The 72,089-nt window shown below is 40.6% G+C and overlaps 1 protein-coding gene and 1 long non-coding RNA gene across 2 annotated transcripts; one reads left to right on the top strand and one right to left on the bottom strand.

Annotated features, from left to right (window-relative positions):
• Window positions 1-5,061: 5,061 nt before the first annotated feature.
• LOC131908057 (uncharacterized) lies at window positions 5,062-29,437 on the bottom strand. The gene is made up of 3 exons (XR_009378532.1): window positions 29,298-29,437; window positions 6,534-6,575; window positions 5,062-5,151 (listed from the first exon to the last, which is right to left on the bottom strand). It is a non-coding gene; the product is annotated as an uncharacterized LOC131908057 (long non-coding RNA).
• A 26,694-nt stretch (window positions 29,438-56,131) lies between these two features.
• Window positions 56,132-56,445, top strand: LOC131908058 (large ribosomal subunit protein eL39-like). The gene has a single exon (XM_059259134.1). The coding sequence runs from the start codon at window positions 56,185-56,187 to the stop codon at window positions 56,338-56,340; it is 156 nt and encodes a 51-aa protein (XP_059115117.1). The 5' UTR covers window positions 56,132-56,184; the 3' UTR covers window positions 56,341-56,445.
• Window positions 56,446-72,089: the final 15,644 nt, after the last annotated feature.

Raw genomic sequence — 72,089 nt, forward strand, 5'->3', positions numbered from 1 at the left:
GCAGCTAAAAGAATGACAGAGTGACAGAACATTGGCAGGAGACTAGGACACGATTTCCCTTCCTCATGCAGCAAAGACAGTCAAATAGGCCTAGGGAGAGTCTTACCAGGGGAAGAACTGAGGCTCCAAACAACAGCAGCCAGTAGGATCCGAGGTTTGCAGCCCACAGTTACAAGAGCCACTTACTAAGGTGATTCTTCGGCTGCTGTCAGTCTAAAGGAAAACGAAAGCCCCAGATCGCGTCTTGACCACAACCTCATGAAAGACCCTCCTCAGAACACCTGACCAAGCTCATCCCAGATTCCTGATTTAATGAAACCAGAGGGTAATACAATTTTGTTGTTATGAGCCACTCAGTATTGGGTCTGTTGTTTTGAAGTGGGAGATACCTAACATATATACTTTAATACAGTAACGTATTCGTTCAGATTCACTGTTCACACAGCTACCAGATCCACTAGGGCTGGGACTGAAGTGAGTGTTAGAGAGGAGGGGAGCTTGATATTTTTATATTCTTTTATAGTTAATTCATGCTGACAGAGAAGACAAACCAGTAGTTCTTCTTATGACACCAGAGCCAGCAAGGACCAGCACGAAACTGGAAAGACCCAGGACTTTTAACTTCTCCTAGTCAGCTGGCTCATAACCTTCAGTCATCACAGGCTTGCTTTCTGCTTTCAAAAGAGGAGATTAGCCTGTGCCCAACAGGACAAGGCAACAAGCACAGGAAACTGTGGAAGCAGGAAAAGAACACCCCATAGCCAAGAGAGCATCCTCGTCCCACTATGTGAGACTGGAGGAATGGCAGTTCAAACCCTCAGGTTTCAGGAAGACCGTCATGTGCCACACACCACAAGGTTTAACAATTAGACAAGTCAGTGTGACTGTAACATGGTCCCGTGGCAATAGTTCTTAAAGCTGACTCCAGAGGACCTTCAGAAAATTCAAATCACCCGGTCCCCATGCTCGAACTTCTGGAATTAGAATCTGTGGGAGTGAGCCCCAGGGCTACAATTGAGAAATTCTAACCTTCCTCAAATCAAAAAGTCAGAGTCAGAAGGTGTTGGGTCAGTGGTCTGGGTTCCATTACTCCCTTGCTGGCCTTGATTCCCGACCTACAAAGCAGGCTCAAATTTGATTACATACTCAGTCACAAGATGCAGAAACAGTGAGTTAGATATGGGGGGCCACATGACATGAGGTTTGCAGTTACTTTGATTCTGAAAGTATTTGTAGACTATAGTCAGAAGGTTTCTCCGGTCCCATCCAGCTGCACGGTCCCTCATTTGCTTATAAAATAATTTCTCAAAGGCTTATACTAATTACCAGTTGCATGGTCTATGACTCAGGCTTCTCACTAGCTAGCTCTTACAACTAAACTCAATCCACAACTATTAATCTAGATATCCCACATGTTCAATGGCTTTACCTGTGTCCCATTACATGTTGCCCCTTGGGCAGCTGGCTCTCATCTCTTCTGCTTCTGCCTTTCTTCTTCCCATCTCTCTCTTGGATTTCCTGCCTGGCTATAACCTGACTCACCATAGGCCTGAGCAGCTTCTTGCTAGCTAGCTCTTATGTCTTAAATTAACCCATTTCATTTGTTATATGTAATTTTACTATGTTAAAGTTAAAACCTTCCTTTTTGATTGGACAGAAAAGGGGAAGTGCTGTTGGATGTCTTTCTGTATGCTGTAAATATGTGTTGTTCCCATTGGCTAATAAATAAAGCTGCTTTTGCCTATGGCAGGGCAGCTTAGAGGCAGGTGGGAAATCCAAGCAAAGATACAAGAAAATGAAAGGTAGAGTCAGGGGAAACACCAGGTGACCACCCAAGGAACAGCAAGATGCTAGCAGACCAGTAATGCTACAGCCACATGGCAACATATAGATAAATGGGAATGGGTTGAGTTAAATTATAGGAGCGAGCTAACAAGAAGCCTGGGCCATTGGCCATACAGTTTATAAGGACTATAAGCCTCTCTGTGTTTACTTGGGACCATGGGGCTGTGAGACCGGACACAGGAAAACTTCTGACTACAGTAGACCTCCTTAAGTTGCCCTGAAGTTTGCTTTCTTTTGGGAAGTACACACATGCAGGCACACACACACACACACACACACACACACACACACACACACACACACTTTGAAGCTGGTCATTATCTATCTACTATCACAGAAAACTAAAGACTTCTAAAGGTATTTATTCTGGAGATGGCCTTTAAGAAAACTGTAGTTTGACTGGTTGGTTGGTTGGTTGTTTTAGGGGGGTGCATAGTTTATAGAGAAGGGGCCCATGTCCATGGTTTGCTGTATCTTGACCTTCATGATCATCATCTTGGGAACTGGACTGATATTCTGATAGCATTTGCTCTTATCACAGAAGCTCATCTGCAAATCATCGCCAAGAAGCCACTAATAGCAGCAAGTAGATGTTTCCAAAAGCATTCCCAGCTTATAGTTATTCATAGCAGAGACACACAGGAAGGAAGTACACTAATATGTTGATTATGGCTATTGCTGGATGGTGGGTTTCTCGTAATTCAATACTTTTCTTTTTATAGTTTTATGTTGTTTCCACTTGTTTTTTCCATAATGGTCATGTAATATGCATAACCAGAAAATAATGTGTTGGGGTTTCTTTTAAAACAAACAGGAAGAGGGTCTGGAAGGATAGTACCAGATCCCAAATCCAGCTGGATCTAAGCAAGCCAAGTTACAGAATGTACAGAATATAAGGATGATCATCAATACAGGACATATTTGAAAACCAGAGACATTGCAGGAGATGAAACCTGAGATAGAGAGGAACCAAACAGACAGTCTTTCACGTCTTCTGTTCCTCATATTTCTTGCCTATACCTTTCTGGCAAGAAAAAGGCCAGGAATCCATCTAAGGACAAACAGAAAAGTGATCAATATCATGATGGGTCAGAATTACTATTCATTTTGTCTCTCAATGTTTAGGAGCAGAGGATGGGAGAGAGAGAGAGAGACAGAGAGACAGAGAGAGACAGAGGCAGAGACAGAGAGAGAGACAGAGACAGAGAGACAGAGAGAGAGAGACAGAGAGAGAGAGACCACTATAACCGGGTGTGGGCGGTTGTCTAAGGGATTGCTGAGCTCATTCCCTAGCATGAACTGGGAAAGACAGAAGACCAAGCTGTGGAGAAAGGGAAAGCAAGAGCTTTATACATTCAGGAAGGGAGAAGCCTGAGTCCAGAAGTCTGTTAGCAGATGCTGGCTTGGGTATTTTACAGGGCTCCTGGGTTTCCCCTGCTCCTGGCCCTGTCTAGATACCTGACCCTATTTCTTCCCACCATCTTTCCTCATAATGTTTTCTGGGAACAAGAAGCAGCCTTCTCAGGAAGCCTGCTCTCCCTTTCCTTGTCTGCCTACTTCCCTCTACCTCTGCTTTGCCACCATAGCAAAAGGAAAAAGTATTTAAAACAAACTACCAAGCTAGACATAAGCTTTGTTGTTGTTTGTTTATTTTATGGAAAGGCCATAAATCTTCAGAACCAGAGGTGGGATGACATAGTGCACTATTTCACAAAATGAATGTCACTGCCCACTGGAGAAGTTTATACACAGGTCCTGAAACTTTAAGCCTGCTTCCATAAGGTATAAGTGACTACCATTTATGATTGGGACCCCACCACTTATTTGCAGGAGGGAGAAGATATATAAAGAAGGCCAGACTGTCTAGGTTAGTCATTATTTTCTTCATTTTCCTTGCATATTGTATAACCAGGCAGAATTCTGAAACACAGAATGTCTATTACAACTATAGCAAAAATCATTTACTTGAAAAGAGGCAATCAAATACCATGCTAGCTGGGAATGGGCAGCAATTTTGTGGTTGTTCCAGCTCTGAGAAAAGGAGCGTCGCTCATGCCTCTATCACCTGCTTGTGAGTTTCCTCTTCAGAAACATCAGGCTCTATCATGTTCTACAATCTACATGATCATCTACGTGAGCTAGCTGTGTCCCATTCTTAATTCTCTTTATTCATGTCTCCCACTCATTTATTAGAATGTTTAAAACTGCAGCCTTTGCTAAAAGCCAGGCTAAATACAATAAAATTTTTCATTAAAATATTTAAAACTCAGAACAGCAGCAATAACATCAAAATGAAATGCTAGCAGACTGCAATAGGAACTCTCAAGGGGCCCTTCTACCATGTAGCCCTGTTGAAAGAGGCAGCGTTTCACACTTTGTCCTAAAAGCTATTAGGCCTGGCCTCCAAAAGGCCAGACACATGAACAAAGCTTGCCAAATTCTTAAACTGTCCAAAGAAAATGTCTGAAAGCCACTTGGTCTCTCCTCTATTCTTTTTTGTAATCTATACTTGGATATATAATAGATAATGACAGAATACAGCACCTCATGGAACTGAGCAGGCTTTGAACTATGAACTATGAATCCTTGAAGGCCTGGAGATGTTGGGGAGCAGCAGCAAACCCCAAGAAGGACACCACCTTCTAACAATACCATTCAACAGGAATTAAGGGCCTAATGTACACCAGACATAGTTGTTTTTCCCAAACTAAGTTCGGAAGCCAACCAATAACAAAAAGCTCCTTGCACAGAACAGGGTTTGATGAGCAGGGAGGGAATGCATGGAGGCATCAGCCTCAAGGTCTGAGGATAGAGTAAGAGAGTCCATGGGTTCTCAGGGTGGAAGTTAAATCTCTTTCAGAATTTCGTCTATAAAATTCTGCCCATCTGAACCCTTTTCCAGAAAATTCCAGAATCTTCTGTAATCTCTTTAATAGGGGCAGAGCTCCAAAGCTGGCAATAAAAACTTCAAACTGCAAACACACCAGGGAAAGGTAATGATGCTAATTTGCTTTTGTACAAGGCCTAAATAGCTGCTTCCCTGAGACTGAGACTAGAGCTGGAGGACCGGCTGGCCATAAGGGAGAGCTTTTAGCACAAGGAGCTGTATACCTGAAAAGGAGTTGTCCTGTGGTGGAAGCAAAAACCAGTCAGGAGGAATGCCTGAAATAATGGTGCTAGGGTTCAGCCCAGGAAAGAACTTACTTCTGTGGCTTACCTTTACATCCATCCCCTTATACACAGATGTATCATAGTAGCTGTGTGGGGACCCCACCCCATCTTGGCTTAGGGCTTTGGTCCACTCTCCTAGATGGTAGGCAGAAGCAGATTTCAGAGCCTGGAATGGTGAACTCATTGCTGCAGCAGCCTGGGTGCTTTGCAGCCAGGGAAAGAGCCACAGCAATGTGAAACCCGGGGAGCTGCTCAGGGAAGGGGTCGTATTCTGAAGAGAAAGACAGATAAGCCCACATTCCCTTAGGTTACTTGTTTGTTTGTTTAAAAGGCCAATTGTCCCACTTTGTTTTGGAATTGGTGATCGCATCCCACTTGTTAGTCATGCTATAATGCTGTTTTCCCATAACAACCAAGTATCATTTACTTCAAACAACCAGCCCTGGAATGCCAATGGTATGGTTTCATTTTTACTGTAATATTTTCATTTCTTGGAGAATTTATAATGCATACATTGTGTTTTGATCATTTTCAGCCCTTACTCCCCCATGTAACTCCTCTTGGATCCTTCAATATCACCCCTCCCACACACTCACAACTTCATGTCCTTGAGTCCAATCAGTGGTTGATCACGCTCCAGTAGATGACCCCACATGCAAGAATACATGATTGCATTTTAAAGATGCTAAGCATAGTTACATGACTTGCCCAGGGTCACCAAGGTGGAACTGAACTCAGATCTGCTTCCTGTTTGAAACCATGGGGACCCTGAAACTAAATGTTTCAGAATATAAATCTACCTGTATTTCAGTATACTCAAATGTAGCTTTAGAGTCCTCAAGGAGGTAAAGCAATCCACTGTGGCTCAGTGCCTTGTGCTCTGTCTGCCTCAACCCCTTGCTGAGGACTCCTCCTTTACTTTTTCTCCCAACCATTGCTATCCACTTACTTCTCACCACCCTCCAATATTTTCTCTTTCACTTCTTGGTGATGGTGTTTTGTCCCTTCTACACGTGGATGATTGACCTAAACACAAATGGTGTGTACTAACAAACAACTTCAAAAATGTTTCTCCATCAGAGTTTCTCATCTGAACCCCAGAAAAAGAAGGAATACTTCTCTGATTCTTCCAATGATAGACCAGGTTGTTATAAGTAGAATAGAAAAAAACAATGGTTTTGATATTCGTAAATGACATCTAATCCAGGAGTAATAAGGTATCAGACTTGCATGAGATAGTATGCAACTTCAATTAATAAATAAGGAAGTAAAGGCAATAAATTAAAGAATAAACCCAAATAGTAATTCATCAACTTTTTAAACATTCACACATCCATGCTATTGTTTGCTTTTTCTATAAATAGTCACATTTTCTTACCTACAAAAACTTTACCAATTAGATAACAAGGATCATTTATAACTACAGCTAAACAATAAAGTCATACTAGTAACCAGCTAAGCCTGTCTCCTCTACACAACTGGAAAAAAATATGGACAGCGAATTAGAAGTAGAATACCTTTGTCTCCATCAAATTCCTTCCCTCATGGCTCAGGGAACCCTGTGGAAGAGGAGGCAGAAAAAGGGTAAGAGTCAGAGAGGATGGAGGACACCAAGGACACAAGGCTTTCTAAACACAACAAGACCGACACACATAAGAGCTCATAGATACTGAGGCAGCATATGCAGGGCCTGCATGGGTCTGCACTACATGGGGTCCATATCTGAAAGAAATGGGCACATGCCCAGATCCCTAACCCAGAAGCTATCTCCAATTGCTAACCACTTGCAAATGAAAAAGTTTGTTTTCTTCAAGGGTGTTTGTACTGCGTGGTTTTGTGTGTCAACTTGACACAAACTAGCGTCATCAGAGAGGAAGAAGCCTCAGTTGAGGAAATGCCTCCTTGAGATCCAGCTATAAGGCATTTTCTCAATTAGTGATCAATGAGGGAGGGCCCAGCCCATGGTGGGTAGGGCCATCCCTGGTGGTCCTAGGTTCTATAAGAAAGCAGGCTGAGCAAGCCTTGGAAAGCAAGCCAGTAAAGCAGCACCCCTCCACGGCATCTGTATCATTTCCTGCCTGCAGGGTCCTGCCCTGTTCGAGTTCCTGTCCTGATTTTCTTTGATGATGAACAGCAATGTAGAAGTGTAAGCTGAAATGAACCCTTCCTCCACAACTTGCTTTTGGTCATGGTGTTTTGTCACAACAATAGAAACCCTAACTAAGATAGAGTCTCACTGGGGAAACCAGCTGATCTTAAGGTAGGCTCCATGCCCAGAAGTAGATGGTCAACAGAAAATGAACTCAAGGACATCTTTGGAGGTTCTCTGTCTCATAATGCTGTATAAGGGCCTTTCCCCCTTCATCTTACAGATCTTTTGCATATATACTATAAATTCCAGTTTTGTATTTTCATGGGTTTCCTGCGGGTACAATTGTGTATAACTTGCATCTATGTGTTTTTATGCTTTTCCTTTGGCCCCTTTCCTTCTGTTTGTTTTGTCCAATTCCAATTTGTTTGCTTTTCTTTCATCATATTTTATTTTATCATTATCCTTCAGATGTCTGTTTGTTTTCTACAAAGAGATAGAAAGGGCTGGATCTGGATGAGAGAGGAAGTGGAGAGAAACTAAGAGGAGCAGGGGGAAGTGAAATCATAACTAGAATATATTGTGTGGAAAAAAACTATTTTCAATACAATCAAAATTTAAAAAAAATAAATAAAACACGAAACATTGAAATTTCTAGAAGAAAACATTCTTCAAGACACTAGGGTATGTAAAAAACTTTCTGAACAGAACACCGGTAACCTGGAGGGGGAAAAAAAAGAATACCTTTCTATAGAATTAAGTTTTGTAAAATTTAGGGTCTCAGCCCCATCTAAAATCATCTTGAATCACCAAAGTCACTCCTTGCACATGGAAACCTCTACTTCTTAGAAACAAAAAACAAAACAAAACAATATGTTTAGTGAGTGCAGTAATTGTCACTACATGTACTTGAAAAGACAAGGTGTGTTTAAATGGGAAGTAGATAGTGTGATTTTTATTTTAAGATTCACTGCATTGCAGACCTCCAAAGTCAGCTCCATCTACTTCTTTCTTTGGAAGGTAGACAAGAGGTTGGAGAGACGGCTCAGCAGCTGAGACCACTCACTGCTCTTGTAGAGGACTTAGGTTCAGTTTCCAGCACCCACATGGCAACTGTAACTCCAGTCTAGGAGATTCAACACCATTTCCTGGCCTCTGGGGGCACTGTACACTCATGGTGCACACATACATGCATGGCTGCACATAAGATAAATTTTTTAAAAAATTAACAAAATCTTTGCTATATGCAATACAATTAAAGTCCCTAGTCCACAGAAAATGAGAAGTGGTTGCCTAGACAAAAACCTAATTCCACAGTAAACAATCAATCAACTGGCAAGAAAGAACTTCCTGAGCAAAGAAAGAAACATCCCACAAGCCAGAATTGAAGATTTAGCTCATACATCTTTGATGACATGGGTTGTTCACTTGATTCTTATTAGTAACTCAAATTCTAAACTTCTATCTCCACAAGGGTGCATTTCTTGCTCTTGTTTGAAGTCTCTTACTGTATAATCACCTCCATAAAATGATACTCTCATTGCTATGAAAATAATCAAGGTCCATTTAGCATTATTGTAGCAAAATTGTTATTGTTAGTTAGCTGCTTAACCTTTTTATGATCAAGAAAACCCTGCCTAGATTTTCTTGTTTTCAGTCCATTTTATTTCTCAGTGATTATATATTTTATTATTTAATGGTTACATGTATAATGGATATATATACAATGATTATATATGGCTGGAGAGATGGCATGATGGTTAAAAACAGTTGCTACTCTTTCAGAGGACCCAGCATCTGTTCAGCAAATTCAAAAGCAAGTTCAGTTCCCAGCATCCACAAGGCAGCTCATAACCATCTATAATTCCAGTTTCAGGGGATTCTATGCTGATGCCCTCTTCTGGCCTTCACAGGCACCAGGTATGTACACGGCACACATGCATACGTGCAAGCAAAACTCATAAACATAAAATAATTTTTACAAAGAAAGAAATATAGATGCTTAGAACAAAGAAAAACAAGAAAAGTCAATAAATAAAGAAAAGCCAAGCTAACTCTTCCTCCCTACAAGTATTCCTGCAATAACTAACTGGGGGGGGGGGGGGAAGCATGGGGATTGGTGTGTTTCAGCAACAATGGTGACAAACTAATGCCAGACAGCTGCATATAATTTTCTTTCTACTTTTTTTTAATACAGTTTTCTTTGTTAAAATGTTTTAAACATTGTTTGACTCCTTATGCCAACTAGCCAGGAATAATTTAAGTCCACTTTATAGTGCAATGTCGCCAAGGCCAAAGAGCCTGAGTCTTTTTGAAGTCTCCACATTAACAGGGTACACATGTGTAAATAAGGAAAGCCAGCTTGACAGCTTGGAGGTCTGTAGGCCTGGATCTCGCTCCCACAATGGTTGAAAAATCCCCAACTTGATTAACTTTCATAGCCTATAAAATGCTTTGAGCTCCTCCGAGCAAGATGCTATATTAATACCAAGTCTTATTATTAGGTGGTCCTGGAATTCACTAACAGTTTAGTTACTCCGTCTTGTTTCTTGGGACATGAATTTTGTTCTGGCTTGCACACATCCACCTGCAAGGCTTTAATGACATTCTGTCCAATAATTCCAATAAGCGTGACCTCTCAGGCAATGAAGAAAGTAAAACTATTCTCATTAGCTAGAAAGAGTTAAATGCGTATGCTATGACACTATCAACCCCCACCAACCTGAAGTTGTCCTGCTAAGCCACTCCCAGGTTCAGCCATATGTTACTATATTTCTTTCAGGTGGCACCTTTGGCAAGCTCCTATAATTATAGCTACTGCAAGAACAAATGCACCCAAGAAAGCACTCATATTTCCTCAGTAATTTAGCTGAGCTACCATGTTTAAATTATTGGATATAGTGAATTTCTTACATTTAATATCAGCATCAAAATCCATAATTTATTTGCCAACGAAACAAGAAATACTTACTTGTTCCTAATAATAATTAAAAAATAAACCTTACACATGTACAATCTTGCAGGCAAGGAATAGGGAATGCCAAACATAGCCAAAGGATTTGAAATTCAACTGAAAAAAAAATCAGGTATGTGCACACTTAGATGTGATTAATAACACAGAGCTGATGGTTGCTTCTCATTGAATGAATTAAATCAGACATTATATTAATTACAAGTAAATGTCCCAGCAGGAGGCCAGAGGAACAAGAGAAATTGAGAAATGGATCATCAAGGCCAAATTGAGACTAAATTGGTGGTCTGGGTTCATTAAAATCACCTGGAGAGCTTTAAAAAAATGCTGACGCCTGGGTCTTACCCCAGACCAATTCGATTAGAGCCCCAGGACGCAGAGCCAAGGCATAGTACTTTAAAGACTCCCTGGGAAATTCGAAAGTGCAGCAAGAGTGGAAAACCATCGGGCAGGACTTAGAACGACTCATTTGGCAATAAAGATAAACACATTGAAAGAAGAGCTCCCAGGTCCTAGCTGGTGGCTTTGGGAGCCAGTGAGCCAACCCAGCATGGAGGCAGGAGTTTCTGATAAGAGAGTTTTGAGAAAGGGTAGGTCCAAATACACAGACTCTAAAGTCCAGAACCAGAGCATTCCTTTTGGGGCTTTAGTCATTCTGAGCTAATCTCTTTGCAGTCATTAGAGACTTTTAATATTTAATTTTTTAATTTAAAATATTCATTGCATGTCTCGAATCTTCCCTCAACTAGACTAAGTCCCCCACAGTCTAACCATTCCTCATAAGAATCTAAATCCTTCTTAAAATTCCAAGCTCAGAAAAACCTTCATCCATAGGATGCGGTTTCCTTAGGCCAGGGGAGCGAGCTCTCCCTCCCTCCCTCTGCCTTGGTACTGGCCAAAGGCCCTAAGGTAGTCAGGGGACTGCCTGCTCTGTATGCAGGTCACATCACTGCATGCAGATGAAGCTTTTAGTCAACAGAGCGGCTAAATTTAGGTGGACGTTTTTGTCTTGCTTTGTTTTCATTTGTTTGGTTTTTATAAACTGAATAGTAATTCTATGTGTGTACATTTTTTAACTGCATGGACTTCATATTCATCCCTATTCTATTTCAGTGTATTTGTTTTGGCCTGCTCTCCCAGCCTCCTTCCTTGAAAGTTAATTATGTTTGATTAACATGATCTGAATGTGTCTGTTTCCAAGTGCCAAAGTGAAGTGTTCATTATTAGCCCTTCGGTGTGATGCACAAATTACTCCACCAAACAGCAAGAAACCAATTTGGACCCTTGGGAACAATTTAACTCAATTCCAAGATACTTCTATGCCACTTCCCTGGTATTTCTCCTACCTAAACAATTTACATGACGGAAAGACAGCATGAAATTGATCATCTAAACAAAGAAGAAAGGAATCTTGAAGCCAGAGTTTTCTATGTATCTTTGCCCAAGCCTGGGTCACCCAACATAGTCTTTGCTTCCTTTGGAGAAGTCCATCGCAAGAGACAACATTCATCTCCAATCTCCTTCTGCCCCTTTGCTCTGCACCACCATAAATTGACTTATTTCATTCCAAGATCAGAAGCTGTAACCTGTTTTTCATTATAAGCCTCATTGCAATTGAATGGAGAGGAAGGTAATCCTATTTGGAAAATGGGAGAGGAAGGCAGAGTCTCCAATTATCATTCTTCTCCAAAAAGCAGCCCTCACCTGTACCTGAACTTAACTCTGGCCAGGGCCCCCTTTCCTTGCCTGTAAGTCAGAAATTCTATTGACCCAGTTTCTTCAGCACAACTCCTAAGGAGCTGTCGAAGTACCGCCCAATACAGCATGACCTGTAAACGCTGTGTTCGGTAAGTGGCCAGGACAGCCACTCATTTCTAAAGCTTAGGAGCCATACGCTGAAAGTTTGCATCTTAATTACAGCTAGGAGAATTCCGCGTGTGTGTAAGAGTGTCTATTTTTATTTGCCAGGTTTATCTTAGATAAATTAGATAATCCAATGAGAGTTCTTTTTGCTGTTATTACTTCTCTACTGTTTTTATTTGAGACACAAAGAACCCATGGAATATCTTAAGTGGGGCTACACGCTGAAAGCCAGATCTATCTGCGTGCAAATGTGTGATGTGTGGGTGTACATGTTTAGCATGAGATTTCACCTGTTCACCTCTCTAGGTAGTGACAGCATATGACAGGGGAAGGGAACGCCGGACATTCAATAATGAGGACAAAAGGCTGTGTCACATTCCAACAGGAACTATGATGGTGGAACTGCTGAGTCACGTGACACCAACCACTTCACATTCAAATTCTGCAGTTTCTAAAAGTGTTCAGCATGCTTAATTTTCCCCCATTGCTGATATTAATAATGATAGCACTTAGCATTTCTAAAACACTTTTCATCTTCAAAGCACTATATGAACATTACCTAATTAACTAACATTAACTAATTATAATTAAACTTGCCCTGGGCTTAGAAATCAGGAGAATTTGAAGAAGGGAGGGGAGAAAGAAGACAGGGGGGAGAAAAAGAAAGCTTTCTAGACAGACAGGTTCCCCGAGTTTTCTCCGACTGAATTTTTATTCAAATTATCACAGATTTTTAAACAGTCCTTGAGATAACCTAATAGGCCTCCCCTGCTTCCCAATGGTTAAATATTGATGAGAATGATGGTAAATGGTCTCTAAAAAAAAATTATCATTTTTATACCAACCTGAATTAATAGAAGAATTTAAATGTCACTTAAAAGTGTTTCTCCAAAGCAACATGCTCTAACACATTGAGCCAAGGAAATCTCTTTTCCGAGAACTTCCCCAGCACAGACACACACACATATACACAGACACACACTCATACACAGGTATGCACACACATACACCCACACTGCTCAGTGGCGCCAGAATTCCGACTTGCAAGCTCTCAATGCAATGATCTCAGTATTCTAATTCTCGAAGCCTATTTCAGACATTTTAATGTATCTATTGAATTTCCTTTTTATTAACCTTAGCAAAAACTTTCAGTAATATTATATCCCAAGATCAAATAAAACATCCTGTTTCCATAATTCCTAGACAGAAAAGCCATATAATCAAATGAGTCTATTTGGATGCTTTTGTTCTATACACTAAATTTATACTTGACGAATTAGGTGGGGAATCGGGCTTGAGGTTTCTTAAAAGTTCTCTGTTTTCATTCTTGAAACATCTAGATGAAATATGTAACTACGCTTGACTGGAAGCTATGCTATGGCTTTGTTCTAGTCAGGACTTGCTGAGGCTCCGTCCTAAAGCTTAGTATACTACGAGTTCTGTATTGCAGAAAAATTTAACATTCCCACTTTGCTCCTCTTCAAAGGTCAATGCTTAAGAGGATGGCTGTGAAAAACATGGCGAAATGGCATAATTTGTCTTGATTTGGGTTTCAGTTTCATTTCATGCTGTTTGCTTGCAGTAGTAAAATCATCCTGTTTCCAGCAAGAAAGCCGACCTGTGGAACGTGGCAGAAAAATCATTACAACACGCCTGGATCCTTAGAGGTTTGCTTGCTTTAAAGACCTCCATGCTTGAAGTGGGTATGATCTTCACTCCTCAGCGAGTCTCAGAGAGGAACAGATACCCTCCTCGGCTAATAGTGCTTACATTCCAATGCCTCTTATCAACCACCTAAGATAATAATGTGTGTCATTTAGCTCTGCTGAATTTGAACTTTTTATTGTACCCCTCCAACCTCCGTATAATGAGAGTCTGCAGGCCCTACTGCCCTCTGATCACTTTTACCTTCTGACTATCCACATGCCTCCCTTCCTGAGAAGGCATGCCTTGTCTTTCTCCCCTGAAGCCTGAATTATATATTATCAGAGGTTATAGAAGGCGGGGCATGAATGGAAGCTAGGATGACCATCAAAAGAACCCCGTAAGAAGCCACCGCAGGACACATAGCACCAGCAGAGTTGTCTTTTTTCAGACAGAATCCTTACTTAGGCTTATGCTTTACAGCACACAACCATATTTGAGTTCTTTGCTCTTTTAAGAGGACTATCTTTTGATTCGTTTTGATTTACAGTTTTTGGGGTCTGTGTATGTCAATGTCTGTGTGTGTGTGTGTGTGTGTGTGTGTGTGTGTGTGTGTGATATTTTTGATAGCAGAATTAATTCAAGGCTTGGAAAGCATCCAATATCAAAGAAAACTGGATTATAGAGAACTCATGTCAGGTTGTAAGAAGGAGGAGCTCTTGGGTATACCTCCACCCTAGTCATTACAGCCCTCAAGAAATAAGAGACAAATAAGAGGAACCACAAAAAAAAAAAAAAATCAAAAGAGAGCATAATTTTGAAGAAAGTTATTTAAAATCCCCTCTCAATAAGGCTAATGGCATGTGCCATTTTTATTTGATGGCCTGAGGCAAAGTCATCTAACAATGCTTTATGCTCTTTATTTTTCAGCTGCTGCCAGGAAGTCATGCGGCTCCTTGTGGCATCTGAGGAAGACTCAGTTTCCAGTGTGCATGGATTTGCAAAAGCTTGCTCTGCTACCCCAAAGCTTCAGAGAGATTTACCCCACAGGGTGGAAACTTCATTTCTGAACCCTGCCTACTTGCTGATCCAAAATCCTTCACACTCTTGATAATTGCTTTACAAAATTTCAGTTTCCAATGGAATAAAATCAGCTCAAGCAACAGGCAGCTTTCCACAAGGAGACTGTCTTCAGATACTCTCTTTGTTTAGGAAAAAAAAGAAAGTTAATATTCTAAATACCATGAGCACTGACCCTAACAAAATACAACAAATGACGAAGATTTGTACGTAAAGGTAACGCAAACCCAACATATATTTTTGGAAGCCAAAATTCCCTGTATATAGGTTTGATACCCAGCCACAGTATTTTGCATTATTTAAATTCACTGACTAAACATGGCGGTTTCTGCTGAAAACTCAGGAAGCTGTGATGGGCAGGATCCCCACACTTGTGCCTTTGATCTGTTCTGCTTGAGAGAGGATGAAGACTTTAATTAGAAGTTGAGTTTTGAATAACTTTTTCTGCATAAAGGTAAAATAACTTCAAAGGCTGGAGCCTGTCATCTTTCAGATCAAGCTTGTTTACTTGGGGGCTCTGAAGCAAGGAAGGACCCTCCGTGGGAAGACAGGGAGTGGGAGGACAAATTTAGGACTTTGATTCTTCTAGATTTCAGAATGTCTGAACATACAACAATCTAAGCCATTCTCCAGGAGTGTACCATTCTCCAAGAGAGCTCTTGCTGTAAACCTCCTCTAACCTATAATTTTCATCAAAGCTGGGGTCAGAAGCCAACCCAAGAAGTTATGGGCAGAATAGGGGAAACTGAGGACTTGAGTATATTTAATGAATGAGCCAAAACAATCTCTGAAATAACTGTTAGATGCTATATTTCATTTATGTGTCTGCCCCCCCCACCAAAAAAGGCATTAACAATAAATTCTATACATTTAAATGGAAAATGTTCTTGGAATAGTAGTACAAGGAACCCAGGACTAACTGAAAGGATCATTCCAAAACTACAAGAAAAAATGTCAGGAACACAAACATAAATTAAAAATGCATGATATGCCTCAGAGTGGTGGTTTTGCAAAAAATGTTAAAAAAAATATATATTCTCAGTGTTTGTTTGGCAATTGCAAATACTTGAAACAAATATGGTTAGTAAATGAACCAACGATTTGCTACATTTGAAGAAATCTGTCTTTACCCTGAATGCATCTATTGGCAAAAATCTGATTTTTATTTTCCATTGGTACAACTTACGTGATGATTCCAAAATGACCAGTGATGATAATGGAGGTTTTCTGGTCTTAGCAGGCATTAAAAATTACAAGCCTTAAGCAACAGGCAACAGAAAAAAGTATTCTCACTACATCTATTTTCTTTGTTGAATATTACATACTCCAAAAATGAGCAAACAGCAACCTGCCCAAGTTCCCTCACTGAAAGTCCACAGAGCAGTATAAGTACAGACTGAAGTTCTAAACCAAGCCAAAATCAACTTGCACAAAGAAGACAAATGGCCCAGATAGGTGCTTCTGACCTGTGGTGTTTGCAAGAGTTAGAAGACACCCAAAGGGCTAAGAAACCTCAGAATTTCTCAGGTGTTTCTATGACCCCACTATTCAACAAACTTGCCTCATACAGAGACCACTGAGAGCTGAGAGTAGTCAGTTCTTTCTTTCTTTCTATTTTTTTTTTTGTTTTGTTTTTTGTTTTTTTTTTTTTCCGAGACAGGGTTTCTCTGTGTAGCTTTGCGTCTTTCCTGGAACTCACTCTGTAGCCCAGGCTGGCCTTGAACTCACAGAGATCCGCCTGCTTTTGCCTCCCAAGTGCTGAGTTTAAAGGCATGTGCCACTACCGTCCAGCCCTCAATTCCTTTCTAAGAAATAAAAATAGACATTCTTGACTTACTAATTTTGAGAGTATTAACAAATTTAACACTCTCTTTTCAATGGGAGACTTATTCATAAGTCTTTCCAAAGTGCACCTTGTAGGGCTAGCTGCTTTTCTCTGAAGAAGTGCCTAGTGTGAGGACCAGCTATCCTGTCCAATTACCAGGCATATTTGAGAGATGCCTGTCTGGTGTCACTGTTGGTGTTTACTTATTTTCTGCGTCCCAGCATCCAGGAACACAAGTGCTGGAGGAATCTTCACTATTGGATCCCACATCTCTCTATTCACAGGGGAGAAGATGGTTCTGAATTACTATCACCATTTGATCCTGTCCCTTAAATATCTTAAGAACACTGTTTCAAAACTCGATTCAATGCTGTTGGAAGCACTGTTGTCAACATCGGGAAGGTGCTTATTTAAAGTGCCTGCTCTCCTGGACCCAGGTCTCCTACCTTCCCAGAGCTGCAGCCAGCAAGTTGCCATCCATTTTATTTCACGATACTCATGTATAAATGAAGAGGTCTAGTTGGTTGAGAATACCAGAGCCCATACTAGATGCTCTGATCAGTGACAGGTAAGGCATGTGGATAGACAGGTTCTTGATGTTGTTTATACCTTGCTTGGCATCTGTTAATTCTTTTCAGAGGATGCTGATGCTCTGGGATACTTATCTGTGTCTGTGGACACCATTTTAACTGGTGTCTTAGCAGAATGAACATCTTACTCAGGTGGTTGAGTGTTTGTTCGAAGAGAAACATGCTATTCAGTGAGTGCTCCATTTACAAGCTCAAATTATTTGGTTCTGAGAAATTAGATCTCTCTGTTTTCACTCAATAAATTTTTCATTGCATTTTTGTGCTTGAATTAATTATTGGTTTGTTTAATAACAAATATAATCATTTGAATTACTTCATAGATTTTAGGAAAGGGATGAGTTGTCAATCAGGATATTATTTTCAGAGCACTCTCAACCACCTCTCTTAGTTATCTTCCCATTGCTGTGCAGACACCATGGCCAAGGCAACTTATAGAAGGAAGAGTTTATTGGGGGCTTCTTACAGTTTCAAAGGGTGAGCCCATGACCATTCTAGCAGAAAACACGGCATCAGACAGGCAGGTATGGAGTTTGAGTATTAGCTGAGAGCTTACATCCTTATCCCCAAGCATGAGGCAGAGAGAGAGAGGGCTAACTGGGAATGGCATGAGTTTTAAAAACCCAGTGACGTAACTCCTCCAGCAAGACCATGCCTCCTAATTCTTCCCAAACAATTTCACCAACTGGGGACCTTACATATGGGCCAGTGGAGGCCATTCTTATTCAAACTGCCACATCATCCTATCACTACCCCTCAACCATCCCACCACTACCCCTTATTGCCTCTCACTACTCCTCAACTACTCTTCACTACCCCCACCCAACCCTCACTACCCCTTAACCACCTTATCCCTACTGCATACCCACCCCTCACAACCCCTCACCCATCCCACTACTACCCCTTACTCACCTCTTATTACCCCTCAACCACACCCACAACCCCACCACCCTTTACTCACCCATCACTACTACTCACCCAACCCACCCACTACCTCTTACCCTGGCCTAACTAGTACTTATCTCTATCTAGTATAAACTTCTTATTTTTATCATTATGTATTTCCTCTACACATGCATTCTTCTTTCAAAGTGGATTGGGACTTTGTGAGACTTAGAATTTTGTTTGTATTATTTACCTTTATGTGTCCAATGAGTAGGAAAACACCCAGCACATTTGTGGGTACTCAATATTACAAACTGAAATACATAATTTACTTTAGATTATTTCATGGTCTATTATAAGATATTAATAATTACACCATTAAACAGTCCAAAGTGTGTGTTTACACACATTTTATCTCAGGCAAAGGAAAATATGACAAAAGGAAAGAGGAACAGCAACATCTGGAGACCAGAACCTTCCAGACCCTTGCCAGTCAGGAAATGTGGCTTGAGGACCAGCCGCATAAACATCACAAAATGTTCACACCCACACTTTCAAAAGTGTACACCCTCAGGCCTTGCCTAGAACTTGGCGAATCACAATCACTATTGAGCAAGATGCCCAGTGTTCAAACACATAGCAGACTGTAGAGATACTAGGCACTACTGCAAGATCCTACACAGAAAACGGTGTTTGGTTGACGCCAACAAAATGCCCTCCCTGGCTCTACCCTCCCTACCACGGGCTTCCAGCAATCACCGGACAGTGCAAGGAAAGTTGGTACTGATGGTTCCTTCAGATCTCCAAGGGCAACACTGATACCCCAAGACTCTAGGAACACTTTTCTTGCTCAGTGATGCTTAAAAATTCCTTTAAGAAGGAAAAAATAATTCTTTTCTTTTCCAACCAGAAAATTTTAAAAATGTAAAAACTGTTAGAAAAGATAATGTAATAATCTTTAATAATAATAAAGACAGAAACTTAATCATACTAAGTTGAGATCAACAAGAATAAAAGACATCAGTATCTGTGAGTCTTTGTAGGAAAGGAGAAGTTGGGAGAAGGGGGGGATAGTCGATGCTTTTACGTTATACACTAGGGAAATAATACGACAGAAAGTAGGGTGTAGGAATGAGAAATTTAAGGTCCTAACAGTTTTTGTACAGGAAAGTCTATGTACTTTGAATCAAAAGAAAATAATATATTCTTGTTCACATAAATTCATAAAGTTTAAAAAATCCTAACTTTGTGGAATAAAGTGCTTCATTCTTACAGTTTTGGCAATCTAAGCAATGTCCAATAACCCCAAACAATTTGTAGCCCACTGCTCTACATCCTGGTGTGGAAGATGGTGCCCCAGGAGGCATGTTGAGAATGAGAACACTAGGGCATTGCCATTTGGAGGAATCAGGGTAATGAAAGCGCCTTTTCCGGGAACTCAACCTGCTACCAGCTGATAGTCATCGTAAGAGGTACTTTGCTATAAATCACTGTAATTTAAAAACCAAATGCTTTAAAACTCCTTTTGCCAGATCAAATCAAACTTGCTCTCAGTTGGTGGAAGGCCCAGATGTGAGTTTCATAGCACACATCAATTACTATCTAGTCCATCACTTGTAATGACTGAATGTGCTCAGTGCCGTCCCAGAGCCAGTGTCATGGAAACAAATAACAGCACCTAGGTGGGAATGGAATAGAAAAATGTCCTAGTCATTGTCTGCAAGGCATGAATTGAGCATATATAAGCACACGCTCTGCTTGGCCTTTTAATCTCAAACCATATCATCTCTAGAGCTATTTAAAGCATAAGCTGTAAGCAGCCCAAGTTGTTGCCATGGCAAAATGTCAATTTCTCTACTAGCTCCTAGGACACTTATCTGGTAATAACCAAAATTTTCCAAGCAGTGGTGTGTCTGCTAACACGCTCATTAACCTCAGTGACAGACACTTATGTCTTCTTCCCCATGAGAAGTGTCAGTTTATTTGTGTCCTTTCACATCATAGGGTACTTTCAACCGACAACAAAACCACAAGTCTAGAAAATAAGAATAAGCTTACATCAACATTAAATCATACCATATGCCTCCAGGAAAAAAAAGTATTGTCACAGCAAACTCTCTAGTCTGTTGCCACTCTGGGGGAGTGTGTCATATGGGACTTCATTTCTATCTAGGCTTATCTGATTGGCCCCTGGCGAACTATTCTAAGGGGCTGAGTAAGAATCAACATATCTTTAGTGGTATTGCAATTTATTTAGGGTGTACTCTATGCTGGGGACTACTCTATATGTTTAATGTAGTAGCTTCATCCTTATAAATTTGGAACATGACAGGTACTTTTATAATTTGTTTTACAAATGAAAGAACTGAGGTCAGAGTGGTTAAGGAACTTGTGTGAGGTCATACAACAAATTGTGTTGGGGGCTTAATGAATTAGCTATCCTACCCTTCCTTGTTGCATGTCTTATGTTCTGACACATACAAACACACTCCCACCAGTCCAGCTCCAATGTTGTCAGAAAGAAAGCCAAATAAATATAAGAGCTACACTGGCAACAATCCTTGCATCATTCACTTCAGCAATCTAAAAATACTATGCATAAGGTTGGCACTGTACATCCCCAGGTCTGTGCTATGTTTCAGAGCTATGAGGTATAACTAGAAGCCAGTGAATTCCAATACTCTACTTGAGGAGATGGTCCGGAGAGCATCATTGCAATTCTTGACAAATCAGCAAGTGAAGTCATACATATACAAATAGAGTAGAACAAGAGCTTTTCCATTTCCATAACCAGAAATTGTGTGGGTCACTCAGGGAAATTAAAATCTGAATCCTTTCAGAAGCTTTGGTGAATCGGTCACTCTATGTTGTCCTCATGATCATCTGGGTATGTGGTAATATGCCCCCATGTCAAAGAGGCCTTTTTTCTTTCACTTTCTTGTCCTGACATTACACCATATGGTGTGAGCCAAGTGCACTTGTATGCAAAGTGTGTTCTGAGTAAATGAGCTAACAAAGTCTTCCATACACAATGGTTCTTGTTTCAACTTAACTGTGAACACTAAATTGCTGCAAACACCCAAATAACAGGGCTGCTAATGAGGAGACTTGCTCATAATGCATCATACTATCAACTCTAATGTTCAGCCATAATGGTTATTATTTATTGATATCTTATGTGTATGCAAAGCAGTGGCTGAAGCCAAAAACTAGCCTTTTATCAGAGCCAAAGTTTATAAAATTGTGAATATTTATCTCCTTGGATAATTTAAAAAATTCTTTTTACTCCAGATCTCTGTGGTTTGAGACATCTTGACAGAAAAGCAGAGGCTGAGACTTAAAGTCAGAATGCTGTCTATATGAGAGTAGAACAAATTTACAAATGAAAACTTGTAGTGCTGGTAGGTACTGAGACAACTGGGCACTTTCATTCATCATCAATGGGAATGCCTTTGATCCAGCCTTTGGGAGAGGAATCTGGCATGACATTAAAATTTTAAAAGCTTATATCCTTTGACTCAGCAGGTCTGCTTCTGGGAATCAGTCCCATAAAAATTAAAGTACCAGTACAAATGACATGTGTAACAACGATGTTTGTTGCAATTGTGTTGTTAGGAATGGCAAAAAATGTTAAGCAACTTATGTGTCTACAATGATAGACAGGGTCAATAGACTGTAATGCAACCTTATGGTGACAGTTATCATCGGACTATTAAAATAATGAGTCCTATTCACATGTCTGCTTGAAGACATATGCACAATATAGTATGAAGTAGAAATTCTAGTTGCAAGGAAGGATAGGTTGGAAGACAGACACACACATACATAGCTTGATCACATCGTTAAAAGAAGTATAGGGATTGAGTTCTGGCTTTGCAGTTTAAGTGATCTTGTCTTCTATTTCTTATCTCCACAATAAAAGTAATATTTGTAAAGATCGGATGAGGTAATGATAAAAATTATTTAGCGAGCACTAAAAAGTAACCAAATGCCATCAAAAGATACCGTTATAATATGTTCTTTCTCAGGGCTGGAGAGGTGACTCAGCAGTTAAGAGCACTTGTTGATCTTCCAGGGGAGCTGAGTTTAGTTTCCTGTACCCATGCAGAAGTTACAAGCATCTGTAACTCCAGCTCCAGGATATCATTTTCACAATATTAATTCTATAATCCACAAACATTACAGGTCTTTCCCTTTTCTAATGTCTACCCCAAACGCTTTCTTGAGAGGTTTGAAGTTTTCATTTTAAAACTTATTTTTATACCCACAGGCAAGTGTGGCTGTCACTCTGTATCAAATAAATTTTTCTTTGCAGAAGATAGACCACTACGGAAAGCCACAACTGTTCATATGCAGAACCATCTGATTGCAGAGAGTCCAGCCCCAATGGGCACATCTATAACACAATTCCTGCACTCAGGCAATATCAAGAAACAGGAGATAGAAAGATTGTAAGAGTCAGAGGAAGTCACAAGCCACATGACAAAGCATAGATTTATAGAAATGGGTTAATTTAAGATGTAAGAACTAGCTAGCGAAAAACCTTCCATGGCCATAGTTTAAAAAAAAAAAAAAAAGTCAGAGGACCAGAAAGTCTGCTGTGAAATTGTGTTTTGTAGAAATGACAGAGAAGCTATACTCATGATACCTCAACAAGTTGACTCCTTCACCAAGACCTGAATGATATCAATACCAACAGATATGTTAACATTTGAGGGGAGAATCTCACCCTGAGTCCCACCCTTAGATATGGAACTATATGCAACTAAGGACTGCTGAGAAAGGAAAAATAAGTCTCTCCCAGGGATGAACCTGAGATCATAGACACAAGGAACACTAAATCAACCCAGCAAGTTGTATATTTGTATTTGTTTGTGTGTATAACAATAATAATCAAAGAAACAGAAGCTATCAAAGTTGAAAGGGAGTGAGAGGCACATGGGAAGGGCCTGAGGGAGGAGGGGGAAAGAGAAGTGACGTAACTATAAATCGGTTAAAATAGAAAAGAGAAAAGAGGTGGCCTCATGTAAACCTGAGATTTAGGCTCCAACAAGTCCTCCAAAGGAAATACTGACTTGCAAAGTCTTATTTTAGAGCTATCTATGCTAATATCAACTGTCTCCCTAGGTCTCCAGTCGGGTGTAACCAGATTCACAAGAAAGAAAACAAATGATGAAGTTTAGTTAATACCATTGCAGATTAACCATCCCAAGCCAGAAAAATCAGTGCTCAGGTTCCCCCAAGGAGCTATGCAACCCATTCAATACTTTCAGACTAACAAGATTATGTTTATTTTGATGGGCAGTTAAGCAGCAGATCATAGGAGATAATAGCCTTAAAGGAAGATGGTTATATTAGGAAGAGTTTTCACTTTTTAAAATCAATGCATCCTCTCTTTGCATAGATTTCTTTCTTAGAGATTTTAATCACATGATAACACAATCTTATATTGTGTCTCTGGGACCTGATGACCTGCACATCCATCCTAGCTCTACTTCATTCCAGGATGTCTAACCCTAGACAGTAGCTTTTTTTATGTCTCAGTTCTTTCATTTGCAAGTGGAAATAATAATAATGTCTACCACTTAGGACTGTAATGGTTAAATGAATTAAAATATTAAAGGGCATAAATATATTACTTAGTAGTTACTAAATAAATATGAGTTGTTACTATGCTAGTCTCTTTGTTTAATAAGTTTATATTCTTTTCCACATTGATTATGTCATTTGCATAACCACTATTTTATTGATGGTTAGTAGTACAAAGGCATACAATGAGTGTGCTGTAACTCAGCTGGACATCATTCCAAATAAAGGAGTAGTGACTGCCTATTACCAATGCCCCCCCCCCGCCCCGTAGTTTATATTTATAAATATCTTAACATTTTATACAGCAATTATTTGTGTATCTGAAGATTTACTTATTTTACTATGTGTATATGAATGTTTAGCCTGCAGGTATGTGTGTGCACCCCTTATATGTCTGTTGTATTCCCTGGAATTTTGAGGTACAGATGGTGGTTGTGAGCCATCATGGCAGGGCTAGGCATGGAACCTGGGTCCTCTGGAAGAACAATGAGTATGCTTAACTGCAGAGCCATCTCTCCATCCCTTTTTCTGTATTCTTGATTATGTCTTGGTTAAGCTATACTCCTAGAGAGAGGTTAGAGGAAGAATACAGCAATCTTTAGGTGTAGTGATCCATATTGAAAGTAGGACTTGAGGTTATGACTACATTGTTACTTATTCATTTCTGAACCCCTTTTAGAACTTAGCATTAAGCTCTTCACCCAGCCATTCAATACCCACTGAGATTTATTCTCTAAATTAATTTAAGAAATATCATTATAAAAATTTTCCATACTAAAATTAATCTACAAAATTAATCTATAAAAATTCAAATTTTTATAATTCAAGTCCCCTAAGCAAATCACTTCATTTTAGAGCCATGTTACTAATAAGACAAATCTGAACTAAAAAAAAAAATCCAGGAAAACCTACTTTTCAATGACATTTTTAGAACATCAAATTCCCCCTATGAATCATATGTTATAAACTATGCACCCCTAAACATTTAGTTCCTCTGACTCATTCTGAAATACCCTAACAACTTCTCCATGGAAATTCAACATTTCCCAATACTGTAAAATCATCCTTGTCTCTAATTAATTAGTTCCCTTCACATTAGCAAAATGCAACAGTGATGGTCTCTTGTATCTACGGATTCTGAGATAAAGCCACAACTGAGATCCCCCTTTGCCTACTTCCCTAAGCTTTCTCATTTTCAGGTGTGCCCTTCTCAAACCTAACACTGGACTTTCCCCTTCCTCTTTCCTTGCCACTGCTCACCATTGCTCTCAGATGGCATTTTATCCTTCAAAATGTCAGCAGCTGTATAAAACATTGTTTCCATCTATATTAGAAAGGGGGTGGAGTATGAAATTGGACTACATCATCATAGAGGCTGGGGTGTCCCAAGATTTTCAGATGGCCACCAACTAACTAAAGAACCAGGAGAGTCAGTGGTATAAGTTCAAGTCTAAGAGCTGACAAACTTGAAACCCCCCCCCCAAAATTTCAATTTTAGTTTGAAGTCTGAAATAGACCATGTCAGCTCAAACAGTCAATGCAAAGCATTGACGGTTACTTGAGAACCTGTTAGATAGTCTATGATTTTTTTTTTAACCTTCACTAGGTTGGATACAGAACACCCACATTAGATAGAGCAATTTGCTTTCCTCAGTTTCCCAGCACATCCAGAAACACCCTCAAAAATGCATCCAATACTTTGGCAGCCCAGGCAAGCTGAAATGTGAAACTACCTATCACACCATCTGTAGAACCCATGCCCTCTGTGTTCTACCTTTGGGGTCTGCTTGAATAATTGCACCCACATTCTCTAATTTTTGTGGACTGATACAGCCTTCCAAAACATAGCCAGTTTCCCCATTACTCTTCTCTCTAACACGCCTGGGATGCTGCACTGTGCATGGGCTCACTGTACACTCCTATCACACAGGAGAAAAGATCTTGGATCTGGAACGATTACTCTCAGTGGCTCTTTCCCTTATTGCCAGTTATTACCACTACCATCCTCCTACTCCCCTGCTTCAAAATCTAAAATTCATTCCTTTGAGTATTTTTATATTCTATTGCTACGAATCACACTGGGCTGTTGGTCTTTCAAACTAACAAGTTTCCTTACTACCGATCATTGAATTAATTAAACTTCCAAAAAGTTTGCCCTTTATTTTGTCTAGCACATGAGTGGCACTCAGGGATAGAGCATTTACAGTGGGAAAGCAAGAAGAGAGCTCATTTAAGTCATCGTGAAAAGCACTTCAAAACCTCATACCTTCCAAGTAGACCCTTACTGACCATAACCAACCTTTTAGCCCGGACCAAGTAAGTGACTTCAGAGACCTGGAAACTTTATCTCTGTGGCCTTGTGTGAACCAAGGCTAAATTTGAAATTAAAGTCATCCTTTGAAACCTCACTGGAAATACTAACAGTTTCGCTGCGATGAGTCTCTGGTTGGCAGAATGGCAAGTCATTTATCCTCTCTGCTCTTGCTTCCTCATATGTGAAATGAGGAACCCTGACTCACGTCACACGATGGCTGCATGTGTTTAATTGATTAGCACACATCTGAAATACAAACTCATATACCTTTGCTCATTCCCCTAAGTAATCAGTGTTCCCTGCCCAATAGAATCCACATGTTTTCTTAAAATTATGTCCCTGTTCTGATCCATAATAAAATTTCATCATCACACGCAAACACTTTCCAAACCCTGTGTAGACTTTAGTTTCCTGTTTTAATATTTTCATTGCTCTAGTTGTTGAGGTTTCATATTTTCCTTATCAAATACTCATTGAGGTGCTTGTTTATCACAGAGAACTTCAGAGGTCCATGCCAAAAGACTATTTCCCACTAGCACATATCTAGTCAAAGAGCCCACATCAAACTCAGTTTTACTTTCCCTGCTCCCAAACACCTTCTGTGGCTAGACAAGAGACGATGGAAACCTCATCTCAGAACAGCCAACCCTGCCAGGCACACTGCCATCTGTCCTACTGGAGACTGCCAAAAGCTCATTTCACCATGATAAAGTTAGTTCATCAAAACCCCTTTCATATTAGTGAAGACTAAGAACGGTCGTGGTCCCTACCTGAGTGTCTTCAAAAAGGGGAGCACACCCAGAGGAAAACAACTGATGCATAAAAATGATGTGTTCAGAATCTACTTCCTTCCTTTCTTTCAAAACACACACACACACACACACGGGGCGGGGGGCATGGGAGAGAGATTCAGTCTACGTGATGAAGAACAGTGCTCTTAAGAAAATGAATCAAGTTGGGCATTGATGGCACATGCCTTTAATCCTGGCACTCAGGAGGCAAAGGCAGGCAGATCTCTGAGTTCAAAGCCAGCCTAGTCTACAGAATGAGTTCCAGGACAACCAGGGCTACACAAAGAAACCCTATTTTGAAACAAACAAACAATAGATAAATAAGAGAGAGAGAGAGAGAGAGAGAGAGAGAGAGAGAGAGAGAGAGAGAGAGAGAGAGAGAGAGATGAATCAGATATCTTCAGGCACACTTACAGCGAGGGCCTGAAGTCAGAAAGAAGATAAACCAAAGTAGTCTCAAGAAGGGAAGGTTGAGGCCAAGAGCTTCTGTTTGAAATACCCAGTGAGTGAATGATTATCCAACTCAAAAAAGCGAACTGCCCTGTAGACATCAGAGTAAGAAAGTCTTGTAGGTATGTAATGCTGAACACGCTTGATCTCTTTCTACTGCAAAATCCAAATCACTAACTAGGAAAGCTTCTTAAGCTCTCTTTCTCTAAGTGACACTTTATTAATTAACCTGTGTAAATTATACCACTGGTGATCTTACATATTTCTCCTAAACAGAATGTCAGGACTGTGCTTGAACAGTGTGATCATCCACGTGGTAATGAACATTTACTTAAAGAAGTTATGGAGTACTTATCCATGCTTCTCTAAGAAAGCTTTCTAAAATAAGTTCTTCATTGTGCCCATGGAATTTGCTTCCTAACTAAAGAGTTTATTCCTCTATAAATACATTGCCACTGAAAAAATACATTAACAAAATGAAATACTGACGATTAAAAAGAAGAAGAATTTTAAAATGTGGCTAAATAAGCAAAAGCCAGAGGCCCAACCACAACACTAGGAACTGAGGTCAGAGCTGACTGGAAACAGTGATCAGTCCACCCGTCTTCGTGTTCTGCTTCCTATTTGTTCCTTCGCCCTCCGTCCTCAGCTTCCTTCTTTGATTTGCTTGCTGACAGCTGGTGGCTCTCAAATTTAGTGTGTACCAGGATTGACTAGAAGCTTATTAGACGAGATCTAATATGGTTGCAAGAGGTCTGAGGTGGGCCTTCAAAGACCCTTTCCACCTAATTCCAAGGACTACATCTGGATAAGCACTTCTAATATAACAAATCAGCTTAGTCCAACAATTACGATGTGCTTGCCAATATGTGAATGTCTCCATGATGAGTCAGCTGGAAGATATATTGATATGAATTCTTGCCTTTATGTATTACATATAGAGGAATATCAAGTCACATTGGGCAGAAGAAAAACAGGCATGAAACGCTATAAGAGAGCCCTCCAGCAAGTATTTGTTGTATATTTGCTGTGTACTGAAAGGTACTAAGTTAGGCTCAGAACACAATAGAGAAGAAAAGAAAAGAAAATGTGGTCTCTGTTCTTATTTACATGTAGATTGGGAAACAGATGATTGAGTACTGAGCTAAGATTACAGAAATAAATGCCAGAAGTATGAAGAAAGAGTTCATTAGCTCGGACTGGTGGAAGAAAGCATTAAGTAGACTGTGAGCATGGAAACAAAAATGTATATATTCCTCCTTCTGGGTAGAGGGATTCTCCTAGTAGAAGATGTATGTGCAAGTCCTAAGAGCTGTTGTCCAAAACTGTCCGTCTTTCTTCCTTCTAATTCCTGCAGGATTTTGTGTTTTCACTCCCTTCAGCATAAGGTCTGGTCCAATAGCTTGTTTTTCTAAAGCAAGACATCACCATAGACCTCTTGCTGGACATCTTAGGAGACACATGCAATTAACCATACTCTGTTTCCCACTGGTGAGGTGACTCATGGGCACACATACTAGATGGATGAGCAAAGAGCAATCAAGTTAAAAAAAAAAAAAACTAGCAAAATCCCTGAAGTCAAAGAAGATCCTGGCTTTCATGAAGAATAAAAAGGGATTAATGTGGCCCGACAAGAGCATTTTCAGGGAAATGAATGCAGTACCAATTGAGATCAGAGATGTAAAAGGCAGATATTGTAGGCTACATTAAGAACTATTAATTTAATTTATCTAAAATGGAAGGTAATTGCAATATTTTAAGCATGGGAGTGATGCAGTGTTATTCATGCTTTCAAAGATAACTGCGTTTGCACCTAGAGAAGGTCAACCATTGATTCGGGTAAATCTCAAAAGAGATTTTTGTTAATTGGGTCTAGCGTGACTCTTACTTAAATGGTACTTTCATAGTAGACACATCTTATCAACATAACCTCATAGGAGACACAAAGTGCCATCCCTGGTTTCCCATAAAAGCCCAGTGACAATTTCCCATGGTAGGGGAAAGCCAATAGATGATTGCAAGGTTTTCTTGGATCTATTGGTGGTCAACCTGTATTTGGAAGTGAAGTACCCTATCACCAGGTTTCATCATAGTAGTAAAAATGAGCCTTGAATTCTGGCCATTGGCAGTGTCTCAGCTCAGCTGTGTTCCTAATTAGGAAACAATCCCCTCCTTTATGTCCTCTTTCCTTACCTTACCAAATCCTAAAATGTCGTTGAGGTTAAAATATGTCCCTTTTCAAACAGAGTCGTCATATATGACAGCATAGTCTCTAATATACACCCGTGATTGAGAATTACAATGTTGTTGGGATTTTTACAGCAGAAAGTATCCTTTTGTTACTAGGTGATTTCTGTTTCTATGGATACGCTCAGAATGCATTTATTTGGATATGGCCCTGCTGCAGTACTGTTGGACTTGAAACTTTCTCCCTTAGATAAAATAGAGTTCCACTGACTGACTACATCCCTAATCTTCCAGATCACACAGTAGTAGAGGAAGCCAGTGTGACATAGTACAAAGGGTTGAAGAAGCCTCTAATATACAGTATGTAATGTCTACTTCCCAGGATTAAATTACCACAGCAAAAGAAGTATTTTCTCTATTTCTAGCACACAGAAGGCTGTCAGTAAATGTTTGTCATTCCTGAATAGCTTCCTCAACAATTAAGATAACAATTCTCTTTCAAATGAAACCACACACAAATTACCAAATTGTCTTAACTAAAGAGTACAGGTTTACAGTGGGGCTCAGAACATGGTAAACTCTGTGCATAAATGTTGTCCATTCTCTACCTCAGGACATGCTACAGTGCTACAGCGATATAGTTTGATGTCTGGACCTTCCATGTTTTCATGTCATACACCAAGCTTTTCAGAAATGTGTCACTCCAGGTTGGGAATGTGACTCAGTGGTAGACCACCTGTTATCAAGTACAAAGCCATAGATTTGATTTCCAACACCATAAAAATAAAAATAAAACACATCATATTCTCTCACATTGTGCATACTGAAACAAATTTTCCCCTGTGGGGAACAAGGTGGTGATGTCCTTGAAATTTTTGAATGCATAAATTCTTTAAGACAACAATTCTACGTCTAGGAATTTATTTATTCTATAACTACATAACTGCATGCCAGATATGATGGCATATGCTTTTAATCACAGAACTTGGGAGGCAGAGGCAGACAGAGCTCTGTGAGTTCAAAGCCAGCCTGGTCTGCACAGATATACTACCACATATTAAGTATAAGCACAAAGATACTCATTGTAATATTGTTTGAAATAGCAAAATACTTAAAGTAATCTAATTCCTACTATAAAGAAAAATTTTAAATGGTGGCATGACTATCTATATATAGGAACACTACAAATGAAGCAACAGAAAAACTAATATAGAACAATCTCCAAACTAAGTCATGATACAAAAACAGTAAGGAACAGAACTATATCTAAAATATGCTACTATTTGGAAGTATATATAATATATGTATATATAATTTATATTTAAAATATATATTATAAATATATTTCTGTTATATATAAAATAATATATAATATAATAAAATATATTCTTTATATAATTTATAGCATATATGCATATATAATATATTATAAATATATATTGTGCTTTTATTTATATATTTTTGAAAATAGTAGCATATTATAGATATTGCTCTCCTTTTCTCACACTCTCTCTCTGTATATACATATATATGTCTGTGTGTGTCTGTGTCTGTGTGTGTGTGTGTGTGTGTGTGCATAATAATAAAGTGGTGGTTATGTCTATGAAGATGGTTATAAACAAATGGAAGTCTATAGTGTTTTAATTACTTTTTAGATTTATTTATTATATTTTACGTGTATTACTGTCTTGTCTACATGTATGTTTGTACATCACATATATGCCTGGTGCCTGCAGAGGTCAGAAGAGGGTGTCAGATCTCCTGTAACTGGAGGTGAAGCGTGCTGTGAACCACTGTATGGGTGTCCGGAATCGAATCCAGGTCCTCTGCAAGAACAAGCACTTTTAACCACTGAGCCATTTATCCTGCTCCTGTTTTAATTTTTTAAGGTAAAAATATTAATAATTATTTTTAAATAGTGGAAAAAGAAGAAAATTATTGGGGAGGAAAACATAACTGGTCAAACCACTGTCACCTCCACAGCACACTGCCCACCAGTTCACAAGCATTGTTGGGTACCTGCTCAGTCCTTCATATTCTCCTGAGAGGTAGGAAGACAGGCTGAAGTGATGGGAAGGGCCCAGGCTCCCACAGGGGTCTCGGAATTTGGATGGGTCGATGAGACTGCAGAAGAAATATGGAGCAGCACCTAGTAATAAAGACATATTATAACGTATGGAGGCTGACTGCTGAGAACCTTACAAAGAAGGACTTTGTGGGGCTGCTACAGCGGTGACAATGATAGTTTAGGGGACAAGTCATGTCACCTTTCTCTACTTCCTTGTTTTCAAAATGGAGTCATCTTCTCTGGCTTCCTTCTCACAAGGACGCCACTAGGATTAATGAGGTAGTTTGCATTTATGTAGCGTCTGTCTTTCTTCTAAGAACTCAGAAGAGTGCTTTGCAAAGTATCCTTATTAATATTCATAGGCTGGCTTATAGATTTCCCACCTTTCACTCTGGAAGTGGCACGTCTATCCCTGAACACTCCAGCTCTTCTCCTCCTCTTCCTCGGCATCACTGCTTTTCTGTACCAAAATAGTGCAGATTCAAGCTTTAAAGTTGGGTGGTTTTATATAGCTCAGGGCTAATAACATCACACAGCTTGCCTGCAGGAGAACCCACCTATACATTCTAAAATTTCCACAGTATCCATTATATCCATATGCATGATACACCTGAGCACATGGTAAGAAATCAAATACTCGGGAGTGGGGGAGGCTGTTTATAGCCAAGACAATTCTCTAAGAATGGTGCATCTCAGTAGCAGTGAGGGCCTTGAGGTTAGGCTTGGAAATTTAGGGATAGAGTAGAAGCCCCAGCTCCTGTTACTGCTCTCAGGGACCAAACCATTCTGCAGAACAGGGGTGATCTGGGATTATACAAAGAGAGAGGAGGTGGGGGCAGACATGAGAGGAAGGGAAATGGAGCCAGGAGGTCACAAGAGGCCATAGAGAGTAGGATGTGATTCTGCTCCATTATGGAAAAAAAAACGTCTCCACTGAGGCTTATAAAGTGCTAGAGGTTTAAGGAGGGGTGTGTGTGTGTGTGTGTGTGTGTGTGTGTGTGTGTGTGTGTGTGTGTGAAAGTGGGCTGTTTGTACCCATAGTTAATAGAGATATTGAAAAGTGAAACACACAAGCTAATAAACCTAGAAAATTATAGGACAGCCATGGACTTTCTACAACTTTGGAGTGACTGGGATCCAAACTGATAGGGCTAAATCTTTAAGTAATAAAGAGACTAAGTTCACTTTAGAACACAGGGATGTGGTATCTACTCATGTATTCCATTTATGCATGTGTACAAATACTAGTGTTTTTAAGAAGTAAAATTTTACTTTTGGAAAAGATGATCCAGTTAAGCAGTTCTCTTGGACTAAATGGAAGATGTGAGACAGAGAAGTAAGCAGCAATCCTTCCAACAACCAGGAGAGAATTCAGCGCCCCTTCCTCCAGGAAAGGGCTGGCTATGCCTAAGCAAGCCAGGCCACATGTCCTTCTTCAGGCTTCCCTCTGCCCTGCTTGGAGGTTTGAGGACAGCGTTGGCTGAAGACTTCCACTGGAGAGGTAGGAGGATGGCTGCCTACTCAGATCACGCTACCTGTTTGGCCCTAGGCCAGTGTGACAAAACAAAGCTTCTCGCAGCAACTGAGAAGAAATCATTTGCATAACTTAAAGCTATGTTGGAGTGTTGTGCTTCATGTCTGAGCGGCATAAGTCTTCAGCTTTAAATAGCCCAAACCCTAACATATATTTAAGAGAAGTGTTTTAAAGGCTGTGTTACATAAAGTAGAGCAGTTAGTGACACCACATTGAAGTGCCAGGCCCCTTTCCTCCAAAATTGACAGAAACCAGCCTCAGTTAGGCAACTGGGAGGAAATGCTTCCTATGATATAAAACCTAAAAGAAATCACCCCTACTCATGATTTGAAGACTTTTACAGTATTCTCCCAGCCACAAAGATCTTCTTTTTTGGTTAGCCACTGTCTTATCAGCCTTCTAGCAACCTCCATGGGGCCACTCTGGCAGATTAGACAATAGAAGAGGGGTCATAATGATAGATTTAGGACTGCTAGAGCGTGCCTCAGGTACAATGACAGAGCCTTGGCTAGCAGACAGAGACGGTGACCATTTGTCCCCTTTTGGCCTCTTTCCACTTATACATCAAATGAGTTTTCACTACTCTCTTTCATTTCCTAATAGTTGTTTCACACTCTTAGAGAGCATGAAAGACACAATTCTGCACAGATTTATCTCTGGAACATCTTTGTAATATGCATGTTTAAAGTCCACCCCAAATTCACCAAGACAGACTCTGGAACAAAGGTTTGAATAGATGTGCTTAAAAAGGTTCCCACATATACTTTGATGCAAATTCCTATCTAACAATGAATACAAGTAGAATGGAACATAGGCCAAGCTTAAGTTGGGAAAGAAGCATCCTGAACACCCAGTGACTGGAAAAATAAAGCCAATGCAAAGATTTGGTCTGAACACCATACTCCAAGGAAAATTACTGACAGGGAGGAAACACGGTTACTTCAAGATTATATCCCTTGAACAAAGAAGCTGGAGATTCTAGACCATGCTGGGAACCAACCCCACAAAATGAACTGCCTGAAACAATAAGAGTTTTAACCAGTATATACAGCCTTAGGTGTTTACATTCGCTTCTTCATTCAATTTAATATTTATTGACTTCTCAATGCCAAGTGCAAAGTTGGGTGCTAGAGATAGAATATTGAGCAAAACCAGATGCAATCCATGCCCTTGTGAATCTTATGTTCTGACTTGGGGAAAGGGATTAAAGAAGTAATTACAATTAGATGTGATGATTGATTTGGTAAGAAAGTAGAGGATACTGTGGGAATACGTAATGAGGGAAGTAGCTTCTTGTAAGAAAGGCTTCTGGAATGTAGATGGGAAGGTGATTATTAGGTAAGTAGTGAAATATTTAGCAAGGGACTCAATTTTTTAAATTCTCCAAGTAATTCCAATGTGCCACCAAGGGCAAGAGCCACTGTGAGGATCAGGAAACTTCCTGTTTAGGAAGTAAGAGAAACCCAGATCATGGGATACAGGTAAGAGAATGGGAGGAGGTTAAATAAGAGGCCAGACTATATAAACTATGCTAAAGTGTTCATACTTTATCTTGAAGTGGTAGGATTGTTCTCCATAAAGGACTATAATGCAGCTCACACTTCTTGTGGTCACAGTGACTTTAAGAACAGAATGAAGGAAGACAGAAGGCAGTGATGATGAAGACTCAGGCTGAGGTACTGACAGAAGAGGTGAAGGGAGAATAGAAAGAACAGGTGGTGATGGATAGAAGCGTTAAGAGAGAAGAACGAGTCGGGAATAACTTCAAGGTTTTCCCTTGAGCATGGTTGACTGGATTTCTCTTTATGAAGATGAGGTTTCACAGCTCTCAAAGACTAGTCACCATGCTTTGACTGCACCAAGTTAGTGAGCATTTCAGCTGGACTCCATACCCACGCTGGTACACTTCCCTGACCTGGAGACTGAGGGCGAGCTGACCCATACCCTTTCCTAGCTTCTGGAGGTCACCAGAGTGCTTACCTTCCTTGGCTGGTAGATGGATGGTGACAGTCTCCTCCCTCACATGGCTTTCTTCTCTATACCTCTGTCCTCTCCTCATAAGGACTTAGTGTCCACCCTCAACCAATATTACAGCTCACGCGTGAAATGGTGACGCCTGAGAAGACCCACTTCTCAAATAAAGAACATTTTAAGTTCCAAGTAGATTCTGAGTTTGAGCGGAGTTTATGCAGCAGCACATCAACTTCCGGTGCCACAAATAAAGGTTAAAAAGAGCTCTCTGTGCAAGGAGTGAAGTTTCTCGAAGCACCCATTATTTAGTCCCATATCAAGTAATGAAAAGGGAAGTGAGGCAGTTTATAACGTTTACCTCTGGGGCTAGAACAACATCCCTCAAACACAATCCATACCTCCACACACACTCCTCACAGTCACAGTCCGCTTTTTTATGAATTAGAAACATATTCTTCTTGCCCCACTCATCAACACCTTTTTTCTTCTGTTCTAAATCCTAACCCCAGAGAAACAGAACCCAGCCCGCTTAGAACCCACCCATTTCGGAGCTAATCGCATAAAGGACCAGCGGTTCTTTCAAAGTATCTTTACATTTTATTCTTACAGAAAAAAAAAAAAAAAAAAAGGAAGGGGAGGCCTTGTGGGCATCACATGACCTCTTGGGTAAGAAGGGTGTTCAGGGTGTGATAATCTGCCCAGAAATTGTGACCCTTCTGTGGCAATATCTCAAGTACAGCTATTTACTATCTGAAGCAAGTCTGGCTTAAGATATTCAAATAACCTGATGCATCACAGTCTATTTTAAATGTAATACATTAAAACATACCTCAACACAAACCCTTAAATGAAACGAAGAAGTCTTAGAAGAGCAGTTTAGCTCTGCTTCTTACAGCCTAAATGCAAACTCCCCTTTAGTCTAAAAGCATTAAAATCATAATAACGAAATTTGCCATTAGGAGTCAGAAAGCACTTTTCTCCCTAAAAAGACAGATGCATTAAACTTTAATTATTGTCTCCCTACCTGATTATCAGACAAGAATAACGCACATTCTAGGAAGACAATACACATATGTTCACCAGCACAGAAATATTTTTAAAGACTCCACATTGACATTACCCAATACTCACCCCCAGGTACAAAAAAAACCACTGTAATTGACTAGATATATGTGTGTTAAAACGGGAAAGCCAGTATACCAACTGCATAAGCAAACAGACCCGAAACAGGTGCTTCAGGGGTGATTTGGGATGTTTGGTCTCATGCCCATTCTCAGTGTCAGTAAAGACTACACGTGCTAGCTGTGTGTGAACTCCCAGCAGGTGCTTCCTGGGTCCACAATGCCTTTCTTCCCAGGCGAGGTAGGTATAGGATCTGATCTGAAGCAGGAAGGATTGCAGCAGCAGGAACACGGCATATCTCTTCCCTAATTTATGACTGACTAACTGAAACTCCTCACTGTCAGCAAACTCTGCCGTGTTTACTGCTTTGACAGCATACACACATATGGCAGAAGCCAGATGGACCTTCTCCCCCAGCTTCGAGCTAAGGGTGCTTCATTAGGAAAGAGAGGCAGCCAGGCTTTGAGATCTTTGAACAAGGCTTCCCAGCACTACAGACAGGCAGGCAGGCAGCAATCTGAACAGAGAGGACCCGCCCCTGGTGAGAGAGCAGGTCAGAGGGAAATTTACACTCGCCCAGTTGAAGCACATGAGTTTGAAAGAACAAATGGTTTGTCCTCCTAGACACAGAAGTTGGACAGCTGCTCCTAATGAGATCACTTGATAGAAAATTTGCATTCCATCTACCCAGACAAGGGTAAATAGGACAATAAATCTACTTCCTAAGCTCGGATTCATAGTTAATATTGTGTCAAAAAGTTCTGGCAAACTCCAAGAAAACAGCAGTGTCTTTTGCACGTACAAAGACTGTGGCTAGGAGCACTCCAGCCACCATGAAATATTGTCCCTAAGTTTTAAAATGCCATTCTCTGAACCCAACAGTTTCATCCTAAAATGTGTGTGTGTGTGTGTGTGTGTGTGTGTGTGTGTGTGTGTGGTGGTGGTGGTGGTGGGGGTTTCCCCTGACACATAGAATATTTCTGTGCTTTATTTTGCTTTTCTCCCCCCCCCCCCCCCCCCCCGGCATGTGATGCCCTCTGCGTCTTCTGACCTCTCAGCCTAAGTCCTTTTTCTTTCATTCTCTGGCCTCCAAGTGTTTGGTGTATCTTAAGAGTGGTGGGCTTGTGGTCACACCACAGTCCTCATTATCCACATATGCGCCCTCAAGAACAGAGATCCTGGCAAGGCAATCCTGAAACTGGGCTCTCCCCAAGCCTAGAGCAAGCTTTCTTTGAGTGGCCAACAGTGACCATAAGAATTGAGGGAGAATGGACGCTGAGCAACTCTCGAAATGTTCAAACTGCCTCTGACTCTCACAAATGCACTAATTCTGCGTATCTTGGAGCCTGATTCCCAACTCTAAAATGTGTTCCTCCTGAGAAGAGGAAGAAGGAAGCTCATTGTTTAAGGGATGGTCCTGGCTCCAGCACCAAGCAGACTTTATGGGAATTCTAGAAGCCCTCTGTGGCCTCCAAGGCCCCTCTGATGATTAGGCACAGATGAGTGAGAGCCATCAAGAGAGAGCAAGAGAGAGCGCTGGACATTGTTAAGAACTACTTCTGCGTTCTCTACAATTAGTTCACACTGACTTGAAATTCTCCTCCCTCTCAGAGAGGCTAAAAATTATACATTTCTACAGAATGGGCAATAGAAGCAACTAACAATTTTCTCAACATTCTACAACACAGTTTAAAAGAAATCTATTTCTCAAGAGCAGCCTTGTAATTGAATGTTGGAATATATAGGGCCACTTCTAGCCTCTGCCATTCCAGGAAGGGTAATTAGATCTAATGCCTTTCGTAGACACATCAGGACGCCAGGTTTAGTGTAAAGCATTAACCTTCTGTTTAAATGTTATTTCCCAGTGCTAAGAGAAGCTCCTAGAGTGGGGCTGTGGGTGGATTTTAGCCTGGTCCTTTTTTTGCCCTTCTAATGGGAACTTTGAGAGATGATTTGAAACGCAGTGGCTATTGTTGATAAAACTCCAAGGAACAAAGCTCCATCAGCAGCTACACATAAGCTAGGCAGCGTGCTCCAGGGCAGTCGTGGTGTGTTTCTTCCCCAGAGGTCCCATGCCCTTCCTACCATTTGGAACTCAGAACTGTGAAATGTTATCAAGGATCCCCTCTTACAGATAAAGAAGCTGAGGACCAGAGAGATACCTGGCACGGACCCACAGTGGTATTAGAGACAAAATAAAACCTAAGATTTCTATACCCAAGAACCTAATAGGACTCCGTTACAAGGGACTTCTGACAAGTGAACGCAGCTACCACTTAAAGGGCAAATCTTCACTTAATGGGAATAAGTATCCAGTGGATTAGAAAGGATAGGCTGTGTTTGATTACACCTTACAGTGTCTAAATGTAATAAAACAACAGCGCAGAGTAAAGAAAGGGGGAAGGACACCAAAGCCAGTAACTTGGCAGCTCAGCAAGCATACTCCTGAGTTTCTCCAGTTTACACCTCAGACAGCCCTAGTCCATGAGAATGGAAGTGAAAAGGAAATGCAAATTCAGCTGCGTGTTACAGCCACAGTAAATGCAAAGACAAATTAAGAATTAAAGACAAATGCAAATTACTTTGCTCATAAAAGAAACCTATACAAAAGACAGGGAATGAAAAGCTCTGACAGTTATGGATGAATCTCTAAAGAGGCACCGAGTGCCCGTATTTCCAAATCAAGCCTTTTAAAAAACTGGTTAGAATGTGAGCAGCTGCTACCGAGAGAGAGAAGGGGGGATCTGCTGCGAACAGTAAACCAGGCTACGGAGGAAAACTGAGAAGCGTGTCCTCATTGTCAAGGTGAGGGAGGAAAGCAACAAAGGGATGAAGCCAGAAGAATTCTTTCACCAGAAGCTCCACAGCAGACTTGAAAAGCCAAGCCCCTGGCAAGCCCTAGGCTAGGGGAGATGCAGGAAGGAACAGAACAAAGAAGAGGCAAGGTAGAAAAGGAGGCGGGACTTGGGCAAAGAGAAAAACCACAAGAGCTGGAAATGACTGTAGAGACTGTTTGGAAACCCAGATGACTGACAGGCCAGGCAGGTAATGGAGACCCCTAACTGGCTGGAAGTGGGAATTCATCTAAAGGCTTTCAAATGCACTATTCACAGAAACCGTTGGACACCAACGCAAAACACGACTCCACACCAGCTTGTGTCATTCCGTGGCTCAGCCCTTTAGTGTATCTTCAAATCTGTGGCACACAAGTGTATTTTAAGTGTTGGTCAAATGTGTAGGTAAATAAACTAACCCCTCATTTTATAGATCCCAAAACAGACTCCAAAAGATTAAATGATAGCTTTCCTGAATTCATTCACCTGGTGGTAGTGGAGACATACACACACACACACACACACACACACACACACACACACACACACACACCACTATCATTTATGCCTCAATGCCTTTGCAAGAAGGAAATCAATGTCTCTACCAGACAGTGGAAGGAAGGGATTCTTACCTGTGTCTGTGGCACCTACAGGCCTCCATGTCACAGGCTGGATGGCCATGCAAAACACTCAGGCTTTAGATGTTTGACTAAAAAACCAAAGTCCTAGAAAGACCAGGGAGGCAACGAAGACAAGGCAGGTGGAGCTCAGCAAACTAAAGGCAAATTGGAAGAAGAACGTGCTCCGTGTCAGGAGTTCTGACTGGATCCATCCAGCCAATCATGACCGAGTGGGAATGGAGGTCCGCTGTTTGTAGAATCCTCCAACACAGGACAGACATTGTTCTAGGTTTTGGTTTTTCTCTGCTTGTCCTTTTGTTTTGATGGGTCAGGTTGGCCTCAAATTCTTTATCCTCTTGCCTTGGTCTCCCAACTGCTGAATGTACCCAGGCACCACAACACTTAACTTAAAAAAAAAAAAAATCCTCTTACTTTTCAAATTTATATTTATTGATTTAGGAGGCAGGGTACAAGTGCCACAGCATTCGGTAGTCAGAGATAAATTTACAGGAGTTGTTTTTTACCTTCTTCCATGTGAGTCACAAGGATCAACTGAGATCATCAGGGTTGAGGACAAGTAGTTTCACCCTTAGAAATATTCATTCATGCCAGGCGGTGGTGGCGCTCACCTTTAATCCCAGCATTCAGGAGGCAGAGGCAGGTGGATCTCTGAGTTCGAGGCCAGCCTGGACTACAGAGTGAGTTCCAGGAAAGGCGCAAAGCTACACAGAGAAACCCTGTCTCGAAAAACCAAAAAAAAGAAAGAAAAAGAAAAAAGTATTCATTCATTCAGTTGTTCATTTTTAATATTTATTTTAAAAAGATAATTATTTTTAGTTTAATTCATGTGTAGGTATGTCTGTTGAGTGTATGTGTGTGCCTATGGGAGCCAAAAGAGAGTGTCTGGAGCTAGAGTTACAGGAAGTTGTGAGCAAACCAGGGTGAGGACTAGGAAACTCAAGGCCCCTGGAAGACCAACAATAGTTCTCAACTGCTCAGCCATCTCTCCAGCCCCAGAAATACTTATTTTTATTTGCAACTTCCTCATTTTGAAGTGTAGCAATCAATTCTTTTTTATATTCAGTGACAGCCAAAGCGGCGGGTAAAGATGGCTAGAGCACTCTGACTACCAGCCAGCTGCCTCTGCCTCTGCCCCGCAGCTAGTGTAGGACAAGATGGAGGAGATTTGGTTTAGAACCCTGTAACCCTTGCGCTCTTAGGGGCTCATGGTCCAAAACTGTCTACTTTTATTAAAAGATCAAATCTAGGAAGTCTACATTGTCATGGGAACCAGTGTGTTCAGCAAAGCCACAGCTTTTATATACTCACCTGTCACCTTTCCTAAGGTAGTGCTCTCCTTAGCCCTGGGTGGTGTTAATTCCTGTTTGCTTTTCTTATCTATCCAGTTAGAATAGTTGTCAAAATAAGACTATGGCCTCCTCCTATCTTGTATTTATAAAAAACTTACTGGCCTTCACGTGACAACCTCAGTCAAGTTCCGATCTCAAGGGGTAATGGAGCTAAGATTTCAGGTTAAAGTGCAATTTTAGATAATAAGACTTGACTCATTTTATAGAATGAGATTTGATTAGAAAATAAAAAACTTGTTTAATTATGACCCAGACCAAAAGAACTTCCAAAGCTCCCCTCTAACAGATAAAACTTGTGTTTTAAAGCAACTATTTTCATTTAATTGGGGGCGGGGGAGGGGAGAGTCTCCTACAGCGATTAGAAAACCGGTTTCACAAATTATCCAAGAAATAGAATTCAAGTTGTTTATGAGGCCCTGAGCCCTGGAGGAATGATGTCTATACAATGAGCCCGGCCCTCGGAAAGAAAGCTGCAATTTAAAACCTGGAGGAATGTGGCTTGGTTTAGGGTGCCTGGCCCTTTCTCCTCACAAAACCCCAGGCTTCAGAAAAGAAAAGTGGTAAATGTTATATAAATAGTGCGTGACATTCACAAAGGTTAGGAAGGCTCTGTTTGCTGCTTTTCTTTTCTTTTTTTTTTTTCCTGAAGCATTATATTTGAGCAGTGAACCCCAAAGTTTCAGTATTCAGGTATAAGCTTGCAGGTTAGATTCCTGGTGGCAGAGGTAGATCAGGAATTTCCAGCCTGTGTGTTCCTTGGAAGAAAGCAAGGCCTTGCTGAGAAAGACAGTGCACAAACATCGCTCAAGCAAGGCGGTGATGCGGCTTTCTGCCAGGGGTCCTGGAGCTACTGAATTTGCACAAAGCAAACCGGGCTCTGCCTGCAGATTCCATAAGGAATACAGGCACAGTTTAGAAGTCCCTTACAAAACAAGCTCCATGCCGCCCTGCCTTAGCTAGCCTCTGATTTTTTTTTCCTTTTTCTTCTTCTTTAATCCTCTTTTTCATGTAGCTAAACAAAGAAGTGGGCTGTTGCTGCTATGAAATCTGTGAAAAACATTCAGTGGCTAGGATATCTGAGCAGCTAAGGTGTTGGGTTTTCTAGTTCACAAACACAGTGCTAACTAAACTCAGGGCCGGAAGACCATGAAAAGAGGCCATCTGAGTCCTGTCCTAACTACCTACTTACACACACACACACACACACACACACACACACACACACACACACTGAAATGGAGAAAATAAGACTTTGAAGTTTTGTTTTGTTTTCTAAATGAACACACCAATGCCCACTGGGCTCAGGTCTTTTTTCTGTGCATTTCTTTGTAAGGGGCACAGCCCCTTTCTTTGGTAATGTGAACACCAAGCATTTGGAACTATATTCATACTCATGCAGCAATAGAGTTCCAGATAATGGATCAGCTGGAACTACCACTCACACACTGCTGTTGTTGTGAGATGCTCTGGGGATTGCCTAGGGGTTTAGTACCCAACTCTCCCTATAGCATTTATAAACCAGGTATTACACTACTCATTCTCTGTAGGACGAATTGCTAAACGGTCTTATTAATAAAAAAAAATGGAGCCAATATTGGGGTTAAAACTGAGAGATCAGAAAAACAGAAAGAAGCCAGCCACATTCTCACTACTTGGAGATGCTCAGCCAAAGAGACCTACTTCCTGTATACCCATGCCTATATGCCTTTCTGTTCTGCCATCTCATTTCCTCTCTCTGCCCAGCTACATCACTTCCTCTTCCTGCCCAGCTCTGTCACTTCCTGTCTCTCTGTACAGACCTCCAAACCTTTATGATTAGAGCTGAGATTAAAGGTATGTACCACCATGCCTGGCTCTGTTCTCAGTGTGGTGTTGAATTCATAAAGATCCAGACGAATCTCTGCCTTCCAAGTGACAGGATTAAAGGCATGTGCTATCATTGCCTGACCTCTGTTTACTATAGTGGCTGGCTCTTTCCTCTGATCCTCAGATAAACTTTATTGGGGTACACAGATAAAATATCACCACAATTCTCCCTTCAAATGCACTCCCAGATAGCATATACCTACTTGGGGAAAAATAGATCATAGATAGTCAGGGATGATCACATATGGCTTGATGAATGATTATGGACAGTGTCATCTCACAGGAAGCCATCTTGGCTCACTCTAACCCTTTGACTCAACTTTATTTGACAATTTCCTTGTCCTCTGTCCTCATCTGTAGTTGCTCTCTTGATGTACTCCTAGTGAACTAGCCTTCAGACTTCCAATAACCAAGCAGTTTGGCACTGAACAAGAACCACAGAGTTGCCACATTTTACATTAAGGTCCACTTTGGATTTCTGAGTGTTTGAGTTGATACTACAGCAGCTGCCCTAATTAGCTGTCCAAGCCCCTGTTCCAACTGTACCTCCAAATGGATCTTCTACCATGAACCTAACAGGAGATTTGCCTGGTGTACCAACTAGTGCACAGGTGACAGTGAACAGGGTTACTGGGGACCAGACCAAACAGTTTTAAAGCTGATTTACCTGAATCATAAACAAGGTAACTGCATTTTCTTAGCATAGAAGACAATCTAATCAATAACCCTGATCATTTAGATTTTCTCTTTTAGTATACAGGCTCCCTACCTTGGCTTGATAGTGTTCATGCAGTATGAATCCCAGTAGCAGCATGTACACCTGGGAGTCTGTTGTTAATAAGGATCTCTAACCAGTTAAAAATCTTCACACAACCAGACCTCTAGATGTGTAATATGTACTTTAAAGGTTGGAAAATCCTAAGCTAGAGTATCACTCCTTCATTCTGGCTGTACATTGCCATCCTGGGGGCCCCTCAAAAACTCATGATGCCCAGTTACCTCCCTACACTAGAGTCAGCACTGTGAGCAGGCTTATGTCAGCAGATAATCTGTTAGCATGTTCACAAAGTGAGAACCACTCCCTTGGGAGAGCCTACCCTATCTTCAGGTGTGAAAATATGCCCTTAGTTGGCTAAATCAATTGCCTTAGATCACACAGCTCGTTAGAGACAGAGTTTCAGATTCATACAGGCTCAAGCCACACAGGTCCAAAGCAAGGTTCAAATCCTGCTTCCGCCAATCTTTAGAAGCATGGCTTGAGCGAGTTGTTTCAGCCTCTCTGAGCTACAGCTCTTCGTGTATAAAACAGATGGGTATTAAAATTTTCCTAAGCTGATGAAGGATGAAGAGAGATAATGTCTGTAAAGCTTCTATTGTTGTCCTTTTCCTCTTGAGTTTATGATCCACTGTACCTTCCAACATACAATATTTCTGGGAGTCCAAGTTGGAATTGTTAGTGTCTTCCTTTGAGCAGCACTTACTGAGTACTGTTGGGGTAACAAGGAATTGAGACTTTACAAAGAGTGAAGCAGCTCTTGGCATACCCCTATCGCCTCCCCCCCCCACCCGCCCCCGCAACACCCCAGTTGATGGAACTTGTGCCTTGCTTCTGACCTCTTCTCTTGGAGAAATGAGGATATACAAATTACTCTGAGGCTGTGTAAAAGTAAATCTAGGGACATTTGAAGGTATTAGGGTGTACAAAACAAAGTGCCCATTTGTGATCACAAGGAAATCTATCCAAGAGATGTGCCATCTGAACAGAAGAAAGGCCTCCAAGGACACAAAGCAGAAGAGCATTCCAGAAGGAAGAACAGTGTGTACAAGTGCAAGGAAGTGTGAAATGCCATGGTATGCTAAGAGAACTACAAGCGATTCAGTGTTACTGTAGCGTGAAGTGATGGGAGAGTGGCGGGGGGGGATGAGTTGGTGAGGAGACAGAGGCCAACTGACAGCTTTCACCCCCTTTCCCAAACAGTGTGAAACTGACCTGTGGATGGCAGAAGCTACAAGAGCCATGAGCCAGCTTGTCCTGGTGGTGCCTTGAAAAGCGAGAGGGGACATCACTCTGCTGTCTTCTGAGAAGTGGATAAGTTAGGGAAGAGAAGACATGTAGGATCTTAACTTTGTGAGCTAGCCATCCTACAGTGCATGGCACAGTCGAGGACAGACAGAATTCCAGACAACATAGTCCTAACTGCATAAGGAAAACAAGAGAGAAAGAAAGGCAGAAATGCACTGAGCATATAAACGCGTTTACAAGTGCTGCCCCTATCATGTTACTGACAGCTCTCTGAGGGCATTTTCATGAAAATAATTAAATAAACGTAGAAAGAAAAAGCCACTTTCTCTGGGCCTGCACTTGGCCGTGGCTTTGTTTTAGCTCACTCCCACTCCCCAGGAAGCCTACCTCTGACCCACTGATGCTCCACTGTTTGATGTGGTCCTAGACCATGAGGATATCCCAGGTAGATCTCACCTTAACCTTTCATTTGGTATTTACCACAATCACAAAAATAGTCATTTCTATGCAAATGATTGGAGAGTACATATATAGCACATAGAAAATTAAAACCCATAGTTACTTCCTAAGCATATGAAATTTGTTTACTGAAGAGAATTGCACTGTGCATATTTATTTAGGTGGGACTAACTAATTTCTTTTTAAGAATGAAGAAGAAAGTAATATTTTAAAAAAAGCAAAAAATAAAAAAGAGCAGACATGTATCCAGAGAGGCCTAGACAGACACACTCTTCAGACAGACACAGGAGCTATGAGCAGAGAGAGAGGTCGAAACAAGACACCATAGACTAAAGATTCTGGGGGAAGTAACCCCTGTCCGTTTTGGGTTTCTAGTTAAAATTGCAGGATCCTGTGTGTCCATCTCCCTTCTGTCTCCTAGGTCCCATGCTATGCCTTAAATCTTCCTAATAAATTTCTCTACTTCTTAAGATTGTTCAAATGTATTCTGTTTCATGCACACAAATAATTTCTAACCAAGATAAAAATCCTGAAATAGACTAAAGAAGATTTGGGCATAAGATGGCAGATGGATAGTTACTTGCTTAAGTAAACAAACGATGTTTATCTTGAAGGTAAAACTTCCCCAAATAGCCGGTTCTGTTCCTGCTGAAGTTTCTATGCCATGTTATTTCTCACCCTCAAATGTTAGATAAGGAATTTTATTTAACACACCATGACAACCTGTCAAAAAGAATGACTACCATGCATTGTGTGGTCCAAGCATCCTGATTTGTTTGCCCCTCTAGTTGGATAATTGCCTTTCTTACTCCTGTCCTCATTGGAGACAAGGTAAAATGATAAACTAAATCAGCATTCGGATTCTCATTGCTGGGTGGTTCTGGCCATCACAGGTGACAAAACCCTGCAGTTCCAAGCTCAGGGAGTGTTAGCTTCCAGGTAATACAACTGGAGGAGGGATGAAGGCCTTTTGCTATATTCCTTCAATAGTACAGCCCAAGTGACCGTGCATGTCAATGGGAAGTCTACCAAAGTGTTTCCATTAGTCACACAGTGATCCACATTTACAAGGATAATATATTATGCTTATCAGTTTTCACCTCTTTCAATTTGGTGCATGTGCCCACACACTTATACACAATAAATGAATATAATTAATTTTTAAAAGAATCTCTTCCCCCCCAAAAAATATATATATTTCCCTTACCCTGCTTTTTTTAGGACCATTCAATATAGTACCATATTTGTTTTTCAATTATCCATCTATTCCGCAAGAAAATGTCATTTTCTTGGGGACCAGAAGGCCCTGCTTGTTTCATTCCTGGTAGAGCACAGAACCTGACATAGAATGGCATTAGTAAATATTTGGTGAATGAGTGAACTCCCAGACATAACAAGCTGAGACTCGGGCAGGGATAGAGTTCCTGGCAGATGGGATGTCATAGTGGTTTTCTCTCTTGAAATGACAATACTAATTCATACTTATATTTGGGTAAGCAAATCAAACGTGACTAGTTGCCACTCTAGTAGACAAGTTCATTGGAACACTGAATTTCCCTTATTTACCTTACACTGAAACACCACATCCAGCTGTTCCTTCTGACCTGAAAATGAAAGGAGAAAGCAGATGGGTTTCATGCCCATCCCATAATTCCTAGCCCAGGGACGATTCCTATCAAATCACCTCATACTGCCTCAAGGAGACATTATTACAACTTCAGCAAAAGAGACATTTTAATTTTTTTGTTTTTAATTTTTAGACAAACATAGACCACATAGGACAAAAATCAAATAAATGATAATACAAGTATTAAAATGGTAAAAATTCTAGGAACCCTGTTTTAATAGATTTCAGATGGGAGATCTACAATTCTCAGCTGCAGTTAGCATGATATATGTCTGCCACACATTTCCAAAATGACTCACCTTTGAATTTTCTCTAATTTACACACTTCACCTACTCTCCTTCCAAATTACTAGGTCAAGAAATACTTCTCGTTTTCCTCCGTTAATATGCTGCTTTGCTATTAAGCTTCACACATTAAGTTTTAACTTATTGGCTTCAGTGACACTCTGATCCCAGGGGGGCTAGGGATAAAATATGTGTTTTTCCAAGGTGCTTTCATGCCTGGGTTGCAATTTCTAATGTCTGAACTAATGCTTGCTCTGAATCTGTGAGTCCTGTGGAAGAGCTATTGATCTGAAATCTCCCCCACACATTTCCACCATCTTAAAATCCCAAGGACATTCTCATTAAGGGCAGACTCTGGCTACAAATTAGAGAAAAAGAGGCACTCGGGCATTCAAATAGAATTTAGACCTTTGGCATTCACATCCCAGGCAATTGGGAAGCAAGTCTGAGATTCCTCTTAATCAATCAGCCAGGTTCGGTTGTATCCCAAAGGCAATAATAGTAAATAAATAACAGCCAACAACCAACAAAATAAATGCAAATTACACCCAGTGTTATTACAGGTGAAGATATTGATCCCACAGTGCACAATTTGTGAGTTCTATAAAGCAGCTTGAGGCAGCCAGAAAAATGCTTGCTATGGTGCCTGAATGCCGGCACATCCCACGACCTGTATTTGAATCCAGATACCTCTTTGACTGACTGTATGCTAATTTTCTCTATGACTCTCACTTCCTTATCTGTATATTAAAAGCAGCAATGACTTACCTCCCAAATTACAAAGTACTACCATGGAGGCTCAGAAGAGGACAGTTACCAACCCTACTTCAGAGTTCCATATTCTAGACTACTAGTCAGAAGCTACAGGGATATTTTTATCCTTCAAAGTAATAGAAAATAAAATGCAAAGAATAGAGATGGCTGAAATTGGCCATAGGAATCTGCTTCTATAAAGACTAGAGATATAGAGAGGAGTCCAGAGTAAGTGGATCCCCTGAGGGTATGTTTGATAAGGGGTCAGAGTCTTCTCCTCCAGGATTTCAACTCAAAGCACTAAGGACTATAGCAGCCCACTGGTTGTGGCCACCAAGTCACTGGTATCCTTGACCAAGTACAGACTGGGAGTCAGTCTGAAGCTGAGAGTTAAGAGAGGAGAACAGGACAGCAGAGAGTGGCGACTACTCTTACAAGTAGCATAATTGTGAAGGAAAGTAATTCTCACCTTCTCCATTTGGAGGACTAGAAAATTTAATGCCAGAAATAGTGCAAATGGGAGTGCTGTGCTGTATGGATGCTCTTAGTCACCCAGACAGCTGTCGCCTATCCTCCACCCTCAGCAGTTCCTCAGCTAAGGGTCACTGGATGCCACAATGACCTGCTTGAAACTTCCCTATCCATCTGGAAATTTCTGAGTGGCATTTGTTTGGTTTTGATTTTTTTTTTTTTTTGCCTTGGATCTTCACACAATATCGTGAGAAGTTAGATTCTTGGAGTAGAGAATAAGACAGACGTGGATGGTATCTTGGCTTTGCCATTCAGGGGCTGCATAAGCTTGACTCTCTTTGTGTCTCAATATCTACATGTATACCACAGAAATGACAAGAATTCCTTGGGGTATTAAGATGACTGAATGGGCTGGGAGGTGGTGGTGCATGCAGAGGCAGAAGGATCTCTGAGTTCAAGGCCAGCCTGGTCTACAGAATGAGTTCCAGGACAACCAGGGCTACACAGAGAGACCCTGTCTCAATCGATCAATCAATCAATCAATCAATAATAATTAAAGATTGAATGAGTTAATACTTGAAAAACACTTAGACTGGTGCTTACCACCTTGTAAGTGTTCAAGAAATGATGAGTATTGTTGTTAGAAGACTTGGGCTAACCAGCACTTCTAAAGGAAAGAGAGTCCTTGTCTGCCTGATCCTCAATTCAGGCTGGCTCTAGGTCTCTGTAGTCCTGTGATGTCTGTCCTTTCTGTCATCCTAAGCCAACCTCTTTCTTGTTCGGTCCTTTGTTCTCCACCCTAGTTGAGCCTTTCTGTAATTGGAAGCCTATGGCTAACAGCATCCTACAACAATAGTAGCCACTGCAATTGCCTATTATTACTGCTTCCCACAAGCCAGACTCCATGCTAGGGGTTTTCTTTACATAACATGTTCACAAGTTCTCAGGCTAGTCATTGCAAGTAAGGAGCCCAGCCAGTCAACAACACAGTCAAGATTTGAACACAGCCATGTTCCTCGGGTTCTACTGCCTGCAGATAGTGTTCAGCTAGCTTACTTCTGTGAGAGCCTAGACTCTCTCATCACTTCTCCTTTAATTTAGATGTTTAGGAATCAGATTAAAAAAAAAAAAGCTACAAATTTTCCCACGGGCTCCTGAAATTCGTCAAGAAGTGAAGTGTATCTTTTCAGTCCTAGAGTCTGAGCTGGGATTGCAACTTGTTCTGGCCAAAAGACAGCTGCAACCTTCTACCAGAAACCTTGCATGTTTCCATTCATTCTTTTGGGACTCATGGACCATCACCCTATGATCAATTCCTGGGGAGTAAGTAGTCACATAGAGTAAAAGAAAAGCACCCCAGTCACAAGTCCATAAGCCTCAACAGATGGATGAATGTTCTCAGCTAAGAGCAATGAAGCTCGCTTCCTACATCTAAGCAGCTAAGCTACACACACCCCAAATCATCACTCGGCAAAACCATCATGTAAATAAAATATTTTTGAGTCACTGTCTTGGTCCATTGGGGTTGCTTAAAAAAAATCAACAGGAAAGTTGAAACAATAAACACTTATTTGTTCTGGAAGTCCAAGATAAGACCCTATTTGATGGAGGAGCCCCATCCTGGTATGCAGATGGCTGCCGTCTTCCTATGTCCTTAAACAGCACTAAGAGAGCTAGTGCCTTCCCTTCATGTAGGACACTAATCTCATCATGGGGCTTCTACCTTCATGACTTTAAACTAAATTCCCTTCCAAATGTCTTACCCCCAAATCCCTAATGCTTCAGTGTATAAAACTGGAGAGATATGAACCTGGGAAAGGTATTGAACTGGATGGACTGGGTGGTTGTACAGCCAAAGCTCATTGGTGCAATTAGCAAGTATCATTTAAGACGTTAGCTAGTTCATTCCTCGTCTGCTTTTGGCATTTCTGTTTACCATTCAATCCCGGTGGTTAGTCCCATGGATATCCTCCTTTACACTGCTTGTGATCAGGCTGTGTGCAAGAGATAAGCAGTGTTAAACAAGATCTCACTCGTACTTCAATAATAAACTTCTTTGTACAAAATCCAAACCTTTTCTCTTCACCAAATTCCATGTCATCATAAGTTGCATCACAGTTAAGTACTCAAATAATTGTCAAACATGGTATAACCACAACAATATTAAATTTAACTTCTAAAAGACATCCAACTAACACTTAAATGCCTGTATATATCCTCCCAGTTTACTGGTGAAAGAAATACTTTAGTCAGTGACAGGCCACCATTTATAATCTAAACTTTACACTTAACCTCCAAATTTGTATATCAACTTTCTGCTCAACTTCCTCTCTTCAATGTCCTAAAGGCAGCACAGATCCAACTGTCCAAAACTGAAGTCATTTTCCTCAGAAACCCAGTTCTCTTCCAGCATATGAACATCTTCATGAACAATACCACCATCTGCCCATGCGCTTTGGCCAGCAACACAGATGCCACCTATAGTAGTTTGGATCTGGAATGTCCTCTCAAAGCCCCATGTGTTAATGCTTAGCCACCAGCCTGGATCAATATTAGAAGGTGATGGAGCATTTAAGAGATAAGGCCTATTGGATGAAAGCTAGGTCATCTGGGGTATGCCCTTGAAGGGGAAATTAAGACCCAGCCCTTCCTATTTATTTATTCCTCTTTATTTCCTGGTTACAACAGGGTAGAGAAATTAATTCAGCCATATATGAAAGTCTATGCCACCACTGGCCTAAAGCAACAAGGTCAAGTGGCTGTAGAATGAAACCACAAGACAAAATAAAACTGTCCCCAATTCAAGTTGATTATCTCATGTATTTTGTCACTGTAAGAGAAAGCTGATTAATATGTCATCTTTGACCTTCCCTTTAATTAGCATGAATAGTCACCTAGCCAACACACCCTTACACTTTTTATTTCCTTATACTTGTTAATTTGCCTGTCTTTCCATATCCACATCTGTCATCCTTATCCAATCCCCTTGCCTGCAAAAGGTTCACTTTGCCTCAGAGCCTTTGCATATCCTGTTCCTCTACATAGAATTCATTACTTTTGTCTGTCACTTAAGTAATACCTCCCAAGCTCCAGAATTTAGCTTCACTTCCTCACAGAGGTAATCTAATCAGAGTATGCAGAGCCTGCTAGAAAGGATGCTCCATGAAGACAGTATCACTCCATCTTGTTTAGAGATGCATGCTCAATTCCAAGCAAACTATCTAGCAGTGTTCGCAATAAATGCTATTTGAAGCGATGAGTGGATAAATAAATTATTGAGTTAATAAAAAAAAATCTGCCACCAGATGGTCTCACTATTCCCAAGAGATCAACAGTAGACTTGACATAGTCATCAGTGAATGCCCAATCATTGTGCAGGAGGTTGGAGTAGAGAGAGGGGGTATAGTCTGAATAGGTTTCTGAGAAATAAAGTGAACATGAGTACTTTCACTCACTGTAAGACCAGAGTTGGACAAAAAACAACTGTAAACGACAAGAGTTTCATACTCACCTACCTGGGACCAGTTAGGATACAAGGTCTTAGGCAGAGCCAGACCCAGTATCTCCATGATAACCACTACTGTAGCAACTTGACCTCATTTAAAATATAAACTCAATGGACACAACAGCTCAATCTCTGAATATTACAAATACCTTGAATGGTGCCTAGTGGAATGCTTGTTCTGAGTAAACATTTGCTAAATGAGTCTTAGTGTCATGGTTATAAATAACCAAGAAGTATTAGGAAACACAAATTGAAACCTGGATCAAGAAGAACACAAGATAACATTAAAACAAACAAAACCCAGCTATTTGCAAAGGGACAATGGAATCTTTAGTATTTTCACCCAATTCACTCAACACACTTTGACACCTTTCACTCCCCACTAGGGCTTTTCTGTAAATGCAGATTTTTCTGATACCCTTAGTTCCTTTTGTCTGTAGAGTGTGTCCTTACACCATTTGAGGTATGTTTTAAGGTGTGTTGTAGGTACCATTTGAAGTGTGTTGTTGGAGGTACCAATTGAGCAACAGACATAGTAAAACACTTGCTCAAGGTAGTACAGCTCACAAAATAGCTTAGGGGGAGTTTGGAAACGTAAAAGAAAGAAAGAAAGAAAGAAAGAAAGAAAGAAAGAAAGAAAGAAAGAAAGAAAGAAAGAAAGAAAGAAAGAAAGAAAGAGTTTCTTCCTTCTATCCATATTCAACCCTGATCAATTCTGTGAGTACCTGTGTGCACAGTTTTACCCACACACCAAGCAATTATTCAGTCCATATTGCCTTGGCATCCTATAATTTAACTCAGTTTGACACCACCTACCTGGAGACAGCATCAGATTCCATAGGTTGAGGGTCCCAGAAAAGTACCTCTTCCTACTTCAGATGCCAACCACAAGGAATATTTTGTCACCTCTACTTCTGACCCATTGGGTCCAATGAGAAATCCTGCTCCTCCCTCCTTTGGTTAGATTAGATTTTTAGGACGGATCCTAAAATTCAAAGAAATATTTGTTTACTGTTTTACTAGGAAGGGTATGGATGAATGACCAGATGAAGACATGAATAGGGCAAGGTGTAGGGAAAGGACATGAAGACACTCATGCCCTACAGCAAATTCAGGAAGGTTTAAGAGGTCTGTGGCCAGAGTTGAGGCAAAGGACAAGAGTAGTCCATATGATGCTTCAGCAGGTTGAACATGGTCATTGGCTTCTCGTTTCTTTTTTATTTCCACCTTACTCACTTCTGGGTAATGGCCACAGAGAAAGAAAGAGCACGTTCAAAAAGAAATCAATGAGTATGCTAAGGAGCAGGGAAGTGCAAAAAGCTAAAGAGATTGTCATTAAAACCTGTGTATATTGGCTTTGTCTTGGCTTCAGCAACTTCCTATTGTGATCTACAAAGCAGTGCATTGAGGGGATTGCCTGAGTGTCATCACTGTGGAAAGGATACTGTGCTCAAATATTCTGTACCAGTGATACAAGATATGATCACTTTGGGAAAGATATTTGCTTTCCCACAACATACTTCAGTGCATTTTAAAGACTTGGTCTCCCAGAACTCAGCTTCCAGCTACCCCAAAATAGCCAGAAAAGAAGCAATGTTCTGGTCCTTTGAACAGAATTAGCCCAACTGTCACCCTAATCTTTCTCTGACTTGTGCTGGTTATGTTCTGGTCTGAAGTGTTTGCTCAGGCAGCATTAAGAAACATTACAAGCTTTCTGAACAGAGCTATAATTCAGAGCCACCACTGACCCAGGGAAAGCCTACTAGGACATAACCAGCAGGACTGAGTAATGAAGATCATATTGAAAGTAGATGTTGTTGTAGAAGCACTCTGTAGGCAGATCTCTGTGAGTCTAAGGCCAGCCTGGTCTACAAAGAGAGTTCCAGGGCAGCCAGGGCTTCATTACCATGGCTACTTTAAAAAAAGAAAAAGAAACCGTTTGCGCACAGCTACCAATGGAAGTGTATCTACTTATAGTCAGAGCATAATCCATATTATATTATAAACATTAGTAACGATTTAGGGAAAACTGAACAAAGAAGAGGTGAGAGAATGTAAGACTCTTAGGAAAATCTGGTTTTGCAGCAGCAATATCTATAGCTAGCATGAGTTCAGTTAAGCTGAACTTTGCTGCCTATAGATCCATCTTTTGTCCATACAGTACAAGCTTGATTATTTTTGCTTACTACTTGGTTCTTAAGAATCAACATAGACTAAAGCAGTCACTAATAATAACAGCCACCTTTTTCTGAGAACGCCTTATGTTCCTGGCTCTCTCTGATGAACATTCTGGGCTTTTATCTCATTAGACCTTAGCACAACTCAGGTTGTTGCTATTATTGTTGCCATCTTACAAGAGGGAAAACTGAGCTCAGAGACCAAGATTTCCTGCTCAGGATAACGCAGCAGGTAAATGGCAGAGTCAGATGTGAACCCAGATGATATGATTCCAAAGTGACTTTATATCTTTGATTCCCAAGGAAGATCTCCCCCAGAAAAGCATGGGTCCCTTCCTACGGGCTTTGGCACAGAGCACAGCCCTAGGCTGACGTTCTCAAGCGGATTAATTTCCATATCTGTTTGTGCCCGCCTTTCTTGGCATCTGTATGTAACTCTGGCTATTTGTCTCAAGAAAAGGCTTCTAGTGTTCAATAACTCTTGATAATGTCAGCAAGCTTTTCAAGAGATCTGAAGCAGAGGCCAACAGTGCTCCTTGCTTTCTAGTAGTATTCTGAAGAGCAGCTTCACAGCAAGGTGAGCAGGATCTCCCTCAGCCCTCTGATGACAGAAAGTGACTATGATACAGTGTCATCAACTCTGACCCTCCTGACCAAAGTCCACAGAACTCAATGACTTTCTCTGGCAGTCTATTTAGCGTCTGTCAAAGCTAAGTTTTACTGAGAAGGACAGACATTCCAGAAAAACTGTCAGACAGATTTAAGTTGCTGAGGCTGTGCTGGACAGTTCTTCTATGTCTGCCACTCTCTAAAAAGTACATGTGCCACCAGGTAAAGTGCCCTGAATCCACCAGAGCTCCAGCAGATGCAGATAAAGCACAGGGCAATCCACTCATCCCCCTCACCTTTCCCATTCCAGGAGTTGCCTACTGTAGGACCTTTCCAAAGACAAAGGGGGGAATGCATGCTTCTTCTACCCCTGAGTTTTAGAAAGGATATTAACTCCAGAAAATGTCCACTAAAAAAAAAAAAAAAAAACCAAAAAACAGAAAACTTATCTTTTTCACCCCTCATCAAAGCAGCATTTGGAGCCATTTACAGAGATGTATAACTGCTCAAAACACGGAGAATAAGTGATGGCAGGGTTCCCTGCCCCAGCTTGTGCATCTGCAATATAAACCCTACTTCTAAGCCTCAAGGAAAATCTTAGAAGAAAGGCAGAAAGATTTCAGAGCCAGAGGGCCAGGATACCTGCTCCTAGATAGTATCTTCTGTATGGAAGGGAAGCTGCAGCCGTGAAATCTCAAGAGTATGGTTGCCTAAACAAGACCTGTACCATGACTACAACAGTTGATATGCCAATTCGGAATGGGTAAGTTTCATAAAGCCCATAGATAAAGAGCCACAGGCGATCGATGGCTACAGAAAGAGAGGGAATCAGTTTTGTCCAAGAATGAGCCCCCTGATAGGTTATTAAATCACAAATGGTCAGTCCTAAATATGCGTACATAGGAGCAACATTAAAGAGACTTAGTAGGTTATACATGTGTGTGAGAGGGGGTGTTTGTGTCTAACAATAATAATTATAGAAGAAATCATGAATTTGGAAGGTGAAGACATAGGAAGAGTTGGTGGGAGGAGGAGGTAGACATTATATAAATAAAGTACTCATGTATGAAATCCTCAAAAAATATAAACTAAAAAAGAAAATTTACATTTTTATGACTAGAATTGTATCATTAAAAGCTTTGACAATCTAAATCTTTATTTGACAATTACTAGTTATAGGTTGGGCACTGGTATGAATATAGAAATACAGGTGTGATCCTCCACTTTAGAATATATTCTTGGAACTGGAGAGATGGATTGGCTATTAAAAGCACTAGCTGCTCTTCCAGGGGACCTGGGTTTGATTGCCAACACCTACATGACAGCTTATAATCACCTGTAACTCCAGTTCCAGGGCCCTGATGCTCTCTTCTGCCATCTTTGGGCACTGAACACAGGTGATACACCGACACAAGAAGTTAAAACACCCACAAACATAAAATAAAATAAAGGTTAAAAAATGTTTGAGAAAAGAAGAATATACCCTTGAAGTAAAGTGCCAGCTACATATCTCTACTGTAATGCTGCATAATAAATAGCCACATGCTCTTCTCCTTTCCTCCTCCACCGTGCGGTGGGCTCCTGACTTGGCTTCTCACCATGTCTTCTCACAAGACTTTCAGAATCAAACGATTCCTGGCCAAGAAACAAAAGCAAAATCGTCCTATTCCTCAGTGGATTTGGATGAAAACTGGTAACAAAATAAGGTACAGCTCCAAGAGAAGACACTGGAGGAGAACAAAGCTGGGTCTGTAAGGATTCACACAATGGCAAGACAGTTTATACAGAATTGTGGGTCATCAAACAATCCTACCACATGGAGTTCAACATTTTAACCTGAAGACTTGGTCGTGTTTTAAGTTGGGGGAGTAGTTTGTCCAGTAATAAAATGTAGAACCTTCCAAAAAAAATAAATAAATAAAATAAATAAATAAATAAATAGCCACACAGAGAATGAGCACCTAACACTTTGCAAGTTTGAGGTTGCTCAGTTGAACCAAACTTGGCTGGTTCCTCTCAAATGTCTAGGCCTTGGTTGTTAAATTGTAGTCCAAAAAACCCTTGACTCTGTTGCCCGAGATGGCTCAGTTCCACTCACATGTTTCGCATTCTCCTCGTGACCATCACAGAATACAAAAGCACAGGAAAATGACAAACACTTTTTAAATAAAAACTGCTGACATTTTCGCTTTGCTTTGGGTTCTTGGTGCTGAGGTTGGAATGTGGAACCTCATGCTCCCTAAAAACAAGCTCTGTCTCGGAGCTGTCCCAAGATCTTAGCAAGCAAGTCATCGATTGAGACTATGTGATGGAAGACTCTGAAATGCCACATGGCAAAAGGTAAGGATATAGAAAGAGGTATGAAATAGCTCCATGAATAGGGTCTACCTACTGTATGTGGCTAATAGAGAAAATATAGAAGAAAGATCATGACCAAGTGTAACACAAATCTTAAATGGTCTTATCAATTAAAAAAAAAATGGAGCCAGACATTGGGGTGAAAGCTGAAAGATCAGAGAAGCAGAGCAAGCCAGCCCCAAGTTCTTACCTCTACAAAACCTTCAGTCTCAAGAACGAGACTTCCTCTTTCCTCACACCTTATGTACCTTTCTGTGCCCTGCCATTTTCCTTCCTTCCTAGTGCTGGGATTGGAGGCGTATGCCATCACACCTGGCTCTGTTCCCAGTGTGGTCTGGAACTCACAGAGATCCGGATGGATCTCTGCTTCCTGAGTGAGAGGATTAAAGGCATGTAATACCACTGCCTGACATCTATGTTTAATATAGTGGCTGGCTTTGTCCTCTGAACCCCAGATAAGTTTGATTGGGGTACACAATTATAACACCACAACCAAGCTCCCTAGGTATAACCATGGTGGTTTGGCCAGCTCTGACCTACAGCCTGAGCATCCTTTCTTTCACACTGCATGTGTCTCTAAATGGCACAGATATATTCTCACCTTCTGACTGGGCCCACTTCCATCTATGTGAGCGGCACTTCTTTTTCCCATCTTGCCTCACACTTAAAAGTCTCCTTATTTTCAGGACTCAACTTGGCCTTCAACATCTCTGGTATAGCTATCTAAATTCTAAGACCTGAGCCAAGTGCCCATCCCCAGTCCCACTCCAGCCCATCTTCTGCTTGTGGTACTTATGACACTACATTGTCACTTAGAGTTTTGTTTTCCAGCCTCTTGCTTCTGTGAGATTAAGAGCACAAGCTTGCCGGGCGGTGGTGGTACACACCTTTAATCCCAGCACTCAGGAGGCAAAGCCAGGCGGATCTCTGTGAGTTCAAGGCCAGCCTGGGCTACCAAGTGAGTTCCAGGAAAGGCGCAAAGCTACATAGAGAAACCCTGTCTCGAAAAACCAAAAAAAAAAAAAAAAAAAAAAAAAAGAGCACAAGCTTGTGGCCCCGGGGCTCATCACAGCCTCTTGCTCAAAGCACTAATAGCAACAAGTAGTCCATGAATTAAACTGCTCAGTATATTTAACACAGGTGGGACTAGAAGAAAAGGTTCAGAAAAAGGACAGTGAGTTTTGAAAGGGCAGAGGTGGTTTCGGTTTCCTCCTTAGAAACTTGAGTAGGAATGGTTCAGAAACATAGCCTTGAGAGTTGAGAAGAACCTGCAATGAACATGGATGGGACACCATGGGAATTCCTCAAAGTGAGCATGTGGGTAGGGTCATTTCTAGAAGATCCCTGGGAAAGATGCTGTCCAACAGGCAAATAATGTGAGCCACAGATGTGAATCCGCTCATGCAATGTCACATCTTTTTGGAAGCTACATTATAAAAAGTAACAACAGTCAACATATGAAACTCCCCTTAATAACATTTTATTTTCCCCAACTTATCCAAAATATACTTTCACCGTGTAACCAATATAAAAGATTAGTGGTATTTTACATTCTTTTTCTGTGCCATATCTTTTAATTCCCATATGTGTTTTTCACTAAAGCGTATCTCAGTTTGAACTACTCACATTTCCAGGGCCCAACAGCCACAGTGACTAGTGACTACTGTCTTGAATATTTGAGCTCTGGGAGCAAAGACAATGCCTAGAACAACTCCAGGACAGTCATCATGACGAAAATGATGTCAATATGAAGCCTAGAAGAAAGGCAGGTGCATGACATTGCACTGGCAGAATTACTGGAGAAACTCAGCACTGGAAATTCATGCATACACACTTGGCCTTCAGTCTGCATTGGAAAGAAGACTCAGTTCACATCCAAGCTGGGATTTTGTTCATATTTCTGTTCTCAAAGATAACTATTTGTTAGTGAAATCTACCACCTTTACCCAAGCCATGAAAATAGTGAAACTACTTCCTGAGGCTGAGTCCTAGTGTAGAATGCAACACTACTGAAAATTTAACATGCTTGGTAGAATTCAAAGCTCTGGTTTCCTACTGTGGGTCAGTCAGTTTGATTCTAAGCCATTGAGAGAGTTCCCACTACCTCGAGCCCTAAGCTTGGGAGTCAACCAGAGTTTAATTTATTAATTTGCGAACCGTTCTCCAGATTCCATAATTAGCTGTTAAAAACTTTTATTATAGTATGTCTTTATGATATAAAATTGTGCAGCTGTATTTTATTAGACCTGCTATCAAGCCATTCTCTGAAGTTCTCAATTCTAGTTTTCTTTCAGCTCTAACTTCTTCATTTTACCAGGGAAAACTGAAAAACAAAAAAACTGTCCTAAATTTAGTTCATAAAAGATTTATGAGCACATTGGTTTCTTCCTCTTTCCAGGCAAGTGTTTTTTATTGGGTTTATTTTGTATAATGCATGGAGTTTGATATTCTTTGTTTAATTCCATCTACTTGATATAAAAAGAAAATGAGCCAGGCGGTGGTGGTACATGCCTTTAATCCCAGGACTTGGAAGGCAGAGCTAGGCGGATCTCTGTGAGTTCGAGGCCAGCCTGGGCTACCAAGTGAGTTCCAGGAAAAGGCGCAAAGCTACACAGAGAAACCCTGTCTCAAACCCCCCCCCAAAAAAAGAAAATGAACAAATGTTCATACACATCAAGTTATTTTTAGGTATTTTTATGGCTGTGTATAATAAATGAATAAGTTCTGCCCATTTACTTATAAATTCCCTGTTTATGGAAATACTTTAAATGTATGTGTTTTTACTAAAATGGGTTTTAAGAGAAGACCTCAAGGCTCTTACCACAAATTTGGTTTGTTCCCAAACTGTGTCATCATATTAGCAGATAACTCTCTTCCTCTTATGTACATCTTTAATATATCTCTTTCAACAATCTGGATTGACTGTCTAGACTGTTTCAAGTTCCCTGGATAATTTCACAGCTCCCTCTTTACTCTGGCAGTGTGCATGTGACCTTGAGTTAAATTGGAGACATTTCTTTCTTCTAAATTCTTCATATGTATTACATACATCACTTGATAGTGGAGATTTTTGCTTTAATTGTATAGGGAAAAACATTTCAGTCCAGAAATACTAAATACCACTTATCTGAGCTTCTCAGGTTACATGAATGCACATTTCCAACCTTTTCTTTCTGAAAATGAATCCATTGTTATTGAAATTTAAAGAAATTAATGCATTTTTAATCAAATCAATATGCATTTGCTATAACAGCACACAATCCATTTTGAATTGTGCACTATGGCTTTTTAAAACTAATAAAATCACTGCAGGTCAAGAAACAAATACTGGAACACTTAACTAAAGGTGTATTGTGTGTGTGTGTGTGTGTGTGTGTGTGTGTGTGTGTGTGTGTGTGTGTGTGTAGTGTGTAATCTTTGCTGCTAAAAATAATGTAATTTCATCAGGAGCATCTAATAGCTCTCAAGGATTTGATGAATTCTGGAGCACTTGGGAATAGGAGGGAAATATTCAGAACATTCTTATCTTGTTCTGTCACATGACAATGAAGACAATAAAAAATTCATAAGTCAGTTTAAAAGGTATTCACTTTCTCCCAATATAAGGTCACTTTGTGTAACATGATGCTCTGAACCTTTGCATCTAAACTGTTAAGTGTTTAGTGTTAACTAAAGAGTATGGTTTTTGTTCCTGTTTATCTTTTCTTACATCAACCTCTGAAAAATAGGGATCACCTCAAAAGCATTTCAGATCTTCACTAATTACATACAGAGCCATGATGTCTAATGGTCTTGGATATAATTTAATCCAAGTCTTTCAATTGCAGATTCAGTGAGGAACTTAAATTCCATGTCCAACTGTTGGCACCTCTTGAAGTAAACTTCCGTGAATTTGTTAAACGGGTCTCTTAGAATTCTCCACTATTTCCCTGAAGTCACTTAGCTACTGTTTGTTAAGCTGCCAATAAGTACAGTGAGTTAGCACTCTCGAAGCTTCAAGGCATTGACCACAGCTCTAGCCTTCAGATGTTTGCTAAGTCTGTAGTCACCCTTCTCAGACCCTTCGTGACTTCAGAGACTTCAATCACACCCATCCTTGTCTTCATCTTTCATATTATCCCCTCCAAACTAAAGACATCTGAGAATCGGAACATTTGGAAGCTTTCCCTTTCATTTCCAGCCAAGATAAAAATAGAGGTTCCATTGTGCTCTCAAGGAAAAAAAAATCTATGCATTTGGTACTTGGGGCTGTCTCAAAAGTGGGATCTTACAAAACATCCCTCCGTAGAGGGCATACCAAGAGAGCCAGTTAGGTCTACAAGAGATCCAGGGACAAACACCTGCGTCTCGTCTCCCTGTGAAAAGACAGCCGTTGCCAGCAGCAGCCTGTCAGAGGTGGAGTGTTGACTCACTTCCTTCTGTGTATGTGTTGAAGGAAATGTTGCCAGAAGAGGAAAGGTGCCCTGTCCCAAAAATACTTCTTCCACAAAACATTTTCTTCTTTAACTTCTGCATAAATGAAGATGATTTTTTTTTGTTTGAATAGACTCAGGATATTTTTCAAGTCAGAACATTTCTCTTAGCATGAGTCAGAAAAATGCAACTGCCTCTGTTGATTTTCCAGTTGTCTAATCCACCTATGCATTGCTTCCATCAGACTATATTCGTTACTGACACCCAGACGAGATGAACACTGAAAGAACCATGAGTTTAAACTGGAAGCTTAAAAAATAGTAGCACTGGACACCAAAAAGGTCAAGTTGGAGTTTCTGCACCACGAAGAAGTTTGAGGCACCAGCATGAAATCTGAGGGCCATGATCCTTAGGATGAGGGTCAGAAGGACGGTGCACATGGAAAAGTGGTAATAGAAAAAGGGCCTGTGGGCAATGCACCCAGACAACTGATTTTAAAGGGACATTGAAATGTTATACTCATTACATCATTTAACTCACAACTGTCTTATATATTATTATCTCAATTATTATCGACAGACATGAAAACCCAGGCACAGTGAGTCTAAGGAAGTTTCCAAGGTCCTCACATCCAACCCACGGTCCTAATTCATTTTCCATTGCTGTGATTTAGACACCAGACCAAAAGCCACGTGAGGAGAGGATTTATTTCATCTTAGAGCTTACAGCCCATCACTGAGGAGAGCCAAGGTAGGAACGCAAGGTAGGAACCTGGAGGTGGGAAAAGAAACAGAGACCATGGAGGGATACTGCTCGCTAGCTTGCTCCCATTGACTTTCTCATATACCCAAGACTGTCTGCCCGGGAGTGGCACTGCCCACTTTGCAGGTCAGTGGCTGAATAAAGCTTGATGGCTTTTCCCCACAGAAGCCTGCATAGCACCTTCCAGTACTATGGGAATTAGACAGCTTAGAAAAAAACTTCCTGGTCAATACCAACTTGATTTCTCCATACGCTATAACCAGTGTGTTTGGTGTCTTCAGCAATATGGTCTCGAAATCAAGTTGTGGTGGGCAAACAATAGTAATGGCAATAGCCTGTATTTGGGGGTGTCTCCAGGACACCTATGACTGCACACTCGAAGGGAGGTATCCTGCACCTGACACTGGGTTTTTTTTTGAAGCCATGTGTTATTCCTTTTTAAGGTGGCTATTCATATAACCCCATCTCTTTTCCTTTGCTGCTTAAAATTACCCAGCAAATTCTCATTCTTTCCTTGATTACGGATGTCTACTCACAAAAGACTGTCTCAGAAAATCAGATATCTTAGGAAATTGTTTCAGATCTGCTTTTCTATGTGGTTGGTTGAACACCTCTTGATGAACTAAGATACCACAAGGAAAAAAGTCATTTCTGTAGAATGAATGAAGGGTTGTTACCTTCTTTACAACAAATTCCCAATCTTATTTATTAGTCCTCTGTCTACCTAGATCTTTTCTTAAATATTTAAACCCAGCTATGATGCCGGGCGTTGGTGGCGCACGCCTTTAATCCCAGCACTCGGGAGGCAGAGCCAGGCGGATCTCTGTGAGTTCGAGGCCAGCCTGGGCTACCAAGTGAGTTCCAGGAAAGGCGCAAAGCTACACAGAGAAACCCTGTCTCGAAAAAACCAAAAAAATAAAATAAAATAAATAAATTAAACCCAGTTATGGTCAGTAGGTCCTGGAACACATGGAAAACTGAAGTAGAAGTTTAACCTACCAGGAGCAAGGCAATGTACCTAAGGATGATGCCTATCTGCTGTGTTCACCCACTTTTCTTCAATGATCCATGGGAGGAGGGGGTATAATATAACTTAGCTGTTTAGGGATGACCATTTTACAGTCTCATATTTTCTACACCTTGACTGGCTATTTCTCAGCTATGCTGATCGCCATATAGTACAAAAAGAAGCCTCTCTGTTGAGGGTTCAGAGATGCACTAATCTATGGGGGGTATATTGTCAAGTCATTAGGAATCAATTAAATAGTTTGTCTATTTAGCAGAGTAACAATAGTAGATTCTCCCCTAGAGTTCACAACTTATCTAGCCACAGGTTCTTGGCCCAGATAATGATGTCAGGTATGGGTTTCAACTCATGGAGCAGACCTTAAATGCAAGCAGAAACTTGGATTATTCCCATAACATTTGTGTCGCTATTATACCAATGGATGTATCTTGCAAGGGCAGTCATTGTTGTAGCTTATAGGGTTCCTAGCTGGGTAAGACTGGAGATTTCTGTTCTCCTCCAGTAAAATGCAGAGTACCTTTCAGCACTATGAAAGCTAGCCAGTAAGAATGAAGCTTCTAGATGAGGACCAGATTGAGTTCTCCATGTTCCATAAATCAAGTGTATGTTATCTTCAGCAATAGGATTTTACTGTCAAGTTCTGAGGGAGTAAACAAGAGCAATAGCATGTAATATTTGGGGGTCTACAAGACCTCAGGTTTCAACAACTACAAAAAGAGATAACACATTCCTGGGACTGGGCTTTGAGTTTGTTATCCCTCGATGTCTAATAGGAGCACTGTTTCCTATGGTGTCTAATAGAAGGTTATAAGGTAACTCCACTTTAACTCTTTACATATATATATGTATGTACGTATTTTAGGAATCTTTAACAATAGTAGGTTTCAGATGACTTTTTTGAAATGCTTATAACGGTAGTTATCTATCCCCCTGTATTCTTTCCTCTGCCATCCCATCCTATACCCCTCCCACTTAGCCTGTCTTATTCCACTATCCCATTTTAAGCCTTTAACCTAATGCCATTGCTTTCTATCTGTCTACTCTGAAAACCCCTCTCCATGGCCTTTTACTGATTTCCTGACCTCTGTGGATATTCTAGATGGGGACACACATATCTGAAGACTCAAAGTTAAAAATCAGCAATGAGGAAAAAACATTATGGTTTTATTTCTGTGCCTGGGTTACCTCATTCAGAATGACTGTTTCCAGCTCAATCCACTTACATGTGAATGCCATGGTTTCATTTTTCTTAACAGCTGAAAAACATTCCATTGTGTAAATGTACCACATTTTCATTATCTATTGTCAGTTGATGGACATCTCTACTCGCCAACTTGTAATGAATCATCAGTATATACCAAGCAACACTTCATGCACCATACAAAAAATTATTTCACTGAATCTGCATGCCAGTTCTATGAGGTAAGTATTTGTGTTGCCCTCATTTGACAGATAAGAAAACAAAGTCTAAGGGAATTAGTTAACTTGTCTATAGTCCCACATGGTAAATGACAGCTAGAATTGAAGTTCAGCTACTAGATTTCAATCTACTTACCTTTCTTGCTGTGCTACACACTCACATTCCTTATAGTAGGACTTTCAATAAAAGCATTATACGGGATAGTGGGTGCACAGACAGGAAACAGATGATAAACCTAAGGCTACAGACATTTCCGGGGGAAAAAAAATTAAGCTCGAATTTGAGGTCACTGATACTTCTTTCAAGAATAAAAACAGTTAGATGATAAGAAAGGACTGGATGCAAGTCATTGACCCTTAAGTCATGGAAAAGTATATAAAGCTAATTGTTTTTCTAAATCTTTCACAGATGTTTTTATTTTTAGTGGTGGATAAATGCATTTTGCATATCATTCATATATATACATATATGAGTAATATGTATATATGTATATGAATGTCAAAGTGTAAAATACAACATGAGGTCCCATAGCTATTCTATTCTATCTCAATCTAATTTATTATAACTGTAGAGAAGTTCATTGAGATGAGCAGAATTTGGGACTGGCTAATTTTGATGCATGATTTTTTTTTTTTTGCAAATTCTTAAAAATAAAGGTTTTACTAAAAAAATTTAAAGAATTTTAAAAACCTACAATCTTTTTCTCAGTGCACATCAACCAAATATTCTTCATTTTATAATATTAAAATCAGCATTCGCCAGGCGGTGGTGGCGCACGCCTTTAATCCCAGCACTCGGGAGGCAGAGCCAGGCGGATCTCTGTGAGTTCGAGGCCAGCCTGGTCTCCAAAGTGAGTTCCAGGAAAGGTGCAAAGCTACACAGAGAAACCCTGTCTCGAAAAACCAAGAAAAAAAAAAAAATCAGCATCGAGTAAGTACTTATTTTATTAAAGAAAGAAAGGGCCTAGAACCTGGGGAAACTCATCCACTTTGGAAATTATTTATTCAAATTATTTAATTCAACACAAACGTTGAAAGTATTATGACAAATTATCATGAGGCTATATCCTGAGTGAGTACAGAGTTATGGAGCCAAGAATAAACTTAATGACTTCCCACATAGTGCTTAAAACTAGCAAAAGGTGTTTCTTTTAAAGCTCTCTCAACTGAACTTTAATAAAAATATAAAGGAATGTTATTGTGCTTCATTTAAAAAATATAAGGACCAAGGGAAGAGGCAAATGTGTTTTGAAATCACCTACTGGTAGACCACCACACCTCACCCTCCGCAGTCTCTAGTGATCCGTATTTCGTTTGTTTTTCCTAGAAGAACAGCTTTTTAACTTTCAGGAACGAGAGCATCTGGGGCCTTTCCTTTTGTGTCTGACTTACTTGGCTTAACACAACAACCTCCACTGTTTGCTCTCAAATTTTGGATACGCAACTGCCAACTAGAGACTTACTGTCAGTCTACATCCTAAGATGTGATCTTAATATTCAAGAATGGTTTAGTGCTCCTGAAGCGGCCACGTCTGGGCTCTTTGGGGCAGTGCCATCTAAGGTGTATACAGAATTGACTTTGGACAGAGGGGCTCAAGAAATGACAAAGTCTCATCTTCTGATTGAGTCTGTCTTACGTTTGTCATACAAAAAGATTTTTCAGAATCTCCTTTCTAATATACTAAAAAGTTGAAGAGTCAGGCCGGCGGGCACATGCCTATAGCCCTAGGTGCTCAAGAGGCTGAGTCAGGAAGACCACAAGTTCAAAGCCAGACTGGCAACTTAATGAGCCTCTGCCTCAAACAAGCAAGCAAAAATGATACTGAGGAATTTCTTCTTTGTGTTAAGCTCCAACCAACCCTGTTTCACTGAAGAGTCTCGGGTTGAATTAATGATAAGCATGTCTATGGAAAATCAGAAAATAAACATACAAACCAAAAAATATCATTACAGGGGCTGGAAAGATGGCTTAGAGGTTAAGAGCACTGACTGCTCTTCCAGAGGTCCTGAGTTCAATTCCCAGCAACCACATGATGGCTCACAACCATCTATAATGAGATCTAATTCCCTCTTCTGGTGTGCAGACAAACTTGCAGAAAGAACACTGTTTATATAATAAACAAAATAAATCTTTTAAAAAAACATCATTACAAAAGTAAAATGATTATAAGACTAATATAAAAACATTCGTTTGACAAATACTTTACAGGCATTTTAAAGCAGGTAAATAAAAAAAAACTAGAGTAAAATGAAGATGCTCAGAAATGTTCAAAGGTACGAAACTTTCCTCACCAATGATTGACAGGGAGTCCTCTTCTAAAACAAGCCACAACATAGAAGACAGGTTGTTGAAAAGTGGGTAAGTAAAGTCTCTTTTGAGGACTCTCTGGGAGTATGTATGTGGTCATAGGTCATTCATAGGGAGTATGGATATGGTCATAGGGAGTATGGACATGGTCATAGGTCAAGTGGGAGAGAGGAGAGAGTCTCAAAGCTCTTTCTCCACTGGTGTTTTGTTAAAAGCTCTTTTAGATACTCTGACCACAGATTGTGCCCAGTGACCTGAGAATTCTTTATTATGTCTAGCATTTCAATCGTAAAGAGGGAGAGGTAAAAGACACTGGTGAAGGAAATAAACTTACAAATGTACCTTTTAAGTACACATTGACAGGACCCCCCAAATTAAGTAGTTTATTCTGACCCCTCAACACTCCACCTTCCATCAAAAATCTTTATGTCTAAGTTTAAAAACTCCAGAATCTTACCATGTCCCAGAAGGCTCAGAGATGGCTAGCCTTTGTAGCAAGCCCAGGGGAAAAGAGTTAGCCAATGAAAACCAGGCTCACTCTCTCCTCTCTGACCCTGCTGACCCCCATGGATGTATACCATGGGCAAATTCATTTTCACTATCTAGTCTAAATTTTTATATTTCATTTTGAACTCAACAACACAACCTAACAATAAGAAGACATAGGTTGAGATCAGGAGCTCTGTTTAGGAAATACAGTGGAGAGCAGTCCGAAGTGGTTGTCCTAGAACAGCAAAAGCAAACTTTCTTGTTAACCCTGGGTGGGAAAAATTTCAGTAGGGAGTTCCATCAGAGAAGATGAATTGCGTCTGAATTTCTAAGGCACAATAGGATAACTATTAACACAAACATCTACAGTGTATTTCAAAATGCCTAGAAGAACATAAAATTTCCAGTGACAATGATTATGATTATGATTATGCTGATGAGATGGCTTCATGGGTAAAGGCATTGCCACCACACCTAATTACCTGAAATTAATCCCTGAGACCCATAGAGTGGAAGGAGAGAACTAGATCCTATGACCTCTTCATGACTGCCATGGCATGTGCTTATTCACACATATGCATAAATAAGTAATAAAAAGATTTTTAAATGACTATGTTTGAAAAATGGAAATTCCTATTACCTTGATTCAATTACTATGCATTATATATCTTGAGTTACCACAAAGATATTAAGTATTATGTCCCAATGCCTTTTCTTTTTGTTTTGAGACAGGGTGTAGCCCTGGCTGTCCTGGAACTCACCCTATAGACCAGGCTGTCCTGGAACTCATAGAGATCCACCTGCCTCTGCCTCCTGAGTGCTGGGATTAAAGATGTGGGCTACCATCGCCCAACATCTTTTTTTTTAATGGTAGTCCCATATTGCCAAGCCTGGCTAACCAGACACAAATTAGGAATTTGTGTAGATGAAACTTCAATTAGCCTCATGTGCCAATCCTAAATTATAGTACTAAAACCTCTGCAAAAGGAAAGTGATCTGATAAAATATCTCTTGACCTTTAAGTCAGCTGAAGCATTGTTTATTTGTTTATCATTTACTTATTTATAACATTATCATGTTTTTAAAATTCATTGCCGAATGTTTGTCATCTAATACCCTCTCAGATCACTCAGCTCCAACCTCCTAACCTCCTGACCTTATAGAAAAAGCCGAGTGGACAAAGGCTGCAACTTCCCAAGGGGACTTACTTCAGAATAATCTCTTGAGTTCTTTCAACCTCACAAAGTGACTTTCCAACTGTGGGGAGAACACTAAAGCATACAGTTTTAACAGCTTCCACTTACTTGTCTTAATGACTGCTTGAGTTTTATTTTAAACCCAAGACAATCAAATACAGAACAGAGCACTCAGTACTCCAACTCAACTCTCACAACAGTTACAAGGTCATCTTTTCACACTCAAGCTGGGGCTGGCTGCAACTCATGAGGAGTGCATATGCAAACACATATGCATTTGATAAGCAGGGGAATCCTTAGAGACACTTCAGGCTGAGCTAGAGAGCACTCTAGAAATGGGTCCCTCTGACACTCAGCGCTCATGTTCATAGTTTTTATTCAGCTAGCCAATATTTGTTTGAAGCCAATTGTATTTTGGGTATTTTATCATTCTGGAAAACTTGCATCTTTTGTAGAAATTGGATTCTAGACTCAGTACTTGATGCAAAAACCATAGTCAAAATTGCCCCCCCCCCAAGATAAAATCCCACCAGGAAGAGAGTAGCTTTCTCCTCAGTCCTTGTTATGATGATGCACCAGATCAGGTGATAAGCATGCTTTTCATGGTCATCTCTATGAAAAATGTTTCAGAGAGATACAAAACATGATAAACACATAAGAACTGAGACCAACCCATGAACCAGCAAGGATTTTCTGCACACTTCTTAGGTCCCATGACCAGCAGAGTCACACGTCCATTTCAATTCTTTATCTCTCTTTCCTTTCTCCCCAAGTACATAGGGTCCAAGTCATCCATTTTGAGTTTTTGTTTTTATTTGTGCTTAAGAGTCAAGGTTTCAGGGGTTGGGGATTTAGCTCATTGGTAGAGCGCTTGCCTAGCAAGCGCAAGGCCCTGGGTTCAGTACTCAGATCGGGGGAAAAAAATTCAAGGTTTCACTATGTTGCCCCCAATTCCTGAACTCAAGTGATCCTGCTGCCCCAATCCCAAGAGGTTAGGAGTACAGACAGGCCTCTGCCACCATGTCCAGCTTCATCCCAAGTCATTTAAACTCCTTTGTCATCATCTGTCTTCATTTTTGCATTATCTTGTTTAATGTATGTGCTTATTTGTGAAATTGACTCATATCCACTCACTAGAATTGTTTTCTAGGACTGAATGGTGAGATGCAGAACCTGGACTTCCTGCTCTCCATTGCTCGGGTCTTAAGTCTGCCACTCAATTGTGTGTGCAACGCTTTTCCCTCTTCTGTCACTGACCCCCCAGACTTCACTTCTGCCACTGGGAACATGTGAGTAGTGAGTTCTATGACTGCTGACTGCTGGCCTCATACGTGGTGGTCTCTAGCCTATCCAGCCAACAGCAGATCTCACTTTCTTTTGACTCCTCCTTTGATCCTTTGTTATCCTGCGGTCCCATCTCCATATTATCCCATAGCCTTGGAATATCTCCAGATTACGTGTTTGGGTCAGTAATAAAGTTTGGATATACTTCTGCCTATAGTTTATCCTCTCAAACTGCCTAAGCTCTCGGAAGGGAGGGAGAAATTGTGCATAAATTGTTTCCAGAAACCATTCCGTTCACAGTCTATTTATCAACCTTAGGGAACAAAGGACACTGTGTGGCACAGAATTATGGGGATTCTCGTTCATTAGAAGCAGGATTGACAGCAACAGCTTATTTCACAGGATCCCCTAACTGGTCATTAGACCCTGGGACTCTTTGATTGGCTCTGAATTGGAAACCAAGAGATGAAAGACTCCACACTTCTCATCTTTGATCACGTGAGCCACTCAACCTAAACCCAGGGCTTTACTGTCAAGAATCACGCTACATGGAGCAGAATAGGCTTGACCAGAGCAGGCTCACCCAAGCTATAGGATAACAGCATTGGGTCTTGTAACTCCCAGGCTAGTGGTCACAGACCAGCAAGAGCTAATCTTTCTCTAGCTTGGAGAAATCTGAAATATCATACCACTATGAAAATAGCCAGTGCAGCAGCTGACAGGCCCCACAGTGTGGAGTTCGGTATGGCTTACTTGCTTATTTTCCAATTCTCATTATGTTTCCCACACCCCTCGTTTTCAATAAACTTATCTTAATGAAAGACTTTAAGGGAAAAAGGTTACTAGAAACATGTAAAGAAATATTCTTTAATATATAAGTGGTAATTAAAATGTGAGCATGTCCCGAGGGCAGAAAATGGATACCACTGTTAGGAATTTCAAAGCTAATAAATACAGCAGTATAAACACGCCATTAAATTACATTGCAACCAACAAACAGATATATGAATTACTGAGCTGTACATAAACTTGGGGACCTGACTGCAGAAAAGACCAAAAAGCAAACAAAAAAGGAGAGCCAATTAATTGAATAAGTAATAGAATCCAGAAGGGTTTCAGACTGGAATAGCTGATACACTGAGGCAAAGATCCTCAAGACAAGACTGAAGCTGAGCAGGAGGCAGGGGATAATTGACACAGAAAAGTCTCAGAAGCTGTTCTGGTAAATGGACACTTTGGTTCAGGTGTCAGCACGGATTCCAGTTTGGTTGTGGAGGCAGCATGTTACTTAGAGCACAGCTAGGAAAATAAAATTTGATTCTATTCTGAATATGTGATGCTCTTGATGGACATTTCTTTAAAGCCTACAATGGGCCATGATGGACTTTCTAGGTCACAAGTACTCTCACCTTGAACAGCCTTAAAGACAGACTGACCATATAGAAGGACAGCAGTCAGATAGTGGACACGAAGCATGAGACAGAAATCCCCAGAATGAAGGAAAACAAACTTGGTGAGTCTCACCTCAGGTACCCACTTTTGCTTCCTGCGGAGAATTTTAAGGCTGCAGCAAAGACTGCGAGAGGATAAGTTGGAATGTTTGTGGAGGAAGACCATACTGTGTAGATTTCAGAACCAGAGAGGAAGGAGCTGCATGAACCACACATACTGATCTCAGCAGGTTCCACCATGCCACACCTGTACGTGCAAGTATGGAGAAAAGAGCTCAACACTGAGCAAAGGGAAGAGCAGTCGGACTTCACACTGCTCTAGAAAGAATTTATGCTCTGCTCACCACTGTGGGAAACCCTCGTCACGCACAGGTTATACAGGTGCTGCGGTTCTTTGTCTATTGCCTCAATAGTGGGCAAAATGGCCCTAGACTAAACAAATCTTCGGGGTCATATGTTTTCCAGTTCACTTAAATGGGGAACAAAGTTCAGGAATGCTTACAAGAAAACAAAAACATACAGCAAGAAATGATCCAGCATGCAACAAGAAAAGATCACAGCATCTGGTATCCAGCAAAGAATACCAAGATGAAAAGAAGCATGATAAGGAAAAAAGCAATTAATGAAAAACAAGTCGGGAAGTCTACAGACAGAAGAAAAGTAGAAAAAGACCCTAACAGTTACTGACATGTTTAAGATGGTAGTCCAGCATTTCTCAACCTGGGCATTACCAACATTTGAGGCCAGGTTATTCTTTGTTACAGAGGCAGCTTACACATTATAAGATGCTCAGTAGT

The sequence above is a fragment of the Peromyscus eremicus genome, chromosome 4, assembly GCF_949786415.1.
Source record: "Peromyscus eremicus chromosome 4, PerEre_H2_v1, whole genome shotgun sequence".
In the NCBI taxonomy this organism is placed as follows: domain Eukaryota; kingdom Metazoa; phylum Chordata; class Mammalia; order Rodentia; family Cricetidae; genus Peromyscus; species Peromyscus eremicus.

Excerpts from the sequence above, each read along its gene's own strand:
- LOC131908058 (XM_059259134.1), top strand. The coding sequence starts at position 56,185 with ATGTCTTCTCACAAGACTTTCAGAATCAAACGATTCCTGGCCAAGAAA.